At 45.7% G+C, this 60,948-nt stretch overlaps 1 protein-coding gene and 1 long non-coding RNA gene across 2 annotated transcripts; one reads left to right on the top strand and one right to left on the bottom strand.

Moving 5' to 3' along the window:
* Positions 1-479: 479 nt before the first annotated feature.
* TNFAIP8L3 (TNF alpha induced protein 8 like 3) lies at positions 480-41,419 on the bottom strand. The gene is made up of 2 exons (XM_079699423.1): positions 41,362-41,419; positions 480-2,000 (listed from the first exon to the last, which is right to left on the bottom strand). The coding sequence occupies exons 1-2, from the start codon at positions 41,411-41,413 to the stop codon at positions 1,438-1,440; spliced, it is 615 nt and encodes a 204-aa protein (XP_079555549.1). The 5' UTR covers positions 41,414-41,419; the 3' UTR covers positions 480-1,437.
* A 14,489-nt stretch (positions 41,420-55,908) lies between these two features.
* Positions 55,909-58,906, top strand: LOC307050074. Its single transcript, XR_013810779.1, has 3 exons — positions 55,909-55,994; positions 57,736-57,790; positions 58,715-58,906. It is a non-coding gene; the product is annotated as an uncharacterized lncRNA (long non-coding RNA).
* The last annotated feature ends 2,042 nt before the right edge of the window (positions 58,907-60,948 follow it).

Below are 60,948 nucleotides of genomic sequence, written 5' to 3'. Positions count from 1 at the left end.
AGTTGGGGCTGAATGGCCACAGCAGGTTCAGTGGCCATCTTTTCACACCCTCACACAAACCATCTCTGCTAGAGAGAGGCCATGGGGTGGGATGAACCATGGGGCTGAGCTAATATAGTATTTTTGCATTATCATCAGATACAGGAGAAGCATAACAGGACAGGAGGTGATGATGGAAGGGCAAATCTCTTAAGGTGGTGTCCTCCAGGCAACATTATAAGGCATTAAATATTTTGTGTGAAAGCGAGGCTTTGAGACATTCAGAGAAGGCGGTCACAGTGTCCATGAACTAGCTCCCCACTAACCAGGGGCACAGGCTCCACCCTATACGTGCTCCCCCAGGGGCTACTTTCCCTTAGGGACTAAGTGCAAAGCTCTTACTCTTCATTGTCTTCTTCCTTTCAATCCCATTATTCCTAACACTGTATCTAACTCCAAGGAATTTGATTTTTGAATCACAACTCCAAAACCTCTTATTTGAAGGGTAATTTCAATTTATTAACAAACCAGAGAAAACAGCACAGAATGACTGTGAAAGACCAAGAAAGATGGATAGGGCTTCGTTCTGCCCAACTCTCCTGTGTGTGCCAGCATAAACCTTCCCTGTGCCTCCCGGATGGTGCCCCTCAGATGGGGAGGGGCCAGCCCTTCAGGGGCAGGGGGAGCACAGTTCTTCTCTGCTTCTGCATGATGGGTGGGAAACTCTCTCTCCACTACCCCCCCACAGAAAGTTTCCCTCTGCAGGACCATAAACCTGCACATCTAAGACCTAAAAAACACAGCTCTTGAAAAATATTTTTCCAATTTGCAGCTATACTTTTTCACACCTTTGGATTCATTTTTATTTTGTTTGAAACAGCACATCTAGAGACAAATTGCTAACCCAGCCCATTAGAAACTATTGTTCTTTTCTCTGCTGCTTAATAGTCTAGATCCAGGTTGATCCCTGCCACATGCCAAAGAGAAACTAGTAAGACCTTTTATTAGAGTTTTTAAAAGCATGAACATAATCTCACTTGATCCTCACAGCAGCCCTGGGAGGTAGGCAGGTGGGCATGATGGTTCCAGGATCCAGAGGACAAAATTGTAACTGATGGAGCTGGGAACCAAACCCATGTCCTCTGACCCCTGGTCCAGGGCTCCTTCCATTCCACAAGATGAACTGGGCCCACCTAGATGAGCAGGGCAGCTTTTCTGCTTAGAATAGATGAGACGTCCTTTGGGCTTGCAAACAAAGGAGATTTTAAGTACAGACCTCAGCAGAGAGATTAGGTGACAAACACACCCGAGCTCAATCTAGCATCAACATCGGAGGGATGAACAGGACAGAACATGGGCATCTTTGACAAGGGTTTCTTCTTGTTTTCCTGATTCTCACCTGGAACACGCTGGGTGCTGTAACATGAACGCAGCCAAGTCCAGGAGGAGGGAAGGCATTCAGAGGACTTTCTCATCTAGCAATTTATTGATTCCTTCACACATCCTCTTGAGGTTGGGCCTACAGTCTCCATCCAGGCTATAAAGGGTGGAGAGGAACTCCATATCAGCAAAGTGGTTGAAGACATGGTTGATGCGCCCGTGGGTCCTGGGTGTCAGGTGCCTCTGTACCAGTTCATGCACCAGGTCCTTGCACTCATGTAGGAGCTTGGAGAGCACATTTCTATCGAAGGTGTATTCTACTTCATAGAAGCTGACGATTGTCATGGCCGTCTGGTTCAGTTTCTTCCTGAGCTTCTCCACGATAACAACCTCCTCCTGGCTGAACTGGTTGTTCCGGTAGAGGATCCCAATTTTGATCGCCACCTTGATTAAGTCTTTCATGATCTTGTGGGCTTCCTTCTTGTTGTGTGTGTGCTCTTTGGTGACTTTGTAGAGCTCATCAAAGATCTCGCTGCTGGTGTCATCAATCAGCATGTTGGCCACAGTTTTACTGGCTATTTTGCTCAGAATCTTCTTCTGGGCTTGAAGGGCAAGGTTCTTTGAACTAAAAACATCAGGACCTATGGTAAGAAAAGAAATAAAAGTTATAGAGATACTGGAACTGTTTATTATGTTTCTACAAGTGAAACATACTAACTTGAACTTATGTTCTTACAGCAAAAATTCATGCCTTCATACCCCACGACTCTTTTATGAAACCCCACCCCAGCCTGGTTACTCCACTGTGCTCGCCACATGACATGCTTGTTTACCGTCTTGAACCTTTGAAATTGTGCTCTTTCCTCTCTAGACGTGGTCTCCTCATGTCCGGGCCAAATCTCACGCTTTTGACTTACTTCATGCAAAAAGCCTCCTTAACTCTATTTGCTCACGAAGAACTCCCTACAATGATTATTGCACAGGAAACTATTCAGTTTTGCAAATTTACAGGAGGAAATTATTGCTTAATGATAAGAATGTAGCATCAATGCCAACCCCATTCTTAGGACAGACCTGGGTGGTTGATCATGGTAGTATTTTTTGACTGAGTCTCAGAATTCATATTTCATTGAGTCTAAGATATATTTTTTTTCCTGTTTGATATCTTGGAAATTGGGATGTTTCTCATAGTCACTGTTCCCAGGTGGTAGTTGTGCTGTGGTTGCATTATCTGTGTGTGCATCAGTTTACACAATAGGAGACAGATTTGGAATAAAAGCCATGAGTAGTCTTGTAAGAAATGTTGCTCACCAGTGTTCTCGATGGCACACAGAACCACATTTTGTGGGTAACACAGACATCAACAGTTCCAAGCAAAGATGCTTCAGCTGAGTACAGAAGTACCCTGAATGTGAGGAAGCTTAGAAAAACCAAAGCCACTTTATTTCCCCGTTACTTTCCACTTTATGAACGAATGAGAACAATATATGTTAAAAGAAATAACACTATGTACACGTAAGTCTAAAAGGGATCTTTCAATAAGTATAAAATAAAAATTCTAAGCAATAAGAAAGCAATCATTTGCAGTTTAATTGGCAGCATTTTCTTCTTTCTTAAGAGCATAAAAGGCATCTTATAATCAATGGTGTCTTAGATTGGATCGAATACTCCATGAAGTCACCAGTTAGCTGGAACTGATATTTGACAGTCAGCAGTACGTGTGTGCATCGTTCTTATCTTCCCAAGGACATTCAAGTCGCTGGAGGACAAAGACAACATCTCCTAGCTCAGTTCTGGGCGCAGGGATGGAATGGTGTTTGTTAAGTTAAATGCCAGAGTAACACTGCAGAAGAATAAATTTTCCTTTGAGAACTGATGGCTCTAGGATCCCTAGAGTTTTTGTCCAGTGCTCTGTGGCAACATGGAAGTGACAGGCAGCATGGACAGACAGGTGGCCACACATACTAGCTTTTGCAATCCTGTCTGGCCCCTCCCCAACTCATATCCCACCCCCTCTGCCCACCGCAGACCCATCCCCTCAGTGGAATGCCATTAATCCCTGGTGCTTAGGTCTTGCAGACATGGACTCAGTAAACACTTAAACATAATTCAGACATACGACCCAACACTTCCTCCACCCGCATATCCCCTCATGGACTGACTCCCTCCCTCCCAGCCCAGCCTTGCTCCCTCAGCCCTGGGTCTTTCCAGGACAGCTACTTCTGCTCACGGACCTCTCCCAGCTGTAAGCTGCAGGGTCATGGCCTGGAGTGGGGTCACTAAAGTAGGATCAGAAGAACTAAAGCAGCAGGCACCACGGGTCTCCCACAGCCCCAGGAAGCTCTCTCCTAAAAGTCTGAGACCATAGACCCTTTAAGCAACTTTGGAGCAAGTGACCCTGATACAGCCAGGATTTTCCCTTCAGCTTCAGTGTGAAGGGAATAAACAGTAATTCTTGACTTTTCCTTACGGTGAGATTTATGCCGTTCCAGAGTTTGAGACAAATAATATTTCTGCCTGGTCTGATCATCTACCGTCGTCAGCCAGACCTTTGTGTAAATAACCTTTGTTCCAAAAACATCAAATTCCTCCTCCCCAAACAAATATTTACCAGCATTAAGGATGTTTAAAAGATTGTGCTGTATGCTTTGAAATCAGTTCCACAGGAGAAACTTAAAGACTTTGAGCTTTGGCCCTGTCACCAAAATAAGTGTATGCCTCCTTAGGTGATTATTTTGATGGGAATCTACATGGATCTGTTCTGGAATATCAAAAAATGAGTCATTTCTTTGTAGACACAACTCCTAAAAACTGCTCGAGAAGAAGGTATTTGAAGAGGTTCTCTGGAAATGCAGCACACATGCATTTACACAGAAGCAACGGATCAACTGTGTGTCCACTGGAATGTAAGCTCTGTGGGAGCAGGGATTTGTGTCCAGGCCCCACTGGACATCCCAAGCCCAGTGCATTGCTGGTCCATGGCAGCTGTTGTTGAATGAGAAAGCACTGGCTCTGTGCCAGGCACTTCATGGCTTTAACCCTAAGAGCTGGGTGAAGCTGGTGTTTTTAACCAAGGCTTCCCTGCTAGCCGGATTCCAAACCCTGCTCTTTTTACCACCAGCATTCCCAAAAGTTTTCTCCAGAACAGTGGTCATCACACCTTTTGCTCTTACAGCCCCATAAGAATTTTGAAAAGCTAGTACCTCCTTGCATATTTTTTAACTTGACAGAAAGTATTTTTCACCTTATGGTTAAATAGTTAGAATTTCTAAGTAGATTAAATGTCTAGATATTGTAAGTATTGATACTTTAAAATCAATGTGTTAAATTATTTTAAAAGTGTCCAATGGGGCCTCCCTGGTGGCGCAGTGGTTGAGAGTCCGCCTGCCGATGCAGGGGATACGGGTTCGTGCCCCGGTCTGGGAGGATCCCATATGCCGCGGAGCGGCTGGGCCCGTGAGCCATGGCTGCTGAGCCTGCGCATCCGGAGCCTGTGCTCCGCAATGGGAGAGGCCACAACAGTGAGAGGCCCGCATACCACAAAAAAAAAAAAAAAAAAAAAAAAGTGTCCAATGTACATACCACATACCACAGTGATACAACATCCATTATTGTCCATTTTAAAATGACAGGAGTAAGCTCTCCTTTAAAAATTAGAGCTGCTGGGGCTTCCCTGGTGGCGCAGTGGTTGAGAGTCCGCCTGCCGATGCAGGGGACACGGGTTCGTGCCCCTGTCTGGGAGGATCCCACATGCCGTGGAGCGGCTGGGCCCGTGAGCCATAGCCGCTGAGCCTGCGCGTCCGGAGCCTGTGCTCCGCAACAGGAGAGGCCACAACAGTGAGAGGCCCGCGTCCCGCAAAAAAAAAAAAAAAAAAAAAAATAGAGCTGCTGCCATAAACAAGACAAAAAGACAACCTTCAGAATGGGAGAAAATATTTGCAAAAGGAGCAACTGACAAAGGATTAATCTCCAAAATACACAAGCAGCTCATGCAGCTCAATGTCAAAAAAAAAAAAACCCAATCCAAAAATGGGCAGAAGACCTAAATAGGCATTTCTCCAAAGAAGATATACAGACTGCCGACAAACACATGAAAGGATGGTCAACATCACTAATCATTAGAGAAATGCAAATCAAAACTACAATGAGGTATTACCTCACACCGGTCAGAATGGCCATCATCGAAAAATCTACAAACAATAAATGCTGGAGAGGGTGTGGAGAAAAGGAACACTCTTGCACTGTTGGTGGGAATGTAAATTGATACAGCCACTATAGAGAACAGTATGGAGGTTCCTTAAAAAACTAAAAATAGAACTACCATATGACCCAGCAATCCCACTATTGGGCATATACCCTGTGAAAACCATAATTCAAAAAGAGTCATGTACCACAATGTTCACTGCAGCTCTATTTACAATAGCCAGGACATGGAAGCAACCCAAGTGTCCATTGAAAGATGAATGGATAAAGAAGATGTGGCGCATATATACAATGGAATATTACTCAGCCATAAAAGGAAACAAAATTGAGTTATTTGTAGTGAGGTGGATGGACCTAGAGACTCATACAGAGTGAAGTAAGTCAGAAAAACAAATACTGTATGCTAACACATATATATATGGCATCTAAAAAAAAAAGGTTCTGAAGAACCTAGGGGCAGGACAGGAATAAAGACGCAGACGTAGAGAATGGACTTGAGGACATGGAGATGGGTAAGGGTAAGCTGGGACGAAGTGAGAGAGTGGTATGGACATATATACACTACCAAATGTAAACAGATAGCTAGTGGGAAGCAGCCACATAGCACAGGGAGATCAGCTCGGTGCTTTGTGTCCATCTAGAAGGGTGGGATAGGGAGGGTGGGAGGGGGATGCAAGAGGGAGGGAGGGGATATGGGGACATATGTATATGTATAGCTGATTCACTTTGTTATAAAGCAGAAACTAACACACCATTGTAAAGCAATTATACTCCAATAAAGATGTTAAAAAAAATTAGAGTTGCTACATTATTCTTTTTTCTCCTTGAAATTGTATCTCTATTCTATGACATCCAGAAACTTTAACTTAATATCTGTTTTTATGCTTGAAAATGTTTTATTTGATCAATCCGTCATAATTCTCTATAATCAAAGGATCCATACATATTGAAATTTAAATTAAAAGACGATTCCAGTGATCAAAATCTCCAATCCTTAAAAAAATGCCTTCTGGAGTGAGTTATTCTAATTATTTTGGGTACAAGTATTAAACTTCTGATAAATACTAAACATAAAAAATAAAGTTTTATTGGAAATGTACCTCCAAATGAGATGGGTAGGGGCAGGTTATGGTGCTTTGATTAAGAGAGGCATCACCAACACCAAAGCTTCACATCATCCCTTTGTTTGACCAGGTTTTCCAACCCAGGAAAATGTATTTGTCCCAATAAGATTCCTTATGGGCGGGAACCCCATGACTGAAACATTGGAAAGAAGGAAGGTTCATCACCCTTTGACCTCAGATTGTTGCTCTGACAGATGAATTTAGAAAAGAGTATTGCGGCTTCCTTGGTGGCGCAGTGGTTAAGAATCCGCCTGCCAACACAGGGGACACAGCTTCAAGTCCTGGTCTGGGAAGATCCCACATGCCACGGAGCAGCTAAGCCCGTGTGCCACAACTACTGAAGCCTGCGCGCCTAGAGCGTGTGCCCCACAACGAGAAGCCACCGCAATGAGAAGCCCTCACACTGCAACGAAGAGTAGCCCCTGCTCGCCGCAACTAGAGAAAGCCCACACGCAGCAACGAAGACCCAATGCAGCCAAAATAAATTTATATAAGAAAAGAGTACTGAAGTGACAAAGAGGAACTGGATTTATAAATCAATTCCCCCAAAACTCTCCTTATCTGCTCATCGCATGGAAAGTCTCTGGTCTCTCTGTGGTGCACACACCAGTTTGAGTCCTGCTCTTCTGTAAGAGCAGCAGCATTCCATGAGATGTTAAGTGGTGTTCTTTGGGGGGATGGGGTGGGGGAGGGGAGTAAAGAGGTTTTTTCTTTAAAGGTTATACTCCATTTATAATTATAAAATATTGGCTATATTCCCCATGTTGTACAATATATCCTTGTAGCTTATTCTTTGCGTAATAGTTTGTACCTCTGAATTCTCTACCCCTATCTTGCCCCTCCCCTCTTCCCTCTCCCCACTGGTAACCATTAGTCTGTTTTCTGTATCTGTGAGTCTGCTTCTTTTTTGTTATATTCACTAGTTTGTTGTTATATGTTTTAGATTCCACATATGAGTGATATCATACCGTATTTGCCTTTCCCTGACCGACTCATTTCACTTCTCATAGTACTCTCTGAATAAAGTTTCTTGATCAAATAAGCTTGGAAAACACTAGGTTAAGCAACATTAAACAGAATCTTGTAAGACTTTAAAAATATTTCTTTAATTGATTAGGGTGTTTTATCAACTGTCAGAGAGGTGTGGGTATGGTAGGCAGAATCATGGCCCCCAAAGATGTCCACATCCTAGTCCTGGAACCTGTGCGTGTGTTATCTTACCTGGTAAAAGAGACTTTGCAGACATGACTAAGTTAAGGATTTGGGGATGGAGAAATCACCCTGGATTAGCCAGTGAGTCTGATGCAATCACAGGAGTCTTTATCAGTGAAAGAGGGAGAGAGAGTCAGAAAAGGAGATGTGGTGATGCAGGAGAGGATCGAAGGGATGTAAAATGGCTGGCTTCAAAGATGGAGGAGGGAACCACCAGCCAAGGAACATAGGCAGCCTCTAGAAGCTGAAAAAGGCAAGGGAACAGATTACCCCCTAGAGCCTCCAGAAAAAATGCAGCCCTGCTGACACAATGATTTTCAGACCTGTATAACTCATTTAGGATTTCTGATCTCCAAAGCTGTGAGATGATAAATTTATGTTGTTTTAAATCACTGAGTTTGTTACAGTAGCTCTAGGAAACTAGTTCAGGTGAGTAGAGTGTGGTAAAGCATTTCCCAATTTTATCTGGTCAGGAAACTCTGGTTTATTCGTTGTTGTTTTTTTGTTTTTTGGCGCACTGCAAGGCGTGCGGGATCTTAGTTCCCTGACCAGGGATTGAACCTGTGCCCCCTGCAGTGGAAGCACAGAATCTTAACCACTGGACCGTCAGGGAAGTCCCAGAAAACTGTGTTATTTATTTATTTATTTTTTGGGTTTTTTGCGGTACGCGGGCCTCTCACTGTTGTAGCCTCTCCCGTTGTGGAGCACAGGCTCCAGACGCACAGGCTCAGCGGCCATGGCTCATGGGCCCAGCCGCTCCGCGGCATGTGGGATCTTCCCGGACTGGGGCACGAACCTGTGTCCCCTGCATCGGCAGGTGGACTCCCAACCACTGTGCCACCAGGGAAGCCCCCAAAACTGTGTTTTTTGAGTAGAGTTACCAACTGCCCTGATTTGCCAGGATTGAGAGGTTTCCTGCATGGTGGACTTTCAGGGCTAAAATTGGAAAAGTCCAGGCAACTTGGGACAAGTTGGTCACCCTATTCCTGAGCCACTAGTGATGCATATTATCATTGACCTAAAAAATGAAGAACAGGGAAGTAACAAAGGAAAAATTCCAGAGGGAGGAAGATGATACATACCTAATATTGAAGATCCTATCATCTCAGCAGGGTAAGCTATATATTCTTGTTGCCACACTTACCACCCTTCTCTACTTTTTAATTCTAGAGTCAATCTTAAACGTTTTTTTTTTTTGTCTCTTTTGGGCCAAGATTTCTTTTGTCCCTTGGTTGCTCTGCAATTATTGAGCATTTACTACTTGTTCAACTCTGTAAGGAGTGCTGTGGGGGACATCCTCCCCCCTCCCCCCAATATTTAATTGGGTCCTACTCTGAATATGGTCCTGCAGGGAGGCGAGATATAGACAAATGAAACAAAATACTTAAACATGTGAAACAGCCCAAATTGCCATGAGTGAGAACAGCTGGGGGAAGCTCTATGGGCTCTGAAGGTAGACTTGATGTGGATAGGTGGGGATGGCTACAATGTCAGGAAGTGGTTTCTAAAGTTATCCAAACAGGCCAGCAATTTCCCCCAAATCACAAAGGCCTTGGGTGGTTTCCCTCATATGTTCTCAGCTATTTCTCTTGTAAAAGAACATGTTATTTACCTACAAAGGGACTTGAGGTACAAGCTTCTATGGTGAGGGCTCAGGAGGGTCACAGGTATCAAATCTCTGAAGCCTAACAATCAAGAGGCTAGAGCAGAGGAATTACAGATCATCAAATTATAAGGGAAGCTTTAACAAAAAACAACAAGCAAGTAGATTCCCACACTTACTCCAGAGTGTCAGTATCAAAATCTTTAGGAGTAAGGCCAGTAATCACAAGCTCTCTAACATTCAGCATGATTCTGACATGCTGAAGGTAGGGCCCACTGATCACGGCATGCCCCAATGTGTATCTTACAGAATACTAGTCCCATCAGATGTTCCAGGGGAGAAGGTTTTGTGGTGAGCTAAATGAGTTTGTAGATGACTACACATTGTGGCTGGCTTTTCATGGTGTGCCATACCAGGTAGCTTATTAAAGGCTCTGAGAAGTCCTGTAGTAAAGATACCTGTGTAGTTTTGTTATTTATTTGATGAAATAACATCAAGACACCAATCTGGTCAACTCTGACAACTCCCAGGGGGAGGGCTGGAGAGCCAGTACTGTTTCCAACACACACACGATTTAAGGGAGAGTGTGTGCACTGAGGGACAGCTGGGTGGGGCAGACTTTTTGTAGATGGAAATCTTGGGCTTGTTTCCTTCCATCCATCCTTCTGTCTCCACCTTTTGCAGAGGGACCATGTTGGTGACCCATCAGGGAGAAACACTACAGGCTGAGAGGAGGAGTGTGAGCTTTGGAAGCCAAAGTCAGGAGTGCAATTGGGATACCTGGGGAAACAGGCCTAACTGGCATGCACATGTTTGTTTGTGGGAAACACCGAGAAGATCTAGGATAGGTTGTGGCAAAAACTATTCTCTTTTTCTTGCGTACAAGCCTTAAGAAGGCTCTTTTAGCCAGCGATGATTCTCTTAACCATTTTTGAACAAAAGTTCCCATTTCCCAGCCATGAAAAAGTAAGGGATTGTTTACAGTAGCTTAGAATCCTGAGAATGGAAATAAAAACATGATTATGCAGCTATTATTATGCAGCTCACCTAACTAGCGCAAAGAGAGGAGTCTGAGGAAGCTGCAAAGTTCATCCTTGTAGGGAAAAACAGGGGCTTCCTTAAACCAAGTCTGATGGAGGAGCTCAGATGAAAGGATTATGGAGTCAGTGCTCTGAGAATAAGCACGCTTGGAACATTACAAGGAAAGAAAAAGTACCAGAACTATGTTGGGAAAATGGCGTGACAATGGGAGTGAACTAGTTTGAAGAGAGAAAACAAAAGATAATTTATGTGGGCCCTTCACTGCATGGAAAAATGCTGGGGCTAGTCTGAGCTGATGCTTCTATAAATGATGTTCAGCTGTAGCACAAGTGATGTTTCCCCTGGGCTCACCCCTTAGTGAAAACACTAAGCTCTCCCGGATGGTGAAATGCCAAGCTGATGGTGATAAACAGCAGGAAGATCTTACCAAGCCAAGGGTGCGTGGGCAGAAAAGAGGCAGATGAACTTCAGCATGGTAAGGGCAAAGTAATACATTCTGGGGAAAATAAATGATGGTTATGAAAGATGATAGGCTCTCAGCTGTCAGTTACAGCCCAGAGAGGAGCTCTGAGCATCAAGCCAGGATGGATTGTGGCAGAGAGGGGCTAGGGGACAGACTCAGCTCTTCTCTCCTTACTCTCAGGACTTGGTAACTTCTCTACCTCTGGTTAAGGAGTGTGCGGAAAACTTGCATATGAGGATGGACAGCTGTTTCAAAATTATAAAGTTATCTGTAGTAGCACTCACACAATATCACTTCACTTCTGTAAACAGCTTAGGATAATGGCAAGGAAGAGAGTTAGCTAAAAATGTTAAGTAGAAGTTAGGGGTGGAGACGGTACCCTGAGAAAAACCATCTGTGGTGTTTAATAAGCACCATCTGTCAAAGTCAAAGGTCCAGAGTACAAGGAAGGTGGGAGGGGAGTCTCCAGGGCATGGGGAGGGGAAGACCTTGGCAGAGGGTGATTTGTGGTAGTCCAAGTTTCTGGCACTCAAATCACTTACATTTAACTGTTGGAAATAAAGTTCAAGCAAGCTTCCTTGAGACGGAGCAGGCTTACAAACTATTTTGAATGTGAACTTTCACAATGAGCACCTATCCTTCTGCTCACCTGCACATGCACCCAGAAAAGCTGATTGGGCCAGTCATATCCCTTAAGCTCCATCCTTCACAGCCAATAAGGGGCCAGGAGCTGGGGGAGATTAACACCCTTCCCCCTCCCTTCCTGCTTCCTTGTCGGTTCTCTGGATGAATGATAAGGAAGGGGTTGGCTCTGGGGGTGAGGTGGTCTGCAGGATGGGATATCCATGACAAGGATACAACACCTTCTAGAGAAGACATTGCCTCTGCTTAAGTTCTAGGTCCCTATGTAGCTATGGGAACAAAACTATTAAGGAACCTTAAGTCGTTTTTTGAAATGCAAACCTAACACTGTTACAGTTTCCAGAAAGACTAATTGAGGTGTTGCATCTCAAGTGGAGTCAAACTGGAGAACATTTTCCTTCCCTTGTATATATAAGACTGTGGTTTGTATACTGCCGGAGTATTAAAGAAAAAAGACGGCACCGGAGGAGGTACAATGAAGTGAAATGGTCAAGGGATGGTAGGATCTTTGAGTTAGAGACAAGCAAAATCTTGATCCTTCCCTCCTCCCACAGAAAATGATCAAAGCTTGGCAGCTCATGAAAAATGCCTTTTAGGTCTAATCCCTTTCATACTTGAATGAGATGGCATTTTCTAGGCTTAAGAAAGGTATTTTGGGATAATTTAAAAGGCATCACAGTAAAACTCAGATGACCTAGGAGGGATAGGAAATAGACTTTTCTGACTGGGGGTTAATCCAGCACACCCTTGAGGCCTTCTTAGGTTTGGTCTCTTCCCCACCCTCCGAGAGAGCCTTGAGGACATGTCCCCTGGGCTCACCCCTGATGCTGAGAAGACCTGAGGTCCCCAGATTTCCACTGCCTGCAATAAGAAGCAAGCAGCTTGTGGGTCCTGTGAGTGGGTCACCGTGACTTGAAGGGCAGCAGCTTCCGCCAGGCACCCTGAGGGCGTGTGCAAAATGAAAACATTAGAACCTTTATTTCTGTTTCCTTGTTTTCTAATGAGATGGGTTACGCTTTACTAATATTTAACATTCAGGCTAACCTTGGGACCCACTGGTGTGTGGCATTCTAAGGAAAGAGGGGAAGATCCCCCTGTTTCCCGGGGGTGGGGGAGTATTTTAGTGTGTCTCTCTCATTTGTTTGTTGCCTTTCAGCAGTTTTGATTTTTTTTTTTGGCATGTTTGCGTGTGCTTGGTTAAATAGACTCACTGATTATATTATTTAGTTCTAACTAAACTAACCCTTATGAAATGGACCAATGATTTCAAAAGATTTCCTGCAAGAAACAAAACTGAGGCCTGAAGACAATACACTAATCATGCCAACACAAGTGAATGGCAAGAAAATGGCAGAGCTGACGATTATCCTCCTCATCATAAGAGCTTTTCTGCAGCCAAATTATAATGTAAAAGCAATGATCTAGTCAGATCAAACAAGAAATGGGCTATAAAAATTTCAAAAATTCTAATAAGATGATTTGAAATATGGATTTTACACACTTTTACTTGCCTCGAGATATTCCCCAAGGCAGTAGGAAGCCACAGCAATTAGCAAGACAGACATACTGTGATTTTGATCTTAGCTTGTCCTGTGGGTGATGGGGAGAGGCAATAAGGAACAGACTATGTGACTTTGGGGGAGAGGGATGCGTCAGAGGTGATGCTGAGTGCTTCTACTAGCTTGGGAGATGTGGGGTGGGGAACATTAGGCAGCACCAACTGAAACAGGCATCTGGGAGCGTGTGTGGGGAAGATTACTTCAGTCCTGAGCACGCTGAGTTCGAGGGGTTCCGGGGGGGCATCTAGGTAGAGATGGTTACATGAGCCTGTACAGTAGGCACCTCCAACTCAACATGTTCTACCCTGAGCTCCCCATTTCCCCATTTAAACCATGTCCCTATCCATCAAGCAATTGATGGTGAAAAGACCTAGTTTCCCTAAATAATTAGCCAATTAAAGACGCAGACGTAGAGGATGGACTTGAGGACACGGGGAGGGGGAAGGGTAAGCTGGGACGAAGTGAGAGAGTGGCATGGACATATATACACGACCAAATGTAAAATAGCTAGCTAGTGGGAGGCAGCCGCATAGCACAGGGAGATCAGCTTGGTGATTTGTGACCACCTAGAGGGATGGGATAGGGAGGGTGGGAGGGAGACGCAAGAGGGAGGGGATATGGGGATATATGTATACATACAGCTGATTCACTTTGTTATACAGCAGAAACTAACACACCATTGTAAAGCAATTATACTCCAATAAAGATGTTAAAAAAAAAAAAGATCCCGAGGGATAAACAGGTTATTCCTTTAAAATGCAAATTCCTACTTCAGTGGTTAAAATGTACTCTCTGTTCAAAGCTTGCTGGGGATCAAGTTAGTCAGAACCACACGGTAGCCCTCCTAGGGCTTCTCTCTCCCCTTCGTGGCCCACCACCAAATCGCCCCTCCTTCCCCACCAAGAAAATGGATTATTTTAAAATGAGGGTAGGAAGTGAGAGGCCGGCTTGGGTACAGTAGGATTGGGGTGGAGGGTGGAAGGAGGAAGGACTGAATTGCTAGAGACAGCCAAATGCAGGGGAGGGGGTGTTGCATTAGCCAGTCTTCACCACTTTGCATTCCCCTTCATGTGGCCAGTCGTCCTGCCTCTAGCTCAGGCTTGGGTGCCCCTGAAATCTTGCCTTTGGATCAGGCCTGGGAACAGGCACAGAGTTTTGCTTTGCCCTGGGTGGCTGCTCAGTCCTAGAGATTCATTCATCCAGCAGTCAGGAGTGAGGATTTGAGTGTTTTGGGGGGACCAGATATGATGAAATTTCCTAGCTAATACTGGATGTTTTAGGGTACTGAGAAAGGACATACAAAAGCAATAGTAGACAAAACAGGGTGTTTCTTATAGGAAAGCAGATTCAGATCATTGTGACACCTTACAGTGAGTAATTACACTTTAAAACCAGCATTTGATGACCTTCAAGATGAAGACTCTTTTTTTTCATTTCAAAAAAATTTCCTGGGCCTTGAAATAACATCGTTTCAGGTGAGGTGAAGAAATGTTGGCAGGGTCAGCTGTAAGACCTTCCAGCTCATTATCTCATTTTGTCATAGATGCCCCCAATCCACCCATCCATTCGCACTGAGGGATTCATAGTTCAATTAATAATCATGTCAGAGATGTTAACTACTGAGCACAGATTATGTACCTGAGGTAGTATATACTATGTATTTGATCCTCACAAGAGGTCTGCAAAAGAAAGACTGTAATAAGTCCCATTTTATAGATAAGGAAACTGAGGAACAGCAGATTTAAGTAATTCATTCAAAGCTACCAGGCTAGTAAGAGAGCTGCAGTTGAGCCAAATCAAATCTAGACAAAGCCTGCAATCTTTGCCTTCCTGCATCTGCTTTTAGAAGATTTTCCCTGGCTCCCTAATGACTGTGATTTCTCACTTTTTTGAGACATTAGTTATGCCTCAATTAAAATTCCTATCTAGCAACAAGATTTACATTTCATCATTTTTTTCTTAAATACAAAAAAAGCCAGTCTTATGATGTGATAGAACAATACTACCTATTCATCAAAACTTGAAGGTAGATGTAGCTTTCATCTTTAGAGGGCATTCTATATATTTGAACAGAGTTGCATAGTGGTTTTGTTTTTCATATTGATTTTACAGCTAGCTCTGAAAAGTGAATGAGTGATAATTTTACTTACCAGAGCTAACTGAAGCAGATACTTGTGAAGTCACTGTGTGGGGGGGCGGGGGGCAGGGTGAATCATCTCCAACTCAACAGGTTAATTTTGGAGATCTGAGAGATATTTTTGTCTCACTGCAGTAGAAGAGCAATCATCACTAAAAACAACATCTACTTACATGATTTCTTTAAACAAAGCTTATTCATCCCCTCCCCCACTCTCTTTTGCATCTAAAAAAAACTAGTTTCTCTCTGAATAGTAGGTCATACTCAGGCATAATAAAATAAAAATAGAGTCTATGTATACAGTGCATTATGCACAGTAACTCATTGTATCCTTGCAACAACTTAACGTGCATGTACTAATATCACTACCACCACCACCACCATCATCATCATCATCATCATCATCATCATCATCATCATCAATTTACATCCAAGGAAACCACGCAAAGGGAGATTAAGCAGCTTGTTTAAAACGACCATTTAGGAAGCGGCAGAGCTCGATTCAGACCCAGGCAGGCTGCCCCAGAGTCCCGTGCTTCAACCCGCCACACTAAACTGCCATTCCTGAGGTGATAAACATCAATTAGTTTAAATGTTTTTTTGAATTATTGCCCATTTTAAGATGGAGATTGAGCTGGTTTTTTCCTCAGAAGAATTAATGTTTTAAAAAACCATGAAGCATTTCAAATATACAGACAAAACAGAAGATAATATAACAAACTCTACTTGTATGGCCACCACCCAGATGGAACAAATCTTAATATTCTGCCCTCAAAGACAGAGGCGGGGGTGAAGCCCTCTTTGTTTTCAACTCCCTTTCTTTTGTTTTCAACTCCCTTTCTTTCCCTTCTATCTCCTCAGATCTAATTGCACTTCAGAAGTCGAGGTGTCTTTTTGTCTCATCCATGTTTTTATACGTTTGCCTCATGAGTATGCATGCATCAGCATTATATTGTTCAGAGTGTTTGTAAATTTCAGATAAAGGTGTCACATTGCACAGATCCTTCTGCATCTCTTCATTCAACATCTTTCTTGCAAGATTTATCTAATTAGTCATTTCATTGCTTATATGAATATATTCTTTATCCATGTTTCCTATTGATGGACATTTACATTATTTCCACTTTCTGTAAGCAAATAAGTCCACAGTCGTGTCTCCTTGTGCACACACACAATAGCCTCCCAGGTTCCATACCTAGAACACAACTTCCGAGTCCTGTAGCACAGCTGCCAATTGCTTCCAGGGAGATTGCACTAATTTTCACTCCCAGCAGCAGTGTGTGAGTTCCTGTGGATCTTCTTCCTTATCAACACTTCAGATAGTCCACCTTTAAAATTTTTGCCAATTTGCTAAGTACAAAATGGTATCTTGTTTCAATATGCCTTTTCCTGATTGTTACTGAGATTCAATATATTTTTGTGTATATTGAGCAGTCAGGTCTTTCTCATCTGTGAATTGCTTATTGACATAGTCATTTCCCCCTAATTGGATTGTATGTCTTTTTCTTGTTAATTTGTAGGAGTTTTTATGTATTATGGATTCTAATTCTTTGCTGATCACATGACTTGCAAAAATCTCCTCCCAGTCTGTAGCATTACCTTTTAACTTTATTTATCGTGTCTTTAACTGTATAGAAATTAAAATTTTTACTCTAGTTAAATTTAACTAATTTATCAGTCTTTCCCTTTATGGTTAGTGGTTTTTATATTTTGTGTTAAAAGAATCCTTTCCTGCCATGAGTTGATAAATGAGTCTTATATATTTTCCAAAAGTTTTAAGGTTTTGCTTTTCACATTTAGGTCTTTAATCCATCTGGAAATTATTTGGGGATGTTGTAGGAGGTACATTTTTTCTCCTCATAATTTATTCAATGTATTGAATAGTTCATCCTTCTGCTACTGATCTGTTAGGCCACCTTTTTCTTAACAAGTTCCCTTATTGCATGGGTCTGAGTTTTTTACTCTATTCTATTGATCAATTTGTCTATTTCAGTACCAACACCACACTGTCTTAATTACTGTAACTCATAATAAGTCTTGATTGGCCATAGGGAAGTCCCCCCATTTTATTCTTCTTAGAAATTGTTTTGATTATTCTTGCCTTTACTCTTTCAACTGAATTTTTGTGTCATTTGACCAAATGCCATGAACACCTTGTATTAATCTGAGGTAAGCTGGTATCTTTATGATAGTAAGCTTCCTATCCATTAACATGATATATCTCTCCATTTAGTCAGAACATCTTCTCTGTTCTTCAGTAATGTTTCATAGTCATCCCCATAAAGCTCTTGCATATCTTTCATTATTGTTACTTCTAGGTACCGACTAGTTTTGGTTGCTACTCTAAGTGTAATTTTTTTCTCTTATAGTTTCTAAATGTTTATTAATGATGTATAGGAACCCAACTGATTCCTGTATATTTATCTCCAATTGAAAATTTTGCTGAGTTCTGTTATTAGTCCTAACTTGCTTGGGTTTTTTAATGTGGACAACTACACTGCCTGCACAAAATGATTGTTTCCTTCTACCTCCCATTTCTTTTTCTTGCCTTATTGCACTGGTGGGAAACTCTAGTACAATGCTGAATAGTAAGGGTGCTATTTGGGATCCCTGTCTTGTTCTTGACTTAAACAGGGTTGCTTCTAAAATTTCCCCACCACGTATAATGTCTGCTGTAGATTTTTGATGGATACTACTTATTAAGTTAAGGAATCTTCCTTATGTTCCTAGTTTGCTAAGGCTTTTGTTTGTTTTAAGGTAAAAATGTGTATCTAATTTTATCAAACACTTTCTTTGTACCTACTGAGATGATTATATGGTTTATCTCTCTTAATATGTGAATTTAACCAGTTATTAAGAGACTTTTCATTTAAATCATCATTGCATTCCCAGGATAAGCCCTACTTGATCATGTATTTAATATACTAAAGAATTCTATTAGTAAATATCATATTCAGCATTTTGCAACTATGCTCAAAGGTGAGATTGGTCTATAACTTTCTCCTAGTACCTTGTCTGATTTTTATGTCAGAGTAAACTAGCTTCATAAAATGGATTAGGTTGCTTTTTCTTTTTCTATTCTCTGAGACTGTATGTGTTAGACAAAGATTAACGGCTTTATGAAAGTTTAGTAAAATGCGTCCACAAAGCCACTTGTGACACCAAGTAGCCACTCTTTAGAGCTTAAAATCTAAAATCTTTTTTTTTTTTTTTTTTGCGGTACGCGGGCCTCTCACTGTTGTGGCCTCTCCCGTTGCGGAGCACGGGCTCCGGACGCGCAGGCTCAGTGGCCATGGCTCACGGGCCCAGCCGCCTTGCGGCATGTGGGATCTTCCCAGACCGGGGCACGAACCCGTGTCCCCTGCATCGGCAGGCGGACTCTCAACCACTGCGCCACCAGGGAAGCCCAAAATCTAAAATCTTAATCTAAAATCTTTAGATTTTTATTTCTTTCCCTAGAGTATCTACAAAGTAGGTAGTCACTATGAATGGTATATCACTCTCAGGAATAGATAACTCCTGAGAATTATCTCAGGAATTGAGATAATTCTGAGAATCTATGCCAGTAGATGCATATCTAGTAGATATGCATCTACTGGCATAATTAAAAAAAAATAAATTTATTTATTTTTGGCTGCGTTGGGTCTTCGTTGCTGTGCGCGGCCTTTCTCTAGTTGTGGCTAGCAGGGGCTACTCTTCCTTGCGGTGCACGGGCTTCTCATTGTGGTGGCTTCTCTTGTTGTGGAGCACAGGCTCTAGGCACACAGGTTTCAGTAGTTGTGGCACATAGGCTCAGTAGTTGTGGCTCGCAGGCTCTAGGGCGCAGGCTCAGTAGTTGTGGTGCACAGGCTTAGTTGCTCCACGGCATGTGGGATCTTCCCAGACCAGGGCTCAAACCCATGTCCCCTGCATTGGCAGGCAGATTCTTAACCACTGCACCACCAGGGAAGCCCTACTGGCATAATTTTTAATTATTTAATTTTAATTTTAATTTTAATTATTTTAAGAGGGGAAACTGAGGAGCTATTTCTCAAAATATTTTCTTTCTTTAGTAAGTTTATTATAAAAAATGATACATGAGCACTGAGAACAGTCAGAAAAGACAGATAAGCTAAAGGAAAAACAATGAATATCCCATGATCCCACCATGCACCATGGTTAGCATGTATATATTCTTCCAAACACTCTCCCAGGCATATGCACTTTAATATTCACAAACATGGGATCAATGAACACTACTTTCTAATCTGCATTTTCAGTCAACACTCTGTGGATATCTTTCTCTGTCAATAAATGGATTATATCATCATCTTGATGATATAATTTCCTCTCCCAAGTCTCCCATTTCCTCTCCTAATCCTCTCCTGATAGACTTTAATTTGTTCCCAGTTTTTGCTATAAAGGGTCTGGGGACAGTAACAAATAACCCAGCACCAGCCTGCATGTAGGCGGAAAGGGTGTCCAAAGGTGTCTCTTGGCATCTGGCAGTATTCCCTCCTAATGCTGAGAGGGAGCCCCACAGACAGACCCCTTGGTTCCACCTAACCCCATCCCAGCCCTCCCACCAGAGGCCTGCTTGTCCATGTCAGTCAGAAGTCATACTGAAATCAGAAGCCAAAGGGCAGCTCACCCCTTCACAAGGATGGCTGTGCCCTAGCCAAACTCGCCAAAGATAGTCAGACAGATGAGAGCCAGATAGTACCAGCAGGGCCTCTCATGCCCACAGGTGAATCCAGTGGACCCGTGCCTAGGTAGAAGGGGCACAGCCACAGCTTGTCTGTTCCAGCTGAAGGCCTCCTCCCACTGTGAGCCCATGGCCATCCCTCACATCCTTCTTCCCGGGCACAGTGGCCCTCGCACCCGACTCCAGCGCAGTCCTTTCCCCATGCTGCTGCACTGTGACTGGTGCTGAGTTCTCACAGGACCAATGCTTGGGGGACTTGTGAACCCTCACAACTAGGACAGTGTCCACCCAGTAGAAGTAGTCCAATAAATGTCTGTTAAATGAATGACTGAATGAATGATTTTCTCAGGCCTTGAGGCCCAGTCTATCTGTTCAGGATACATACTGGAATGAGGTGTGTATTCACAAAATGTAGACTGAACCGAACACACTAAAAAAAAAAAAAATGTACTGAACTCAGCATGAGGTCCATCCCTTGCCTTCCACACAGAGCTGACTGTGCCCCACAAGCAGCAGCATCACCTGGGGGCCGAGATGTATCACCCCACCCCACCCTCAGTGCTCAATTCCATCAGGAACACTCTCTCCATGGCAGCAGCATCCATCCCTCCCCATTCACGTCCCTTCATGCTTACAAGCTATTTTAAAACTCAGGGGCTGTTGGGGATCAGAATAGCACAGGCCATGTCTGTCTCTCTGGGTGATCCTCTCTCTCTGTTGGCAGATCTCAAACTGTTCACTATGGCAGGTGCTCAAAAACTCAGGCTTAGGCCACCAGACTGCTAACAAGGATGCCAGCAGGATGCCGAATTCAGAGCTGTGGGAGGATGCCAACTTGGTAATACGTGAAATTAGTAAATAGACTGATGCAATAAAAATGTCAGTCTTTGGAATTCTCCAATTTTTGGATAGATATAAAGTCTAAAATGTTTTTTTAAAAAAAGCAGGCAATAAAATGGAACAAACTCTAATCTATATTTGCAAAAAATAAACAAAATATAGCCTGAGACAGTGGGTGTTTAAGCCTAAAGATCTGAGGCTCTTGGAAGGTGCTGTAATTAGATTAATACAGTAATATGTTAACCCTCAGTTTAGCTTAAAAAAAAGATAAACGGTTAGCTGTACTAGGGAGGTTGAAACACATGAGGGAGAGGAAACCAGAAGGTACTTCTGGATGGGAGATGATTTGGCAGCCAGCAGTATGCCTTGCTGAATGTTCTACTTAATTTCTTTTTAGTGAAGTAAGAATTTTGTACAATGACATTTTTGGATTTCAGTCAGTACGAGAGTGAAACAACAGGAAAGGGGCATATGTAATGTATCACTTATAACACCCCTTACCTGTATTCTATAGTAACTGTTTTTTGTTGTTCTTGTTGTTCATGCATCTGAGATCTGAGACGTGAGTAAGACATAGTTTGGATATCCACTGGTGCCATGGTTGTATCTGGCCCAGTTTGCACATGGGAGGTGGGGTGGCGGATAGCTTGCTCTCCTGCAAGGTACCCTGAGGTTGGGCTCCTTAGTTCTGCTGGGAGCCTTCCTCTGATGGAACCACTCTGAATAGGGGAGTAGCTGTGGAAACTTGCCTCTCTGGAAGTTGCCCATAAATGTGTCTTTCTCTGAGGCTTCCTTTCTAAATTAAACTTTCCTCATACTCGTCTCAAAGGCAGTAAAAGCTTCCAAATAAAATTCTTTATACTTCATGGTAATATAAGACAATACCACCAAAAGTTTCACCGTTTCAAATCAAGTCACTGGGTGCAGTCACTCTAAGATGCTGCTAATGGCTGTCCTGGGGAATCAGGATGCCAGGGCTGTGGCCATGGAGTCGATCCCCAAGTATGGGGAAAACCCCCAATACAGGGAAAACTGAAGAGCCAACCCCTGGTCCTGACTCTCACCACTGAGCCTACAGCAGGGGGTGAAGGAGCCCACCACCCAGGCCCGCCCCTGCTGCCCCCCAGGGTGCTCACTGTGTGCGCTGGGCCCAAGTCTTCACCTTCCTGGTATCTTCGTCTATTATATTAGGGAGTTGGACTAGATGATTCCGCTAATTTGTTTTATATTCTCAATTTAATAATAGCCTCTTCTGAATCAGAAACTGAGTTTTTAAGTCCATAAAACACACACACACACACACACACACACACACACACTGGGTATTGATGAGATGAGAGCCCATGTCAGTGGGAGGGATTCTCAGCTTTCCTTCTCTCACACTGATTTCCCTCCAGCCACCAAGCTCCCTCCCAGCTCTGCAAATGCCAGTGCTTCAGCAATGGAATGCTTCCTGCTTTTCCCTCCTTCTGAAAGCCTGGGGCATTGACCTTGAAGCCTCTAGCTTTCCTTTTCTTTGGCTTTCCTCCAAAATGCATCCCCCCACCCCCTGGCTTCCTGTGGCCCTTGACTCCTCTGTCAGACGTCAGCCTGTGCTTGCCACAGAGCAGCGGTCAGCAGGCTCTCCCCAAGGCTTCTCCCTGTGCTGACCTCAGCACCCACAGACCAAGCTGCAGATGGCCAGCCCCAGCAGGCTGCCCTGTGCTGACGCAGCTCCATACAGGAGTTGTATTCAAAACCCTAGGACCAGTTCTTCTCATCAGGCTTCACATCCCTGTTATCCCACTTCTCTGCCCCCAAGAGAAAGTGGCTCATCCTTTTCCTGGTCTCACCCATTGCTTGGTGCATGTTCTCTCCAGACCCAAGCACCCCTTGCTGTCCTCTTTCCCACCCCTCCCCTGAGCCCTCCATCTATCCAGAACAAACTCTTTACTTGGGGCCTGTTCAAGGACCTCCCACCTGGTGTCACCTGTTTGTTCACTGCAAGTTCCAGGAGAGGGGGACCTGGACTGCTGTGTCCACCATGGTGTCCCTGGCACATAGAAGGAGCTCAATAATATTTAGATTTAAACCTCAAAACCCAACACTGACTGGTCAGCCCAGGAAGTGATGTCATGGGGAAAAGAATGGGGATTGAGGAGATGAGAGCCTGGGGGCCCAGGAAGAGGCCTGAGGAGGGACGGCCACAGTAGGACAGAGGAACTGTGGTCTTGTCCTTCCCTGGCTTTCACCCCAAACTCAATGGCAATGGCTCTCACAAGGTCACTGAGTGCCTTCTAATTGTCCATGAGGAGTGTTTGGAAACATGGGAAGACATTTTTGTTGTCACAGCACGTGAGTGGAGGGTTCTATAGGCATTAGTGGGCGGGGCCAGATATGCTAACTATCCTGTAATTTCTGGGACAGGGAATGCCAACAGCACCCCGAGACACACACCTGGGTCCTTGGCTCACCTGACCTCCCTCGTTCTCTGCTTTCCTGATCTCCCCTCTTGGTCCTTCTCAGCCTTTGCCAGGACTCCTTTTCCTCTGTCCATGCCTGAAGTCTAGGTGTTCTGAGTTTACTCAGGCCCCTCTTCTCTCTTGCCATGCAGTGTCCCTGAGTGTGAGATGTCACCTCTTGCCCACCCCCACAGGTTACTGCTTGCCAGACCTCTCCACCTAGATTCCCACAGACCTCTCACCCTCCACATGCTCAAAACTTCCCTCATCCCCTTTCTCCCACTCCCCCTGCACCCTCCTCCTTGTATTATATGTGGCCCTGCCACCTGCCCAGTGTCCGGACAAGAACCTGGGGGCCATCCTTGCCTTCTTTCTCTCTCACCTCCCACATCTAATGGGGCATCAGACTGTCAATTCAGCCTCCTTCACATCTTCAATTGTATCCGCCTTTCTGTCTCACTGATACACCTTAGTACTGACCCTCATCATTTCTCACCTGAATGATTGTCCATCTCCTCACTTACCTCTCTACCGCAGCTTCCATTCTAATTTCCACACTGGGATGAGAATTGGCTTTGATGATGCTACTCCACCAGTGAGAACACTGACTGGCTTCCCATGGCCTTGAAGACAAAGTCCAGACTCTTGAGCATGGCATGCTGGTTGCTGAGCTGATAATCTATCTTCTGTTCACCTCTCCAGCTTCATCTTCTACAAACTCTGAGCTCCTGACTTCAGGCCACACACAGGTGTCACCTGTCCTGCTCTGTTATGCCCGGGTCCCCTCTGCACCTGTGCATATTCTGTTCCCCTGTGCTTGGACATGGCTCCCCGCTCACCCTCCAGGGCTCCCTTGAAGGACTTCTGACCACTGAGGGACTTTTCTCTGCAACCACCTTTCCCTCTGGTATATTCTTATCACCATGGAGAGCAATCATCCATTGGCTGGATGAGTGACTTTATATCTCACCAGTCTGTGAACTCCTTGAGGGCAGGAATCATGATTTATTCATTGCTGCAACTTTAGCCAGGGATTGAAACATAGAGACTGTTTGTTGCATGAAGGAATGGCTAACAGTCTTGACATTTTATTGAAATGCACTCACACTCGTGTCAGGAACAATAATGATAACTAGAGCTGGCGGGGCCTCGGGATACTAACGCCTACTTCCTCCACACAGGGGCCTGAGGTCGCCCCACTGTGCCCCTTCCGCACCTGGGCATGGTCGCCCTGGGCTGACCAGTCACTTTTCTTTTTCATTTTATTTAAAAAAATCTATTTTGAAAGTAATATTACATTATTTAAAAAGGTACATTATTTAAAAAGTCAAACCATTCTATAAGGCTTATAACAAAATGCAGCATCCTCTGGCCCGCTTCTGATGCTGGCTCTTTGGAGGCAAAACACTTTAAATTATTAGCTGTTGCAACTAATAATTACCTCTACATATTTAAATTACATGCTTATACTGTTAGTTCTTGATTTTATTTGCTTTTAACTTCCTATTAAGGAAGGTGAGAATTTAGCTCTCTTCTCCATTCATTTCTCCTTCCACCTTCCGATTTGATTCTATTTCAATATTTGGTTAAATGAAACTTCAGTGATTACATTACTGGGATTGAGATGCCATTCATAGCTGAGTCATGTATGTTCTATAACTTGCATGACTGCATTTCCTTTCTTATTCATCTTGTTTTCCCAGGCGTTAAACACTGCCTTGTTTTTCTTTTGATTAGTTTTCTATCTAATTCACTCTCAAAGTTCTTAGCAGAGTATAAGGTTCTTCTCAAAAGGTTCAAACACGTCAACTAATCTACCACTTCAGTTTTCTTTCTTGGAGACTCTTCTGGGAGCGCTCTGTGCTCTGGCGCAAATCTGGGTGCATTTCCCTCTAAGCCTGCTCCAGGCTCTCAGCCCGGTTCTCCCTTCCTCCTTCATCCCTTCTCTCCTGTGTCCATCTCCTGCTTCTTAGGTTTCATGGCTTCCTCTTTCTTAACTTGCTCTCCATTTCAGTGGAACACTTTGTCCAGCACAGGCATCAGCAAACTACCTTAAAGGGCTAGAGAATAGAGGGCCCAAAGTATCAAAAGGTACCTATAAAACCATTTATAATGTAACCATTAAAAAAAGTAAAAATGCTTTTAGCTTGTTGGACATACAAAAGCAGGGAACAGGCTTGACTGGGCCTGGGAGCCTCAGTTGGCTGACTCCTGACCTGGCAGCTCCCTGAGGAAGGGTACACGGTAAGGTAATTTTTTTGAGATCTAACTTATCATACAATGACTTTAGTCCAGGGGTCCCTAATCCCCTGGTACCAGTCCATGGTCTGTTAGGAACCAGGCCGCACACCAGGAGGTGAGCGGCAGGTGAGTGAGCAAAGCTTCATCTGTATTTACAGCCGCTCCCCATCGCTTGCATTATTGCCTGAGCTCCGCCTCCTGTCAGATCAGCAGTGGCATTAGATTCTCATAGGAACACGAACCCTACTGTGAACTATGCGTGTGAAGGATCTAGGTTGCATGCTCCTTATGAGAATCTAATGCCTGATGATCTGAGGTGGAGCTGAGGCAGTGATGCTAGGGCTGGGGAGCGGCTGCAAATACAGATTTTCATTAGCAGAGAGGTTTGACTGCACAGAGACCATAATAAATCAATTGCTTGCAGACTCACAGCAAAACCCTATCAGTGAGCTAGTGGGAAGCAGCTGCATGGCACAGGGAGATCAGCTCATTGCTCTGCGACCACCTAGAGGGGTGGGATAGGGAGGGTGGGAGGGAGATGCAAGGGGGAGGGGATATGGGGATGTACGTATGCATATAGCTGATTCATTTTGTTATACAGCAGAAACTAACACAATATTGTAAAGCAATTATACTCCAATAAAGATGTTTAAAAAAACGCAAAACCCTATCAGTGAGTGGCAAGTGAAAACAAGCTCAGGGCTCCCACTGATTCTGCATTATGGTGAGTTGTATAATTATTTTACTATATATTACAAGGTAATAATAAGAATAGAAATAAAGTGTGCAATAAATGTAATGCGCTTGAATCATCCCGAAACCATCCTCCCCCCGACCCCCACCAGGTCCGCGGAAAAACTGTCTTCCACGAAACCGGTCCCTGGTGCCAAAATGTTGGGGACTGCTGCTGTAGTCTAGCCGCACACTTGACTGATGGTTTGACTGGGTTCAGAACTCTACATCACCAGTCATTCGCCTTGAGAATTCAAAGACACTGCACCACTGTTGTTTAGCCCTTGGCGTTGCTATTTGGAAAACTAGTGCGTTAAGGGCCTGGTTTTTCTCTCTGGAAGCTTTAAAGATCTTCCCTTCATGACAAGTCTCCACTCACAGCCATACTTCTCCATCTCCAAGTTTCCACTGCCTTAGTCCCTCTAGCATCCAGGAGGGCTCGTGTGGTGGGTGGGGGGACCAAGGCAGAGGAAATGGAGAGGAGGACCTGGGTGCGAGGGGCTGCAGGGAAGGGAGGCACCAAGGATGAGGCAGAGATCTGGGGCCAGGGAGACGGGCTGGAAGGGAGGTCAGGAGAAGGACTTGCTCCTGGGGTGGAGGTCAGAGGTCAGAGGGCCCCTCCTGGAAGCCAGCTTTTCTCAAAGTTTTGAACTCTTTAATATTAAAAGGGGCTACTCTCGGGGTGGAGAGGCCCAAGAAGGCTGGGGCAGCTGTGACTGGCAGACCTGCTGCAGGCCAAGTGACCCTCAAGAGCATGGGCCTGGCCTACAGCCCCTTGCCCCTCTGGCTTCCCTGCCACATGACCCGACCCCCTGACCAGCTGCACTTAGTCCTTGCCTGGCCTGCATCCTGCCTGTATGACAGTCTCAGACCCTAATGATCACCAACCTTCACCCCTTTTCAGACTTGGCTCAGACCTCAGCCACTCTCTTTGGGTTACAACAATATGGCAGAGCTATATTTATGTGGAGAGGTTTTTTTTTTTTTTTTTTTTTTAACAAAAATGAAACAAAGAAAACCAAGGATGGTTGGAACCAGACTTCTTCATACATCAGCATAGCCCATCACTGACTTCCCTCCTGGGGTGAAGGGAAAGCTGGGTGACAACTCTCTAGAGATAATGCCTGGGTGCTTACTACACCTGCTGGTCTTAGGATGTACCATCCATCATTCTCAGCATAAACATCTGCTTTCTGTAAGAATTTACTCCTATCTCAGTTATTCTGCCTCTCATATCCTCTTATCTCTCCCTTAAAAATCACAGTGGTTGGGCTTCCCTGGTGGCGCAGTGGTTGAGAGTCCGCCTGCCGATGCAGGGAACACGGGTTCGTGTCCCGGTCCGGGAAGATCCCACATGCCGTGGAGCAGCTGGGCCCGTGAGCCATGGCCACTGAGCCTACACGTCTGGAGCCTGTGCTCCGCAATGGGAGAGGCCACAACAGTGAGAGGCCCGCGTACCGGAAAAAAAAAAAAAAAAAAAATCACAGTGGTCATATTCACCCACTTGCCATTAATAAGACAATATGGCTGCTTAATAAGGAAACTCATACTGCTTTCCACTTGAAGATTAAGAAAGTGATTTTTTTTTTAATGGAAGGAAGAGCTTTTCTGGAAGGGTTGAAAATGCATAGTTAATATAATGTTTTTAAATCTGAAAAGGGGTAAAATAATTATATTTTATAATATAAATCAAGAAAGTAAAGATAGACAAAATCCTGGCTGATGGGGAATATCAATCATTAAGGGTGCTTGGGGCTAATTGAAAACTAGGTTAGAAACTCTGATAAATGTGAGTCTAAAGTGTAAGCACTTCTGTTTTCTACAAGCTTCCTGACTGGGCTACCCCTATTTGATGGACTAGAGTAAAATAAGGTGGAGACAGGGAGGCAGTGAAGAATACTGGGGCCATGATATCTCTTATCTTCAGCTCCAAGATGCACAAGAAATCCTCAATACATTTTCTTTTTTTAAAATTGAAGTATAGTTAATTTACCATGTTGTGTTAGTTTCAGGTGTACAGCAAAGTGATTCAGTTACAGATATTCTTTTTCAGATTATTTTCCATTATAGGTTATTACAAGACCTCAATACATTTCAGTCTAATTCCTTCAGAAATAGATACATATAATATTATCATATAGCTTTTCTTTTTTTTTAAGGAATTTTATTTATTTATTTATGGCTGCATCAGGTCTTAGCTGTGGCACGCAGGATCTTCATTGAGGCCTGCGGGATCTTTCGCTGCGATGTGCCAGCTCTTTGTTACGGTGTGTGGGTTCTTCGTTACGGTGTGCGGGCTTCTCTCTGGTTGTGGCGTGCGGGTTTTTTCTTTTCTCTAGTTGTAGCACATGGGCTCTGTAGTTGTGGCGCATGGGCTCTGTAGTTTGCAGCATGTGGGCTCTCTAGTTGAGGGGTGTGAGCTCAGTAGTTGTGGCATGTGGGCTTAGTTGCCCCGCAGCATGTGGGATCTTAGTTCCCTGACCAGGGATTGAAACCCCATCCCCTGCATTGGAAGGCGATTCTTTACCACTGGACCACAAGGGAAGTCCCTCATATAACTTTTCAATAATGAGTTTTTTTGGAAAGACCAAACTTGGGGGTGGCAGACCAATACCTACTAAAAGCAAATAATCCTGTTATAACAGAATTTTAAATGCCCCCCTCTTTTTTTTTTAATTGTAAAAGTAATAAAGACACAAAATCAATGTGTAGATGAACAAGTGGAAAGTGAAAGTTATTCATGTTTGGGATGGGGGTCAGGGAGGGAGTGAGCATCAGGGATGCCAGCTACACACACTGCTGGTCAGTGAGCAACAGTAAGGCCACAGTCTAGAGCCAAAATGGCGGAGTCAGCAAGCTCACCCAGCAGGTCTGTTTGGCCGGTGAGGCTCTGGTGCCCTTGGCCTCAAACCTATGAGCTCATTATCCACCTTGACTATTTACACTTCCTCTACCTGGTGTGAGGGCCCAGGCCAGGTGGGCTCAGAGGGGAGGGTGTGATGAGGTGGAGAGAGAGAGAGTGCAGAGCCGAAGCCAGGGCAACGGGTAAGTAGGAAGAGGGCTGAAGAGAGAAGCCTGGAATCACACCTCCACCAGTGGGCGGGCAGGAAGGACCCACTGAGGCCTGGCCCGATGCGGAAGTGGATCACAGAGGACGGAGGGAAGAATGAGTTTCAAGAAAGAAAATAGAGGGACTTGGGACAAAACTGCAAGCAAGTCAGAAGGATGACCAGTGGATAAGTCCACTGAATCTCATTCGGTGGTTGTTTTTAAAATAATAACCTGCTGGGGCTTCCCTGGTGGCGCAGTGGTTGAGAGTCTGCCTGCCGATGCAGGGGACGCGGGTTCGTGCCCCGGTCTGGGAAGATCCCACATGCCGCGGAGCGGCTGGGCCCGTGAGCCACGGCCGCTGGGCCTGCGCGTCCGGAGCCTGTGCTCCGCAACGGGAGAGGCCACAACAGTGAGAGGCCCGAGTACCAAAAAAAAAATAAATAAATAATAACCTGCTGAAAGTTATACATACTCATTGAGAAAAAATCTGGAAGGAAAGCACAAAGAAGGAAATTAAAATTGCCTATAAACTCATCATATAGAATGGTTAATTCTGTTCCAGCATTAAAAAAAAAAAGCATGTATATGAATGTGAGGGAGAGATTTTCCTCCCCTTTTCTCTATAAAAAAGGGATGTCTGATCTACGAAACAAAAACAGACTCACAGACATAGAGAACAGATGCGTGGTTGCCGGGGGAGAGGGGAGAGGGATGGATTGGGAGTTTGGGATTAGCAGATATAAACTATTATATATAGGATGGATAAACAACAAGGTCCTACTGTATAGCACACAGAACTATGTTCAATATCCTGTGATAAACCATAATGAAAAAGGATGAAAAAGAATATATATATGTTTAACTGAGTCACTTAGCTGTACAGCAGAAATTAAACACAGCATTGTAAATCAATTATACTTCAATAAAATCTTTAAAAAAGGGGTGTATGTATATATAGGTATGTGGGTATATATGTATGAATAAATAAATATACATGTGTATATATATATATATATATATATATTTTTTTTTTTTTTTGCGGTACGTGGGCCTCTCACTGTTGTGGTCTCTCCCGTTGCGGAGCATAGGATCTGGACGCGCAGGCTCAGCGGCCATGGCTCACAGGCCCAGCCGCTCCACGGCATGTGGGATCTTCCCGGACCGGGGCACGAACCCGTGTCCCCTGCATCGGCAGGCGGACTCTCAACCACTGCGCCACCAGGGAAGCTCTATATATATTTTATCAAGCTTTCTTCATACATTATAATGCAAACACCTATAACATATGTTTTTCTAATTAATTTTTCTTAACAGCTGAGTAATATTCCTCTGTGTGGAAATGTCATTATGTATTTAGTAATTCAATAACTATTTAAATGAATATATTTACCTATATGTTTAGGTTGGATATTTAGATTTGTTTCTGCTCCCCCTTTGGGGGGAGCAGCTTTAAATAATGAAAATCTACCACTTACTTTGTGATTTGGGGTAATCTCTGTGAATCTGTTTCTTTATCTGTAAACTGTAAATAATACCTGCTTTCTCCATGTCTTGGTTTTGCTATGAAATCATGTGTGTAGGATATTTCATTGTTCTTTTTTTTTTTTTGCGGTATGCGGGCCTCTCGCTGTTGTGGCCTCTCCCGTTGCGGAGCACAGGCTCCGGACGCACAGGCTCAGCGGCCATGGCTCACGGGCCCAGCCGCTCCGCGGCATGTGGGATCCTCCCAGACCGGGGCACGAACCCGTGTCCCCTGCATCCGCAGGCAGACTCGCAACCACTGCGCCACCAGGGAAGCCCTCATTGTTCTTATGACTTCACAATTTAACTTTGAATGACTTGGCAGCTGGTGAGGCCACCAGAGGAGTTGAGAGAAAGTGATGGAAAGTTAACAGTCCGGGTGTAGCTGTGCTGAGTTGATGTGTCTCTTGGACAGTGAGAAGATGATGTCCAGACGACTTTGAAAGGTAGGATTCTTGCTCTGGAGAGAGGAATGGGTTAGACCACAGCTTTGGGAATCTTTAGCTTCACGCTGGAAAAACTGGTGGTCTTTTCCAAATGAAAGTGTATTGTTAGAAAAGAACAAGGCCAAGAGCTCAGCCTTAGGAGACACAGGTAGGAGAAAGATATTAATGAGGGATGCAGAAGGAGCAATTGAAGAGGGGTTCAGGGAAACCAGGATTATACAAAGTCAGAGAAATCAAAAGGAAAAAAAAACGTCAAGAAAATTCAGGTTAAATTCCCATCAGATACTGCTCTGGGCTCGCTAAAAGTTGACTCTGTATTAACTTAGCTCTGCCTGCTTCATGTGACTGAGATTGAATCACTGAATTAAACATTAAGGGTAAGAGAGGCTAACACAGATGAACAAATTTCCCTCTTTCCTTACAAAATAAAAAATCAATTTAAACAAAGATTAAAAACATAATTGGAGAACTAGAGGCCAATAAATCTATTCCTGAAGCTGGAAGCTATTAAAGTAAACTAACCTTTGCAATTTTCACTGTGCATCTGTAAAACCTACCAAATTCCTCTCGGGTATTAAAAAAATGTAAGAATCTTCTGAGGGCTCCGTGTAGGGCTCTCCTGACCTGGAAAGTGGGCTGGGTACATGGGAAGGGCCTGGTGTGGGCCTGTAGTGTCTGACCTCTAGGCAGCTGTGCTGGGAGGGAGAAAGCTCAGAAGAGGAAAAGCGGGGAGGGGTGTCAAGAACACAGTGGAAGGTGTCAGAAGGAAACATAGCAGGGGTCCTTTAGATATCCCAATACCCAGAATAACTCTGATCCTTTTTAAAAATTATATATGTTTTGGGGGAACGATAGAGGAGCCAGAGTGTGGCCTCGAATTCTGGTTCTGATGCTGCCTGGCAGTATAGCCAATGTTCTTAGTGTCCCCAAGTAAATATTTCAGAAGGGGGACTCTCGTTTTCTTACAAAACCCCTTCTTCCCCAAATAAAGGTCTCTTGCATCTTTTCAGGATTGCTTTTGGACTACATTCTTCTGGAAAAGCACATCTATTCTTAGGGCTCAATCTGATTTTCCTCTTTGTACTGTTTTCACATATTCTACCATGAGCTTGCATGCCTTTGGTGGAAAATAAATGTTACTAAAAAACAATACGTTAGAGACACCACTAAAAACTCAAATCCCAGTTATCCAGCTCAGAATCTCAAGTTCTCTTCATTGCACTACTCATCTTCGAGTTTTCTCTTGCCCTTGAATCCAACTGGTCACCCTGTCCTAGGGATTCTGTATCTGGAATGATTCTAAATGCTGGAGTGGAAAAAGTACCTTAGGACCCAACCTAAGTACACTCTGATAGAGGGAACGTTTGTTTGTCTTTGCACCTCTCTTGACTCTGCTTCTCAAACCTTCTCTCCTCTTGGGGTTTGCCACATTCACCACGCACCAGGTTCCCAGGATCCTAGACATGCACGTGGCTGCAGGGTCCTCCCAGGACCTTCTCTCTCTGACAGCTGCTTTGTGCTGCTCCCCTGATCTTCCCTCCCAAACCACCCCTCACCAGCCCCTGTTCTGGAGCCTGTGACAGCCCATCCTTGCCCATGTGTTATTGGGCCACTGCAGGTAATGTCTGCAGTTTAAAGCAGGGCTTTCTGGAGATATAATGTGCTAACCTACCAGAAGGAGCCTAATGAAGGAACTTAATGGTCTGAAGGGCCCTGTGGGAGCTGGTGGGGGATGTAAAGGAGCCTGGTGGCATCCATCGATCTAACTACATAGTCTACCTGGTAAAGAGCACTGTTTTTGGAGTTAGTTAGACTGGCTTCATATCCACTGAGAAGCTGCACATCCCTGAGCAAATTACTTAATCTCTCTGTGCCTCAGTTTCCTGGTCTATAAAATGGGGTTATTTATAGTACCTAGCCCAGAAGGCCTATATAAGGCTTAAATACCATATAAACAGTTAACCCAGTCTGAAATACATTGTATGTGCTTAATTAATATAAAATTAAATAAAAATTCAAAACATCATTATTATTTTACATTCAGTACTAGCCCTCTGGGGCTGGACTCTGGCTGGTAAAGACTATCCTCACAATTTCTCATATTGTTTGATATATGCACAACTTCTTAAACCTAGTTTCTCTACCCTGTAACCTGAACCCCAGCCTTCTCTCCCTGACTTTCTTAACGTTACTCCAAGGAACCAGACTCAAACGTGGTAGGAAAGCTGCTGCAGAGGCCAGCAGACAGCCCCCACCACTTCCCTCCCATATTATTCACTGAAAATCTGTTTACCTTCCCAGGCCCCAAATCAGGGATGCAGGACATGTGTGCTCACCAGAACAACCTTTTACAGAATTTCCTCCTGCACACGAAACTGGATGCCTCTACCATACAGATATCAACTGGGAGTCTCCATGAAGCTACGCATCACCAAAATGCTTCCTTTCGGGGCTAGAAAAGTTTCCCGGAAAGCATATTTTACTTTCCAGAAGACAACCTAGAAGCTCGTAGCTGCTGCTGTGGTTTTTCAACTGTTTAAACCAGTATTTGGACACCACCAAAGTGTCTCCTTTTTTTTCCTGGAGAACTGAATTACAAAATACTGGTTTCTATTAGGGTGTGTCTAGCACTTTCTGTGCTGCCAGGCTTCCATGTTTATAGTCTGCACACTAGATTTTCCATGAACAGGCTCAAATTTATTCCCAGGCAATGATGTTTAGGAAACCCAATATGAACGTGAAGATTGTTCTAAAGCAGTTTCAGAATTTGTGTTATGCAGTTGCCTAAAACGAGCATGTCTGATGTATAAAAAAATAATATATTTTGGGGCATGTCTTAATATATGTTGGGGAAAAGGTACTCACTCTCATATGTTTTCTTGGATTGAGGTATCACAGGAAACTTATTTTTTAAATTCTTCTTCTCTATCCTTTATTTCTATACTTGTACAGAATACAGCCCAAACACCCACCTACACATGCATTTTACAGAAAGAGTTGGAAGCCAAGTGACTGAAAAACAAAACAAAATTATGTATATAGTGTCTTTAAAGAAATTTACATGTGAATTCAAATGGGAGCCAATGGTAACTCTGGAGGACAATGAACCAGTTAGAGAAAAGTGCTAATGGGAAGTGTGACTATGATTTGGTTTTGATGAGAAATAAAAAAGCAGGCGCCGTGTTTTTAGAGAAAAATAAAGTAGGAAGTAGAGCTTTACATTTACACACACATTCTGTCTCCAGCTCCCAGAAACTTACATGCTGGCCACAATCACCACAACATCCAGTGTTACGTTTTGAGCAGGTCCGCCCTCTCCTCCCTTTAGCCCTCTAAGGGGGCCCCACTGCTCCAGGCCATGCTTCTCACAGGCTCCTGTCCTTGCCACCTCCTCTGTTTCCCCTGACTTGCTCTTCTCCCCCATCTAAATCCTTCAGTCCTTCCAGGCTATCCTCAAGGCCCATCTCCTCCATGAAGCCTCCCCACCAGAACCCCAAGTCACGATGCCCCATGCTCCAAAGCCGACACTGTTTATTGCTGATGCTGCCCAGTCTTGCAGATTCCTTTTGGGTGGGTGTTTTCTCTCCCTATGGCTGCAAGCCTCTTGAGGGTGGGGCCACACCTAATTCCATTTCGGTGTAACTGAAATACCATAGCACCTCCACACACGGAACACAAAACAGAGGATCAGCCAATATCTATTGGATCTGTGAGGTCTAAAATGGCTAATTCCATCTGGCTATCTAAATTGCCCTAATGAGGTCTAGATAGTGTTTATAGCTCAACAACTATCCCCTGAACTATGCAGGGCTGCCATCCATCATGAAACATCCCTGAGGAACTCTGGAGGCCATCTGTGGTGAATGCACGATGTACGATGGACGTAGGGCCCAGGTTCCCTTCCGGAATGAAGGACTAAGCACTTCACAAGCTGCTGGTAGTGATGCCTGCAGACAGCCCTCAGCTGAAGGGAACAGCTTCGCCCAAGATGCAGGGATGGCATGAATCTAGTGACTAATCATTATGTCAGGGGATATAAAGGCCTGGCCCCTCACCCCAATTCACTTCTTTTTTCTTTTTTTTTAACATTTATTTATTTGGCTGCACTGGGTCTTAGTTTCGGCACATGGGATCTTTAGTTGCAGCATGTGGGATCTAGTTCCCTGACCAGGGATCGAACCTGGGCCCCCTGCATTGGGAGTGTGGAGTGTTAACCACTGGACCACCAGGGAAGTCCCCCAACTCAGTTCTGAAGGGTTTTCCAGCTCCAGAGCTCGAGGCTATTGTTGGGTCTGCATTGCAGCTCAGCTTCTCACTCTGCCCAGTCTGGCATCCCTCCCCTCTCCTTCTCTTTCCCAGGTATTGATCCCAAGAGCATCCCCAAATAAGCACACTGCATGCTAACCTCCATCTCAGAGTCTGCTTCCTGGGGAACCAACCTACAACATCATCTATACATCCATCCATCCATCTAGCCAGCCAGCCAGCCAGCAAACTACCACTGTGTTTAGGGCACGCAGGTGGTGTTTGTGGGTGCTGATAGAGGTGAAAAAGACCCAGTCTTTACCCTTAGGGAGCGAAGGCCAGTACAAGAGATGAGACATGTACAGGAATAACTGTGAAGCACACAGTGGAAAGTGGATGGTGTCAAGAGAGAACATATAAACAGAGATACAGCCAGGGTATAATCCCAGGGCAAAGGGGTGAGAGTCTTCAGGCACTGGCTTAAGATATGACCATCGGTATATGCTTCCCAACTCTCTATCTGGTCCCAAGCCCTGGAGACAGGATGGACTGTGTCCTTATCTCTCTTTGCACTCCCCATACTTCCCAACACAGAGTCCCAGACAGTGCAAGAAATCTTAAAACACTGAAGCAGAACACTGAAGGACAGCGTTGGCAGTTCTACTTTATAGGACAGGTTTCTGGCTGCCTGTCTGGCCTTTTAGTGCAGAGTTCTCAGGAGGCTCCTCAAGATGCTCATTCATTTATTATGTCCATAAAACCTTGGGAACATGAAAGCACAAGACAAGGCCCTGACCCTCAAAGCAGCCCACTATGTGGATGAGGCAGAGGCCCCTGAAAATGTCCACAAATAAGAACAAGACCTGGGGGCTTCCCTGGTGGCGCAGTGGTTGAGAGTCCGCCTGCCGATGCAGGGGACACGGGTTCGTGCCCCGGTCTGGGAGGATCCCACATGCCGTGGAGCGGCTGGGCCCGTGAGCCATGGCCGCTGAGCCTGCGCGTCTGGAGCCTGTGCTCCGCAACGGGAGAGGCCATAACAGTGAGAGGCCCACGTACCGCAAAAAAAAAAAAAAAAAAAAAAAAAAGAACAAGACCTGGGACTATGACTAATAGCCAAGTGGTACATCATCCCCAGGGACCAGGTGGTCCCTGCCCTTGGTCAGCCAGTCCATCAATTGTCAAAGGTCACTCTGTCAGTTGACAAAGGTTACTGAATAGCCTCCACGAATAACCCAACAATGAGAATCAACAAACTCCAGAACCTCATGATCCTCCAAAACCAATGCCCCAGCATAATTTACTGTCTACAGGGGAAAAGCACCTTTAAGAAAATTTAAGTCATCACTATTAAGTGTCTGATGGAAAGAAAAGAAGCACTGGCAGGGTGGGGAAGCCAGTCTCCTGCATTTCCCTGCCTTAGCCCAACTCAACATGCCAGTCCCCTTCCACTCTCCCTCTCCTTTTACTGCTTTTGTACAATCTGTCACCAACTTCTGTTGTTTGTTTCTCTGAAATGGCATTTGCATCCTTCCTCTTCTGCCTCGCTTAGTGCTACCATCCCCTCCGATTGTGTGGCCACGAGGCTAGGCCATCCCTGCACTTCATGTCTGTCTGATGTGGCTTCTGAAAACCCAGATCTCAGTCGGTCATGTCTCTGCTCTACTATCAGCGCAACGGGGGCTCCTTTGGCACCATCAGGTACTAGTTATTAAGACCCCCTGTTGTCAGTGGCTCTCCCTACACTCACCTAACTTTACTTCCCAATACTCCTTAGTATATGTCCTGCACTCCAGTCACCTCCCTGTTTATCTGTGCCTTTGCTCAATGGTGTCTGACTTCTGAAACACCTTGTCTCCTCTTGACCAACTATTGAATCCTACCCACTCCTTGCCACTTTGTGGCAAGCTTAGGACCGAGGTGATGGGAAAGACAGGAAGGACAAAGTAAGGGGCCTGCTGTTTTCCTGCTTCTTTTATTATTTTGAAGTTTCCCTACCACATCCTGATTCCATCACACAGAAATGCTTTTCTGTAGCACCTACCCAGCCACAGGGATGCTCCATCAGATTGACTGCCCCAGACCACCTAGCTCTGGGTGGAAGGAGCTTGTCATCTTGAGCTGGGTAGACTATCTCTGTCTCACAAGTCAGAAAGGGAAAAAGCTGACACTGCTAATGTTTACTCGCTTGTTATTTCCTAGGAAAGACTCAAATCATTGCCGAGTTAATACACCAAGCTCTAGGATTTCTGAGAGATGGATGGTGGGTTTGTCAAAGGAGAGACTGCCAAATTGGGTCTCTGGAAAGAATCCAGTGTTCCATAAACCCTGTCTCTTTCCTTACCATAGAAAGAACCATAAAATGACAGAAAGGCAGAGGAGAGCTGCAGGCAGCAGAATGACTTAGAAGCACCATCCTGTGCTTCCTGAAAAACAGAAAATGCAGATGAAGACAAATCTCATCCACACACACCCCCTTTACTTCCTATGCAGGGTACTGCTTGATGAGAGAGTTGCACAGCAGATACTGGGGAGCTCTTTGGAAAAGTCTCTTGAAAGGGGTACAGTAAAGAGTAGGTGGTGCTCAGAGATTTCCTCACTGCCAATTTTTGACTGGGAAGGCTACGAGATGGGCAAAAATGGAGAGGAGAATGGTGAGTACCTCCTGTTCCTCCTGTTACCTTGAAGGGAAAAGGTGCACCAGTGTGTGGGGGGCAATTAACCCCTCTTCTTCTATTGGAAGTGGCATGAAAGTGGCTAATCTCCAGGTTATCAGGTGGACTGGGTAAGGCCAACTTCTCTACTTTGTGCAAGTTCTCTAGAGCTGAAAGAAAAGGATGGTGAAAGCAGTAGTTTTGAATGTTCCCATCTTTATGACTTCAGCTGGAAGATGATGTGGATGAGAAGACGTACCTTAAAAATAACTTCCCCCAAACAAACAAACACATCTGCGCGCGCGCGCGCGCACACACACACACACACACACGAGAGAGAGGTGGGGGGAATGAGAGAGTGAAAAGGATAAAATTCAAAACAAATCTCCTTAGGCAGTTACATTAGTGTGATAATAATGACAATAATACTAATTGTTTTACACATGCCTAGTGATTTACATTTTACAGAGCTCTGGGGTACATTATTTAGCAGTATTCTTACAACATAATCCAATCAGGTGATAAAAATAGCAGCTGCCATTTACTGAATGATTACCAGGAGGAACACTTTTCATGTGTTATTTAATCCTCACACCACCCCCCGCCGCCTTGTACTATTGTTATCCCCATTTTACGGAAGGGGAAACTGAGGTTTAGAGATGTTAAGTAACTTGCCCGTCAGGTAGAGATTGAGACCTGGGTCTTTCTGATTCCAGAGTCCAGGCTCAGGACCTTAATAAGGTCTGTCTTATGGCAGGGCTTTTTCATGAGTTCAGGAAGGGGAGGGCACTGAGGAGGAAGCAGCCCTTCATCTTATCTCCCTGTGAGGTAGGTACACACAGACACACACATTAATACTCCGAGAGATCCCACTTCCTCTGCTGTGCTTCTCAGTTACAAACCCATCCAGCTTGCACAGATACAGGTCCACAGATGGATGTCATGTTATTACAGGGACAATGGTCAACTCCTATGGATAATTTAACCAGTATCTGAAGCTGCAACAGGAGTTTCCATTTGATAGTATGCAGCCATAGCAAGACGATGAATTAGCAACTAGTTTTGAAGCTTTGTCACGAAGAATACTTTAAGACTGAAAATAATGAGGGAGACTGAATGCCATTTAGCAGAATGGCTTGTGACATTCAAATAAATGTTCAACCTGAGATTCAAGCACACAGAGGAAGAAGAAATGACTGTAGAAAACAGTAAGGCACAAACAAATGGTGACAGCTCAGAGAGCTGGCTGCCCTATTCTTCATCAGACCCATCTGACCTCAGGAGTCACAACTGCTGTTAGTTGTGCAGAGGTCTTCTGACACAAACACACATGAACACCCTGGGATACTCCTTGCTGGGCAGGCTGTGGGGAGAAGCAACTGGACCCTTAAGAACTCCTTCCCTCCCCTTTCATCCAAGTACCAACTCTTCTGTCTCCTGCCACCCCCCTTCCCCTCCCCTCCTCTTCAAAGCCTCCTTATCCTCCTCCCCTTCTCCATCAACCGGCATAAAAGATCTGAGGGTGAGAGCAGGGAGAGCATGTTAGTTCCTCGGATTTTGAGAGAGTAAAGTGTCAGTGTCAATGTACTCACTCCCCCTCCTTTTGAGCTCTAGAGATATACTTAGATAGACACAAAACACCCACTGGAACTTTTAAATGATGTGAAGAGATCCACAAGCCACCTGTGAAACAAAGTCTTGGTGCTTCACAGTCACAGGAACATACAGGTTCGAGAAGGGCTGATGTTTATTACTTATGTCCACACATCCCTACACCAAGCAGGTGGCCCTTGCACACACACAGGCATCTTGACGATGCCATCTTTCTTTTCCTCCATTCTCATCTCTTCCCACCCAGCTGTAGGTGTTGACCACAGCTGCCCTGTGAGAGGCTGAGGGGTATGATGCAGTAAAAAGGGAGTCACTCCGCCCTTGGCTACTCCCTGGCTCTGATTCATGGGTAAGCCACTTAGCCTTTCTGAACCTTTGTAAAATGGAGATAACAACCACCTGGCTAGGTGCTGTGAGGATAAAGGAGAATAATATACGTAGGGCCCTTGGTACAGCTCCTGGCGCTGTCCCGCCTGGTTCCTGAGCCTGCCTTCCTACACCCACGCCTGGGCTGATGGTGCCTCCGGTCACCCGGTCCCCACCCTCAGGACACTGGTCTGACACTGGGAAGATTGGGGACTAGTCCGGGCCCTCAGGTCTGTACCAGGAGGGTCCCAGCTCTCAGGTCACAGGTGTGCTGGCCAGGGCTAGCCTGCAGGGCCACGCGGGCACAGGGAGCCACGGTCACGTGGGAGGGCCATAGGTCTCCCGCCCGTGGACCTGCAGGCGGAGGGCAGAGCGGGCTGGTGGAGGGGGGCAGAGCCCGCGGATAAGTCGACCAAGGCTGTGGGTGGCTTCCTCCTGTTGCTCAGTATTAGGGAGAGGCGGGGGAGGACATTCATTATTTCCTAAGTAAGCATCCACCCGTCGCTTCGATAACTATCGATTGTGAAAAGCTGGCGGCGCCCCTTAAAGGCGAAGCCGGGACCCCGCGCGCCGCCGCCGCGTCTGTCTTCCCGGACCCTTCGTGGGGACCTCCTCCGCGCATGCAGGGCAGCGATGGGCCAACGCTTCTGCATCGGCTCATCTAGCAGCTTCGGGAACTGCAACCACGAGCTGCGGTTTGACTCCTGCCCGCCCACCCGCGGGGGCCTTTCCTTTCCAGAGCGTCGTGTCACGCCCTCGGAGCGGGTCACCTGTTCCGCAGCGTCCCTGGCGCCCGGGGTTCGAGGACCCGGCCGGCGCTCGGAAAGTTATTTCCAAAAGCAGATATGCAGCAACCCTCGCTGCAGCAAACTACAGGACGCGGATTACTCGAACCCTGCCCCACCCCCACCCGCCTGGCGACCGGAGCCCGCTGCCGGAGTCCCGCAGCGCCGAGAGCCACCCGCAAATGCACCTACTCTCCCTCCAGCGCCCGAGTGCAATGGGGAGAAAGCCTCAAAGCAAACTCACAGCGCAGAGCCATCCCAGTCCCGGCCCGGAAGGGATCGGGCTGCTGGGGATTGGCCTCCCGCGTGGCCGCTCCGCCCGAGAAATACTCGCGATTTCCCGCCCCGGCCTCCCCTCCTCTCTGCCCCAGCCTTCCCGGCTGGGCTGCTGCGACCCCTCGTACCTGCGGCGGTCCCGGGCTCGCCCTCGCTCTGCTCGCCGGAATCCGAATCCATGCTGCCGGCCGAGCGTCCACAGCCGCCCGCCCGTCCGCGGAGCGCACGGGACCGGCCGGCGTCCGGACTCGGGCTGCCGCGTCGCACTCCGGCCGGGCAATGCGCGGCGGCCGCGGCCAGGGGGCCGCTCGGCAGAGGCTAGCGCCGCCCGCGCCCCGTTCCCCGCTCCCCGAGCCCGCCGGCCGGTGCCTGCTTGCCAGGCGAGCGCGGGGCGGAGGGTGGGGCGCGCCGGGAGAGCGCGGGGAGGAGGGCGGGGAGGCGCGAGTGGGGAGGAGCAGGAGCGTCCGGCGCCCCGCGGGCTCCAGCCTCGGGTTAAATACCCGGGGGGCGGTGCCGCTCCTCCACCCGCGCCCCCATCGGGCGCCCGGAGCCCTGAACTTGTGGAGCCGGGCGAGGTCGTGCGAGTCGGCGAGGCTGAGCCCCTTCCCTTGGAGGTGGCCAAGTTTGGAGAAGTCTTAGGTGAAAAAGCGCCTCTACGCAAGTAGGAGAAGGGGAGGTTCAGAGTGGGCGTGCTGGGGCTGCCCGGGTTCGAGTCTAACTCCACAGTTCGGAGACCTTGGCCGAGTGACTTAACTTCTCTGTACCTGTTTCCTCACCTGGAAAATGGGGACAATCAGAGTTCCCTTTTGTCCGGGAGGTTGTGAGGGGAGTATATAAATTATGCGTGTGAGGGGCCGAGAGCAGGGCCTGGAACTTAGCGAGGAAGTAAACGACGCGCGGAGGCAACGCTGACGCTGCTGGTTCTTCTCCCGGTGCGGGCGGGGGCGGGCAGGTTGGGCAAGCAGCTGTGGAGCGGGTTTCAGGACGGGGAGCCCTCGCGGGCGCCCCAGGCAGGACCGCCCTGCTGCCAGTCAAGGAGCCAGGCCACTTCCAGGCCCCGACTCAGAGGCAAGAACGGATCTTAAAACTTTTACTTTGTCTTTAACACAGAGTGCTAAGCTTCCTCAATATCCCCTCCTTCCACTTTCTAAAAAAAAAAAGAGAGAGAGAGAGAGAAGCGGCTGTATATTTATTTAGTAATTAAGAGACTAAACTAGGGGGGAAATGCACGGAGCAGTAAGGCCTGAGGGGATCCTTTGTTGTTAATTCGTGATTATCCACGCAGTCTTATTTTCTCCCTGAATTATCAGCTCCAACACTTACATAACTTTAGACTGGCTTCTCAACGTATAAATTGTGGGCAGAGAGTACAAACACACTTTACTGACCTGCGCAAAATGAAATTGGGAAGAGAAAAGTCTACCAAAAAGCACCGTTTATTGTTTCCTGTGTGCACCCATTTAATCTCTACAACGACCTAGTGAGGAATTTAGGTCGAATGATTTGAAAATGCTTTTTTGGAGGTAAAAAATGGTTGAAAGTTGGCAGTTTCGTAGAATTTAACCTATACTGTTATCTCCATTTTGAGATGTGGAAGCTGAGTCTCAGAGTAGATAACTTTCCTGTGGTCTCAGGTCCAGTATGTGGGTGAGTTGGGCCTTGAAATCTGGTCTGATGTGCGGACCGCTACTGACCGCTAGGGTATAGTGTCGCAAGTGTGTTTGGCCTCTTGGCTACCTGAAGTCTACCTCCTTTGGTGAAGGTATGGGCTTCTCAGAGTGCACATACGGCTCTCCTTTGTGTTCTCAGAAAACGTTTTTTGGATGGCCAAACTCATGGACTTTAGCTGGTAAAAGTTGGATGGATTGGAAGGGTCAGAAGAACCCCACGCTAGAAGTGTGATCTTGGGCAAATGGCTTGACCTCCCTCAGTTTCCTCAGGTGATGGCATCTCCTTCATAGGGTGGTTGTAAGGAAGTGAATGAAATAATGAGTGTGGAATCTAGTACCCAATGTCTGGCACACAGTTGATGTTTGATAAATGGAAAGAATGTTCTTAGATCTAATGGGTCCCATTTAGAAAAACAAAATATTTTAAAATCACATTTTTAAGTGAAAAGAAAATAGTAGCAGCAACATTTGGATAAAAGTTGACACTCAAAAAACAAATAGCTGGGATCATTTAAAAAGTTTGGCATCATAGCTTTGTAGTCTTGAGGATAAACAACGATGATAGCGTCAGAGAACAGAGTGTATTGGATTGAAAAGTCATCCAGCTTCCTCTAAGAAGTTGTTGCCTAGGTTCAACAACAGGAAATGTGAAACTTTCGCTTTTCGCTTAGACCTCCTTTCCTGGCACTTGATGGAAGCATATTTGTTTTTGTTTGTTTGTGTGTTTGTTTTAATGGACAGGTGGTCTGGGTTGAAGACAGAAATACCACTGAGACCTCTGTGTATCTCAGAGAAAACAGGGAAGCTCACTACTGGAACTTGATCAACAGTAAACAAAGTACTGGGAGTGCAGTTCACGATACAGATATGTCCATCAGTCATCAGATCTTTACTGAGTACGAAGTACACTTTAGACCAGAGATAAAATTCTGTGGGCAGAGGGAGGGGGAGGGCTAGTGACAGTGCTCCTGAAAAGTCTATGGGGTGAGTCTTTAATAAACAACACCTATTCATTTATCTGTCCCTGTGTTCAGTCATAGAATATTTCTGCAAAAGGAGGCAGACGTAGAATGAAAAATTGAATGTGGAATTAAACAATGGAGAAGAGAGATCCAAACTAAATAAGATCTCCATTCCAATTTCCTATGATATTCAATCTGTTGTCATGGGATAGCAAGACAAAGGGAAATGACTGCTGGCACGCATGTGTGTTTAATGAAGAACATTAGTGGAACATACCTTATCTGTCCTCCCAGTGTGGAAAAATCGGTGTAAGAGAAGGAAGTCCTTAAAATAGTATCCCACGGCCGTCACCCCCACGAAAACAGTGAAATCTGAGGTGGTGAATCTCCTTTACAAACCAATCCTAGTATATTTCTTTAAAAGAAAGAAAGAAAGAAAGAGAAAGCTCTTAGAAAAGAGGAAAGGACTTCTCTAATTCCTCTGTGTATTTTTAGAAGAATGGCATCGCTTTGCAGACTTGAATCTAGAGTCTGAGGGTTATAAACTGCTTTCCTCAATGTTTCCACTACATCTTTTCAGCCTGGCTACTCTTCAGACACAAAAATTTCTCTTACTGGTCATTTCTTAGCTTCAGCTAATGAAATCAGTGGCTTTTTAAGGAAATTGTCTGTCTGGTGGGAAAAGCATATTTATTTGTAAGGCGTCAAGAAACAGATCATAAAATAGATCCATTTCTGCTAACACAATAATACTCCTTTGATCCAAGCCAGTGCTATGACTCATCTGCCTGTCTTCTCTTGTGGGATGGAAAGGGAGCTGTCTGCAACCTTCGGCAGACAGCCGGGAGAAGGGAGGGAGGGAGGTTCCTCTCACAAACCAGGGCTGTGGTTCTACTTCGAAAACCCACAGGGTTCTGGAACTGCTGTTTTTCTGGGCTGAAGTGGCCCTTATTACTTTGGAATGAGATCTTGGCCAGGATAGCCCATTTTTAATAATTTGTCTCAAGGTGAATATTGGCACCAAGGGAACTTCTGCCCAGAGCCAAGGTGACCTCCATGGGGCTCTAGGCAAGCTGGACAGGGGGGTCTGAGCTGGCTTCGTGTCCATCTGGCAGAACAAGATGCTGGGAGACAGCCTTGAAAGAGGGGGCTTTTCCTATTTTTTTTCTCCTGGCTAGCAAAAATAAGTTTTATTGCCCCCCCACCTTATTTCAAAAGCAATGCACATCACTGTAGAAAAAAATGGAAAGAAACAAGACAGAAGATTATAGCTAACAAAATAATTGCTATATCTATGCTGAGACATTAAGGTTATCACGATTTTTTTTTTTTTTTTTGGCAGTACGCGGGCCTCTCACTGTTGTGGCCTCTCTCATTGCGGAGCACAGGCTCCGGACGCGCAGGCTCAGCGGCCGTGGCTCACGGGCCCAGCTGCTCCACGGCATGTGGGATCTTTCCGGACTGGGGCACGAACCCGTGTCCCCTGCATCAGTAGGCAGACTCTTAACCACTGCGCCACCAAGGAAGCCCAGGTTATCAAGAATTTTAACGAGTGTGATCCCTCTCGGCAGAGGGTGGGTTAGTTGAATTCATGCTTGAATTTATCAAGCATTGCTTGAGCCCAGAGGGCGTTCCTATAGGTTGAAGAGAGAAATGGAAAACATCCTTCTGCATTTTTTTGTGGGCAGTATGTCCTCTGCAAGGCCTATCCACATCCAGACACCTGGGGGAGGTAGGGGTGGGAGAGGCTGTCAGTTTGGGCATCAGGCTGTTCTCCCAAGCTTTTAGCTTCTGCCCTCATGGGCTGCCTACAGGACAGCTTCCTGAGCAGTGAATGCAGTGATAGTGACTGTAAAGCACTGATTCAGAGGGAGAGGGAAATTGAGAAAGAAGGAAGAGGAAGAGAAAGAGGGAGAAAGAGGAAAACTCTATGGGCCCAATCCCTGTTGTGCTTTGGCTCAGCTTCCTATGGGGTTGTTTGTAAGCCTTTCAAATTGTCTCACAAACAGGACGAGGATCATAGGTTCAGCACCGCTGGGCATCTCCCCAGTTGCCGCATATGGTGTCTTGGGTCCCCTGTGGCATTCACTCTGGGGGCTGCAGGACGTGACTATGCTGTATTGGAGCTGTTCTTACAACCATCCACAGGGCTTGTATGTGGGCACCCTAAGTGAATGTTTTAGCTGTGCTCTATGTCTTCCCATCTTCCTGGATCCTTACACAGCTCTGTGGCGTGGAAACGGTCAATTTATTCCTACTGGGGAGAAGAGGGGCTCAAGACCCATGAGGCTCAAGCAGCAACTAGAGTCCTGACAGTTTAGGAAGATAAGAGAGTACTCAGAGGCTGGATAGGGGCAATATTGCTCCAGTTTTCAAAAGTAAGAAAGGAGTGGATTTCAGGAATAACAGATTGGTGGCCTTTTTGCCACTCTCTAGCAAAAGTCTGGAACAAACAGGTTTATAGACGTTTAAAGAAGAAAGCGGTGATCACCAGCAGCCAACATGGGTTCATTATCATGTCCCATTAAAATGACCATGTTAACTTTCTTTAAACAGGGTCATTAGGTGTATAAATCAAGATAATTTTATTCAACTTCGAGGCAGCAAGTATTAGTTAAGCCCCCTCTGTGCTTCAGGTGCAAAGTGAAGGGAACTGACTGCCACAGATATTACATGTTGTGATTTAAGTAAAGAATTTGATGAAGCCTTATGTAGAGAATGGACTTGAGGTCACAGGGAGGGGGAAGGGTAAGCTGGGACAAAGTGAAAGAGTAGCATTGACATATATACACTACCAAATGTAAGATAGATGGCTAATGGGAAGCAGCTGCATAGCACAGAGAGATCAGCTCAGTGCTTTGTGACCACCTAGAGGGATGGGATAGGGAGGGTGGGAGGGAGCCGCAAGAGGGAGGGGATATGGGGGTATATGTAATGTATAGCTGATTCACTTTGTTATACAGCAGAAACTAACACAACACTGTAAAGCAGTTATACTCCAATAAAGATGTTAAAAAAAGAAAAAAAGAATTTGATGAAGTCTTAACATAATTCCCTTGCTGTTAGGTAGATCTAGAACTCGTTGAACAACCCTACCCAGTGAGACTTGATTCATGGTTCTGAGTTAACTTGGAGGGAGGTCTCCAGTGGAGTGACACAGAGCTCTGTCTTGGCTCTGGTCTATTCTGTGTTTTTTTTTTTTTTTTTTTACTTTTTTTTAATCAGTGCTTTAGAGGATGAATTTGGTTGTGCTTATCAAATGTGTAGCTGCCCTGCTAGGACAGGTCAGGGAAGACTTGGAATCACATGGAAAAGGTATATGGGTCTTAACTGTCCGTGAATTCCACGAGTCCACAGTGGGATAACAGCTGCATTGCTCCAAGAAGGGCAGGAATAGTCCTCTGTATTTGAGCTGGTATTATGGACACCAGGGGTCTTGTGAACATCTGGTGCCACATTTTAAGGAGACATACCAGGGAGCTCCCAGAGGAGGGGAACCAGAACAGTGAAGGAGGTTTGGAAAATATTCTGTATGAGGAGGTTTGAGTGTCAGGCTTGGGAAAGAAAGGAAACAAGACATGACCAGATGGATGTCCTCAAATGTGTGAAGACCTAGACTCAAGGCTGATACAGAACTGATAGACAGATGTTATAAGAAAGCAGAATTTGGACCTAGGGCCAGTCTCGGCCTGCTGGTCCTCAGATCCATCCGTGCCCTTTCTCTGCTCTGTATGGAGGAAGGGCTGACCCTTGCAGGCTGCGTTTGCCATCCTGTAAGCTAGGTGCCAGCTGGATCCAGCCAATGTGAGGCACTGGCAGAAGATTGGAGGCCAGAGCAAGGGAGAGCCAGGATATTCTCTTCAACCCTCTATCCCTCAGTTCTGTGATAGTGGCTGCATCTCCTCCGTGGCTCCAACTCCTTCCAGATGGACCCACTGTAGTTCCAGCTTCCATCAGGTGACCATGGCTTCTGGGTTCCAGTAACAGCACCTCCTCCCTTGTGTCCCTCCAGCCCAGGGTGGCAGTGGCTTCCTGCTGTTGCTAATATCTAGGTTGCATTACTGTCCTCTGGGTTCTCAGCTTTTCTGTCACCTCATTAGTTGGTTCCCTGTGTTACTCTTTTGAAAATTATATATTTTCAGAGGTAGGATTAGAACTCAAGGCTCCTGACCCGAGATCAGCACTCTTTTCATTTCACGTTGGCTCTCTCCTCCTGCATATATCTTTATTAACTATCCACTCATGGATTATATTAATCACTCTTTTGATCTATAGGAGGGAAAATTGAGTCTCCTAAATCCTTTTAAAAAAATTCTCTTATGATTATGTGACAACCTAGTTGAATAATGCTTACTTGCTAGTTATTTTACAGAACAAATACTGCTCGCCAAGTGTTACTGGAACCTTTTTTTCCTCCCTTCAAAGCATTTTTTACTTAGAAAAGCTAAATACATGCTCCAATCTGGAATATTCCATTTATGTAAGTCTCTGATTTCATAATGTCTATGTTGAATCAAGAGCTGTAGAAAAGGGAAGGAATGCTCGAGGTCACTAATCCCATCACTTTAGATATAAAGAAACAGGTTCAGAAAGATGGAGTGGCTTGCCCAACATTAGGGGCAGAAGTGGGGCTAGAACCCAGGTCTCAGGCCTGAGTTCAGGATACTCTTCATACTGCCGTGCTCCCATAAGGGAGCTCCAGTGATCCTTTATGGGAGCATGGCAGTATGAGTTTACTGTTTACTCTCCTTCACTACATCCAGTTTTCCATCTGCTTCTGCCTTCGGTTCCCAAAGCTCTTCCCCAATGCCGATCTTTCCCCTCTTTTCAACTCCTGCTTACCAGGAGTTTTAATAGCCCATCTCCACTTGGAATGGAATTATCAAAAGCAGGACTTGACCAACCCCTCTTTTAAATTTCTTTATCTCATCAACAACTTCCTCCAGTTCCCTACCTTTCCCTCCTTTCTCCTCCCCTCCCCTTCTTTTCTGGATTTTCAGACTTTCCATTCTTCTCTCTTCTCAAGCCAACATTTTATTTCCCACCAAGTCTTCTCTTGGCATTGTCCTTTAATTGATCCCTCTCTTTTGTGTTCAAACCCAATCTGCCCGGGCTTCCCTGGTGGCGCAGTGGTTGAGAGTCCGCCTGCCGATGCAGGGGACACGGGTTCGTGCCCTGGTCTGGGAAGATCCCACATGCCGCCGAGTGGCTGGGCCCATGAGCCATGGCCGCTGAGCCTGCGCGTCCGGAGCCTGTGCTCCGCAACGGGAGAGGCCACAGCAGTGCGAGGCCCGTGTACCGCAAAAAAAAAAAAAAAAAAAAAAGCCAATCTGCCCAATTGAAGTCATCAACACTTCTAAGGGAGGAATCTTTCAAACACTGGATCTGATTCCTGGTTGCCATAAACCTTTGATTATTCTCTGAGGAAAGCCATAAATTAATGTCATCTCTTGGCAGGACTGCTGGGACTATCCAGATTACTTCCCTGGCCTCTTGATTGTGGATGTGATCATCTTAACACCTCAAACACTATGGCATAGATGGGAAATCCTCCCATAGCCAAGAATATAACATTTATTTTAGGTCAAACCATTAACACGTATCATCCCATGGGAATTTCCAGTGTTTCAACAACTTTCTCTTTTGGCTGTCAGTATCAATCTTAGCTGGTTTTTAAATCTTTCCAAATTTGTGTTATCTAGACATTCATGAGTGGTTAGATTTATTGAAGCTCTTTCAGGATAACATCATTGCAATATAATATTTGAGTCACAGTGACCTTGTTCAAATGAACTAATCCTACCCCCAGACAGACACATTGACACCATATTTCCAGTTGGCTTTATTATATTCTTCTATCCTTCCAAATTTTGTGTTACTTTCTTCCAATGTGGATTTTGTCAAGTCACATACTTAAGAATCCAGGAACTCAGTTCACCCTTCACATTCCTGTAGCTCACACTTTCATTTCTCTTGATGAAGTTGTTAAGTCCAAGGATCAAGTATTGGATTTCTGTCCCAGAAAGCAAGTGTGGGGGACACCCACCTCCTTCCTTAGTCCAGGTGATAGTGCTGCAAGAGTTAGCAGGAATGGGGAGTGGCCCAGAGGAAAGAGGGCAGCCTTGGACACCAGGATCTGAACTGCATCATGTTCTCCTCTCCTAGATAGAGTGGAGGGTGGGTCATAGCAATGCTAACTCTCAGTTCCAAATAATCACATCTTTCCAAAATCTCCGTAGTTACCCAAGGTGCCAACAGCCTCCCAGTTCCCCAGACTTGTAATCTTCATATTAGTTCTGTGATTTTTGGGGGTCTTACTTCCACTGTGGCGTTCACTGTTCTATCAAATTCTAATGCTATTTCTTTTTTTTTTTTTTTTTTTTTTTTGCGGTATGTGGACCTCTCACTGTTGTGGCCTCTCCCGTTGTGGAGTACAGGCTCCGGATGCTCAGGCTCAGCGGCCGTGGCTCACAGACCCAGCCGCTCCGCGGCATGTGGGATCTTCCCGGACCGGGGCACGAACCCGTGTCCCCTGCATCGGCAGGCGGACTCTCAACCACTGCGCCACCAGGGAAGCCCCTAATGCTATTTCTTATACAAGTGTCTTGATTTTACCCTTTCCTTTCCAAATCCACAGTCTCCCTCCTCCCAGCTCTTCACCCGTATCTTGATTGCTGCAGCAACACTTCTCCAGCGTTGCCCAAATCTCCCTACACCCAAGCCAGAGCTCAGGCTCCCTCAACCATCACTCTTTTTCACTTGAGAGCTTGTGTCTTTACCATCCTTCTCTGTTCCCTATGCACAGGAGAGCCTTGACTGTGTATCAAAACAATGATGGGTTTATCCCAGTCCATCCCATTTCAGTCTCTCCCTGCTTCCTGCCTTAATTTCTCTGGCTCTCTGTTTGCTGCAGCTCCATCCCTGATGTGTGGGCTCCTCCCACTGCCTTCCCCTAGCACAAGACCTGTCTCCTTCCTGCCAGCCTGGATGCTGTGCTGTGACAGTTGGAGGTTTTGACTCTCTGGCTTGGCCTCAGGCCCTTGTCTCCAGAATTATCCTCTAGGGAACTTGGGGCCAGCATGCCCTGGTGTTCCTGGGACCCACATCTTCTTCTTGGCTTTGCTTCTGGACCACTAAGTGTTGGGTAATTTCTGGCATGTTGGAGTGAAGACACCTGGATTTTTGTCCTGGCTGTTCATGAACTCAATGTGTGAGTTTAAATAAGTCAGGGCTGTGTGCCCCAGCCCTCTTCAGATGCCAGTTCTGAGGACTTTCAGCTTGTCATCTTGCATACCTTGAACATATCCCACACTTCCCTGCTAATGCCTGAGTCTGTCCTGACCAATTCCCTTTCCCCCCACAAGATGAGGAGGGGGATGAGTCTTGTTTGTAACCTGGCATTCAGCATACCCTGGGTCCCTGCTTATTCACTGACCCACAGTTTCTCCCTTGGATCTGTCCCACAGACTGTGTAAACCAATGTGCTTTGGTCTTGCCTCAGTTTCCCCATTTGCACTCACGTGTTCTTCTTGGGGTGGTGGCCCCACCTTCGACACCGACTCTGAGGTCTGGCCATTTCCTATTACTTGAGGTAGCATGAGCAAGGCAGTTTTCATCTCTAGAGAGTTTGCCCAGTACAAGCTACTCTTTGTAGACTCTTACTTTGCTTCAAAAATTAATTTGATTGGATATTTTTGAATGGCCAAATTTTTTTTTTGGATTATCAGTTGTCTTACAGCACCTTTTAAGAATATAACCAAGAACCAGGAGAAGTCAGAAGGTAAAAACCCTTGAGCTATCAGAAAAGTAAAAGCTATCTTTTAGTCAGAGAAGAGTCCCTTAGACTCTCACTCATAGTCTAGCTTTTCAAATTCTGTCAGGTGTGAGGACAAGAGGGAGGGGTGGAGCAGCCGCTCCAGGCAGCACTGGAGCCAGAGTGGAGGAGCTTCAGTCCTCCCCCACATCCCCGGGGTGTTCACCTTCCCCTATGGTGGCTTCCTGCTGCAAACACCTGCAGGCTTCTGGGAGCGCCGGGGAACTAATGGCAGCAGCCTTCAAAGAATGGTGGACAGAATTTAGGAATAAAATCTAGGTTTCCACCCCTTGTGTGGGACAGCTCTACACAGTCTTGTAGAGGCCCCAGCTGCCCACAAGGGTAAGTAAGTTCCACCTGTAATCTATGCACCTGTATGGGCTGCTTTCCCTTTCCTGTCACTCTCCCAGCCCCCTGCTGGAGCTTCCTGGAATTACCACTCTAACAAAAAACTTGTTAAATCCTTAAATCCTTATCTCAGGGTCCATGTCTCAGGAAGCTATCCTAAATCACATGTCAAGCAAAAAGGCCGAGACATGAAGGAAAGAGAAAATAGAAGAACGGTGAAAAGGCAGAGACAAGAACTAAAGTATCGGGGCCCTGAGCTCATCTAGCAGGGACCATTGGGATGAGGGTATGTGACATAATTATTGCCACACTGAGGGCTATAGTGGTGATCTGGGGATAGTGTATTCTCTCCTAGAGGCCTGGGAAATAAGTACAACATTTTAGAAAGGTTTCTGCCTGAAGGAGTAAAAATAGGTTGGGATGCTGAAAGGAATAATTCATTGGCTCTCTAGAAGCTTGAGTTTCTTGGATGCCCCTTTCCCTGATAGCTAGGATTTAACTGGGTTTTCAGTTGAGCTAAAATTATTGCTTTCAAGCTTCAAAGCTCCTGGTTCCCACAGTTTGATTCTTTGAGATTTGTATTCTTCATGTTTTTCATAGTGTTCATTTTTATCCCTTCTCATCTCCTGTTTGTATAATGGAGTTCTCTTTTTAAAGTCTGCCTTCCCACAGAAGCCCCTTTCCCTCCTTGGTCATTCCAACGGCCCTTCTTGTGCATCATTATCTCGTTCTTGCGATATGGGGATCACCTCTGTGTTCAGTATTCCAAGGGCCAGTGTACTGAGATTTGTACTTCTGTTTTGTTTCCAATCCAAATTGATTATTTTTTTGCAGTTTTCATCCAGATGTTTGATATCATGTAAACACAGCTTGAAAGTGTTCCTGAACTGCTTACAGATGTACACCAGTGAAATCCTTTCCAAATTATATATAATGATGCTCTATTTATATCTGTGTCATAGTCTCTGGCTTGAGTTTTAGCTATAAGACTAAATTGGAAAGAAAGTGAAAAATTCACATGTGTGGGTGATTTGTCTACTTGATTAAAGATTTTGGATATTTGGAAATATTCAGGAATTGACATCATTTTCCACTGAATGCTGGCATATCTGTAGCCATGGTGCTCTGAACTGAATGTTTGTGCCCCCATTCGTATGTTGAAGCCCTAAGCCCCACTGTGATGGTATTTGGAGATGAGTTCTTTGGGAGGTGATTAGGGTTAGATGAGGTCATAAAAGTGGGGCCCTTATAATGGGATGAGCGTCCTTATAGGAAGAGATATCAGAGGGCTTTCTCTCTCTCTCTCCCCACCACCTCTTTCTCTCCCTGTGCTCACATAAAGAAGGGGTCATGTGAACACATAGTGAGAAGGTGGCCATCTGCAACCCAAGAAGAGAACTCTCACCAGAACCTGACCATGCTGGCACTTTGATCGTAGACTTCTGGCCTCCAGACCTGTGAGTAAATAGAATTTCTCTTGTTTAAGCACCCAGTCTATGGTATTTTGTTATGGGGCCTGAGCAGAATAATACACATGGGGACCCAGATCTGTTGATCCCTTTAGTGTATGGTCACTGTGCCTCTCAAACCTGCTCTATACAATATAGACCAAGCCGAGACCTCCTTGCTTGGTGTTTGGCATCAAAAAGACACCCTCTAAGCCCTTAATCCTAGATCTACTTAATTCTTCTCAAAGGCTTGGTTGCAGATACAGTATTTATGGGTGATTGCATAAAAGATATTATAGCATATTGTATTTTTTAAAGATGGCAGCAACAATATCTCCCATCCACATACTTTTCTGCAATGTGACCTTGACAGGTCTCCTACCAAGAAGTGGGGTCTTTGTCCTCTCCCCAAAATCTGGGTGGGCTTGTGACTTGTTTGTAACCAACTGAATGCAGTGAAAGGGACTTTGTATCCTTCTGAGGTAGGCAAGAAGTATGCAAAGTATATAGCTTCTGTCTGGCTCTCTGGGACACTCAGAGCCCTTCAGAGCCCTGAACTGGCATGTAAGAATTCCAACTACGTTGAGGACTCCATGCAAGGAATCGTGGACCATGTGAAGAGGCCATGTGTGAGCCCTCCTGTTCCAGCCAACAGCCAAATCAACCACCAGACATGTAAGTGAAGATGCCTCCATCTGCCAGCTTTTGAGTTGCCACTAGATGAGTCCCCAACATTGTGGAGCAGAAACAAGCTATCTGTGTTGTAGCCTGCCCAAATTTCTGGCCCACAAAATTGTAAGCAAAATAAATTTTTTTTTTTTTTTGCGGTACGCAGGCCTCTCACTGTTGTGGCCTCTCCCGTTGCGGAGCACAGGCTCCAGATGCGCAGGCTCAGCGGCCATGGCTCACGGGCCTAGCTGCTCTGCGGCATGTGGGATCTTCCCAGACTGGGGCACAAACCCGTGTTCCCTGCATCGGCAGGCAGATTCTCAACCACTGAGCCACCAGGGAAGCCCAAAATAAAATATTTTTAAGTCATCTTAAAAACTTAAGTCATAATTTTGTTATGCATCTACAGTAACTGAAAGGGATATGCATTTCATTTGATTCCTGTGAGTAAAATCCCATCTGTGGATCAAGCCAGACCAACAGAAACCCACCTTGTTTGGATCATTGAGTAGCCCTCAGGTGTGGTGCCCTGGTTTGTACCATCAGGCAGGATCAGAGGCAGTTGTTCTGTAGAGATTCTGTTGAGGATGGGACAGAGTTCACTTAGAGCTTAGTGCAGGAAAAATTGTGTTTCCTGGAAGCAATTGGTATCTTGCAAACACTATGCATCTTATTATTGCTCAGCTTTCCCTCTTTGCTTTGGCTTCTAGAAAGCTCAGGATTAACTCTGTGACCAACCTGTAACAACTAATCTTATCTCTTTGTATCCTGCTGTATCTATTTTTGTTAGTCCCTCAAAATACTTTTGGAGTAAGGTAGGGTATAAATGGATTAACGTGGGAATGAATGTCCCTCAAATCACTCTAGTATTTGAGAGTGTTATTAGATTGAGCTAGTTCTAACATATAGCTTTATTATAACTTTATTAAAAACCAAACGTATCTTACATATCAAACATATCTAACACAAAAATACAAGAAGCTAAAAGGTGCCATCTAGACCAGAAGTTAAAAGGAATAATAATCCACTATAGAGTAATATAACATCATTTAGTAAGCTAAACAATGAGGCGTTTCAGCAGGGTAAGTATATTTATTGAGCATCCACTAGCTCCCAGGCATTTTCTAGATCCTTTATTTACGTAAGTGCATTTAATCATGTTTAATCCTGATAGCGCCATGGACATAAGGTTATCTTATGTTGCAAATGAAAAAACTGAGGCTCAGAGAGGTTAATAAGCTTGTCCCAGTCACACAGCTAAGTGAGAGAGCTACGGTTCAGACTCCATGACCTTTCCAGTTATGGTGGGATTGATGACAGCTTTGATGTGCACATAAATTAGAATACTTCTCCTGGCAAAAATCAAACACTGTTCAAGTGCAGATGAATCTGTTTCATGGGGATGGGGCTTTGTTGCAACTTGTCATGGTGGTGGAGGGATCCAGGGCCCTGGGGTGCAGCAGGCAGGGAAGGCTGAGCCGCTGCAGGAGAGGAAGCAGTGACATGACCCCAAGGGACAGCCTTTTACACAGTCCCCACTTTCTGAGCCCACACTTTCAGAATGGGTGTTTTGTTTTCTTTTTCCCCTTCCATGTTATCACCACCACACCCCACCCTCCACAGGAGAATATCATTACTTCTTCAAGGAGGCTCCCTGGAAAACCTCTCAGATGTTGGCCACACCTGTGGGTGAGGTTTCTGTCACATGCACCAGTGTGAGAGCCTGCATGTTTCTGGGCACTGTCACACAGAGAGGCGTTTGCCATTTCTCCTCACATATGGATGGACCCTGAAGAAATGTGTTCTTGGTACTGAAATAGTTCCTCTCAATGGATTCAGCCACGAGATCAGGCAAGTGTCGTGACCATGGGCTTCTGGGTGGGGCCTGGACCTTCTTGCATTTTGCGTCAAGAATTGTTCAGTAATGATACCCTGCTTGCTGCGTCCTTTGCCAGCCAGTGATTTTAACCACCAGAGAAAAGAAAGCCCGACCTGTGGGCAAGAACTCCATCCAAGCCCTAGCCACATGCTGTCATTTATCTGGGTAATGCCATGGAAACTATGACTTAAATTCTCTCATCTCTTTAATGGCGTGTCTGCATAAATGACCCTTTGGTTGCTATTGGAGTTAGCCTTTAAGGCATGAGGTGACATGCAATTTGGGGCAGCCTTCTCCCCTGCTGGCCATGGTGCCTGAAGTCCCACCATCAGGGATTCAGGCCACTGAATCAAGAGGAAGCTTTCAGTGTACAAGAGCCTCCCAATAAAAACGTCCCTGGATGGATACTTGAAGCAGGTATAGGGGAGCCCCAAGCTGAGCTGCTGCCTTCCTTATGCTTAGCCCCTCCTCCCTGTTCCCAAGGCAACAGTAATTGGTACATACGACATTCATTAGGCCATATGTACTCAATCCTGGTCAGTTCTGGAGCCAATTCAGTATGTTAGTGACCTTTACCTACCAGCAGATGGGGTTTGGCAGTTCACCCACTCATGCATTCATTCATCCAGTTTTTATTGAGCAGCTACATGCTCAGGTGTTAGACATTTGGCTGGACTCTGGGGATACCAGAGTGAGCACCGGTCCCTGCCATCATGGGGCATTCATTATGGTATAGGAGGTAGACAAGGTCACCAACAAATGTGTCATGGGTTGGATGGCAGTGAGCACTGTGAAGAAAATAAGGGGCCAGAGAGTGATAGGAATGGGGAAAGATGTGTGTGATATTTCACATGGGCAGACAGCAAAGTTCTCTTGGATGAAGTGACAATTGGACAGAAGCTGTATACAGTGAGCCAGCTAGTGAGCTAGCGACATGGGGAAGGGCATCCCAGGCAGAGAGGCACAGGGTGTGCTGGAGGACCATCAGGGAGCCTGGGGGCTGGGGGAGGCATGGGGAGGTGGTCAGTGAGGAGGACAGAGAGGGAGGTGGGCAGGAGCATTTACTCCTCATTCCTTGTCCGAGTGCCTAGAAGGCTTGGGGTAAACCCTGGTAGACAGCACTCGCCAAGCTGCAGCCTCTGTCCCAGAGAGCCAGGGAGCTTCATCCAGAGTTCCAGTTTACCTGGAGGAGGCCTTAGAAACTGCCTGCCAATTCCCCTGGGAATTCAAGTCCCCAGTTGAACTGGGGAGCTGTAACCCCACCCCTCCCCTCTGCATTGGCAAGTACCATCCCTCTGCAGGCTCCTGTACCCTACCCCCACCATGGTCCCTACAACCTTCACTTGGCCACCCCCCATTCCCCCACCCCTGAAACCAGGGTGGGAGCAGGCCACCTTGCAGGTTGGTTCTTCGTAACCCCAGCCCTGCCTCGTATAGGCTTCTGTGCCACCCACTATGTTCCTAGCCAGTCCTCCCACCCCATTTCTGAGGCTGGCCTGTTTGCACAGAATCACTGCTGGGGAAAAGAGCTATGAGAGGGCTTGCGGACAAACACCTTCCACATTGTGATTTTGTCCAAGGCTCACCCTGGGTAAGCCTCTCCTACTGTTGGGAAATTCACTGGGTGCTTGGTGTGTGCTAGGCACTGTGCTTTACATGTGTCAAGATTTCCCAGAGAGATAGGTATTACTAAATTTTATCCCCATTTTACAGATGCGAAAATGGAGGCTCAGAAAAGCTAAATCATTTGCTGACGGTCACACAGCTGGTAAGTGGTGAAGTTTTGGTTGAAACCCAAATCAACCATAAAAACAATAAGAGTTGAATGTATTCAGAAAGACGTTTTGAATTGAGAATTGTAGCAGGGACAGCTCTGCCGCTCCAAGCATGGAGGAGCTGATCCATATATCTTGCCTGCACTGTTTGCCCACCAAGAATGAGGATCCTGGAAACTCTCCTGCCATTCCTCACCAGTGATGGCTCTGCTATGCCAGTATCCAAAATGATGCTGCCCCTCTGGCCTGGAGTTCCCTGATTGCAAAGAGAAAAATGTCTGCATTTGTAGTACTTCCCCTGATGCATAAATGTTCTTTTTCCTGGCCCTAATGCCTGGCCTCTTACATCAAACATTCGCCTTCTGGGTACTAAGGATTGGGAACACAAAGCTAATTATGGCTCAGTCCCTGCTCTCACGGGCACCCCAAAGAGAGGACCTTTTGAGATGGCTGCCTCCTGTCCCTGTTTTCCTGAGGAAAAGCCCATGCTGCTGCCTTTCCCCACAATTCCATTCAGATCTGTATGTTTTTATTGAGCACCTATTACCTGTGAGGTTTGGTCTTGTGCCTGCTTAGTGGGAAATGAGACCCTCTCAATCTTAAGTAATCAATAAGCTAGATTGAGGGTGGGGGGAGAAGCAGGGTACATGGAAGACAGTTACCCAAAAAACTCTACTAGTAGGCAGAACAGCGCCTTCTTCTTGCTTAGCTGTATGCTTAAACAAAAACAAAATAAAAATTAAAGACAATGTTATTTCAACAAAATGAGCCTGAAATGAAAATGTACATGATGTGAAAATTTTTTCATAGAACATTCAAACTGCAAATTATTTTTCAGTAAACTGTTTTTTTTTTTTTTTTGGAAAATTTCCATATTTACCTCACATTGTTTTTTTTTTTTTTTTTGCTGTACGCAGGCCTCTCACCGCTGTGGCCTCTCCGGCTGCGGAGCACAGGCTCCGGACGCGCAGGCTCAGTGGCCATGGCTCACAGGCCCAGCCGTTCTGCGGCATGTGGGATCTTCCCGGACCGGGGCACGAACCCGTGTCCCCTGTATCAGCAGGCGGACTCTCAACCACTGGGCCACCAGGGAAGCCCCCTCACGTTGTTTTTTGAGAGATTTTCAGGAGATTCTGAAGCTTCCGTGCAATTGTTTAAGTCTGTTTTCATTCAGTCTCCAGATGTAAAAATCATAGGGAAAGTCGACCCCCTATTTCTAGGAGTAATGGCAAAAACATAGAATTATACACAATTTCCCTTGGCTCATTTAGAGACGTCTCAGTATAATTTGTTTTCTGTTGCTGTTTCATTAGGATCTCCCCACTTCCACAGGGATTGCTGGTGAGGCTCCTGACCAGCCGGAGAGGGTCTGGTCATCCTCAGGGGTGCTTCGGGGAGATAATTTCTTCAGGTGGCACCTTGGGGCACAAGGGAGGAGTAAGCTGCTGTCAGGGAGTGTGATTTGGAAGGTGCCAGAATCCTCCCTGCCACCAAGTGTGGCCCCAATAACCTGCCGCAGTACCCAAAATTCCACTAATAAGGGTTTATTCCCTCTGGTGATATTTGCAAACTTATTTTGAGGGGATGATGGTAATACACTGGAGCTCTTTCTGCAAATTCACCCTTGTACCAAAGGCTTGGATGTACAGAACTCAGACGTGAATTAGGGAGCTCCTCTTTGCGTTCTAGACATCACTAGGCATCCTCCCTCACCATCATCCTACCTATTTCCACAGCTTGATGAAGCCCTGGGTGTGACAGTCTTGTGGTCCCCTCAGCTTCTGGCTCCTGCATCCTGTTTTCTCTCGCATCTACCCTGATGTGGCAATCAGCCACACTCTAGTTTCCATGGGACACCTATCATGGCAAGCATTTTGTGAGGTTTGCAGACGTCCTTGAAGATTTTGAGGAGATCAAAGGAGAGTTCAGTCTTCTGTCAGGCTCACCTCTTTGTCCTCTGTCTTCTCTCACACCCTGATTCTTCTGGGGCTCCGAAATCTTGTCCTGGTACTTAAAACTACACACTGGTGGCCCCAGCTGGACCTGGCCCCAGTGAATCCTCCCCATACCCCACTGAACATGTTCCTTCTTCTGCCTCCTGTCTTCCTGCTGCTCAAGCAGGAGATCAGAGTCATCCTTGCTTCTCCTCCCTCTCTGTTTCCCATATCCAAATACCAAGTTCTGTCTACCCTAAATATCCCCATTTCTCCAGACTGGATAGATCCGGGGGTGGGGGGCCTTGGGAATAATCTGCTGGTGGAAGGGGGTGGGACTGGGGGCTTGTTTCCTAGCTACAGGTGCAGAGCCAGCACCCTGTTTTAACTTGGAGTATCTGTTTACTTGGGGTGACTTCTGGAGGTGAGCTGATGAGATGATGGGCAATGGCTAAAGTCTTCCACCCCTTCCGCCACCACAGTTACTTCTCCCAAGCACCACCCTACCGTCCCCACTGTAAGACACAGGACAGCTGCACGGCTTCCCGCCCGGACTCCCGGCCCCTGTGCTCCTTCTGGTCCATTCTCCACACAGCCTTCAAGACTGGCTTCCTGGAAGTTGAAGTCAATCCAGTTGTTCCTCTGCTTAGTGGTCCTCGCTGCCCTTCAGTTAAAGACCCAAATCCTTTACGCGACCTGGAGGGCCCACCCCAGTCTGGGCCCACCTCTCCAGCACTGCTCTCACCTCTCCCAAGTCCTTGCTCTTCATTCTAGCCTCACACACCTGTTTTCAGTGCACTGCGTGCACTCATGGTATGCGCATAGGCTACTCCATCTGCCTGTAACACTCTCCATCCCCATCACCTGGTGAAGCCCCCTGTGTCTCAGCTTAACCTCCCAGTTAGACATCACTACCTCTGGGGTGAGTCCCTCAAGTCATAGGCTACCTTATAGGGTGCCAGCCTAGGGATATTTTTTGGCTGCAGATAATAATAATATAGTCACCTAGATTGAGGGCTTCCCTTGCTGACAGAATGTGGCAGTCCTGCTGTCCTGAAAAGCCAACCTGCTCAAGGTTGTACCCCCAGTATCTGGTACAAGCTTGCCACATAGTAGGTGCCCAGTAAATATGTGCTGAATGAATGAATGAATGAACAGAGTGCCAAAGGGATGTTTCCATATGAAAATAGATCTCATGATGTTTCTACAGGAACAGA

This window comes from Hyperoodon ampullatus (assembly GCF_949752795.1).
Source record: "Hyperoodon ampullatus genome assembly, chromosome: 3".
NCBI lineage: Eukaryota > Metazoa > Chordata > Mammalia > Artiodactyla > Ziphiidae > Hyperoodon > Hyperoodon ampullatus.
Note: the sequence above shows the minus strand (reverse complement) of the source record. Positions and strands in the feature narration are given on the sequence as shown.

Excerpts from the sequence above, each read along its gene's own strand:
- TNFAIP8L3 (XM_079699423.1), bottom strand. The coding sequence starts at position 41,413 with ATGGATTCGGATTCCGGCGAGCAGAGCGAGGGCGAGCCCGGGACCGCC. Across the intron at positions 2,001-41,361 it reads CGAGCCCGGGACCGCCGCAG|GTCCTGATGTTTTTAGTTCA; the intron begins GTACGAGGGGTC and ends TTCTTACCATAG.